Genomic DNA, 69,415 nt, shown 5'->3' on the forward strand with positions numbered 1-69,415 from the left:
TGTTTTTGCAAAGCAGATGAATATTTTTTATTAACTATTCTGTTAAAGTGAACAAAAATAGATTTTCTCAGACTAAATAGCTCTTTGGGACAACTGTTCTTCCTACGATCATTCCTTGTACAGTAGCATCTCTCCTGATATATAAAATCAAACAGGAATGTGTAGTCATGGTAGCACTTTGGAATTGTTATGGAAGCAGGTGATGATATCATACACATTACGAGCTGGTTAAATGTAAACATTTTGAATGGAACACTCGATTGAAAGAGTTGGTTCTACTTCAAGTCAGCTTGCACACATACATTCCACTGTAGATACGTGTGCAGCCAATGCACTCCAGGACTACATCTACACTGGCGCAATCTTGCACCAGAGCTATGCAAATGAGGCTAAGCATGGAATATCGCTGAGCCTCATTTGCATACTTAATAAGCTGCCGTTTTTGCGGAAGAGGCTCTTGCACAAGAAGGAGCTGTCTACACTGCCTTTCTTGCGCAAGAAAGACCCTCTTGCGCAATGCCGTTATGCTGATTATTTTCAGGAAGAATGGCATTGCGTAAAAGGGTTTTTCTTGCGCAGAAAGGGACAGTGTAGACAGCTCCTTCTTCCTCAAAAGTCTCTTCTGTAAAAATGGCAGCTCATTGGATATGCAAATGAGGCTCGGCGATATTCCACGCTTAGCCTCATTTGCATAGCTCTGGCGTGAGATCGCACCAGTGTAGACATAGCCCAGTAGGAGATATTTAGCAGCAGTATCACTAGTCAGCACATGTGCCCTTGCTATCTTTGTGCACAGAGTCAATAATAAATGTAGGCACGGTTGTCACCGCTTTTCAGATCCTTCTTACCTCCCATGGTGAGAGTTGGAGCTGTCTGTCGTTCAAGAAAGAGTATTTCTCCTAATGTGCATAGTTATAGTTCACTTTAGTGTTAGTCCTAGTTTAGTTGTTAATTAGCTGTCGGGGCGTGGAGTTTGCCAGGTTGAAATCACCCGTATTTTAACAATGTAGCACAGACAGGCCACAACTTTTGTCAGTGACAGGCACAAAAGTTGCTTAATTTGCTTAGGTGAGGGATGTGTGAGGAATGTTCTACTTGTACCTCCTTTCCAAGGAGGACAAAGAAGCAAATGGATTTCCACCTTAAAAGTCATCTTCTTGAAAAGGGGAGGTGTCATAAGAACATAAGAACGGCCAGCCTGGATTGGACCAAAGATCCATCTAGCCCAGTATCTTGTCTGCTCAGAGTGGGGAATGCCAGGCGCCCCAGAGGGGGTGGACTGAAGACAATGATCAAGCAACTTGTCTCCTGCCATCCTTCTCCAGCCCCTGACAGGGGCCGGGGACACCATTCCTTACCCCCTGGCTAATAGTCTTTTATGGACCTAACCTCCATGAATTTACCTAGATCTTTTTTAAATTCTGTTAGGCTACGTCTACACTACATGCCTCTGTCGGCAGAGGCATGTAGATTTGTTTGTTCAGCAAAGGTAAATGAAGCCACGATTTAAATGATCACGGCTTCATTTACATTTACATGGCTGCCGCGCTGAGCCGACAAACAGCTGATCAGCTGTTTGTCGGCTCGCCGCTAGTCTGGACGTTTCCCCTGTCGACATCAAAGCCCTTTGTCGGCAGCCCCGGTAAACCTCATTCCACGAGGAATAACGGGGCTGCCGACAAAGGGCTTTGATGTTGACAGGGGGAACGTCCAGACTAGCGGCGAGCCAACAAACAGCTGATCAGCTGTTTGTCGGCTCAGCGCGGCAGCCATGTAAATGTAAATGAAGCCGCAATCATTTAAATCGTGGCTTCATTTGCCTTTGCTGATCTGTCTAATCAACATGCCTCTGCCGACAGAGGCATGTAGTCTAGACACAGCCTTATAGTCCTAGCCTTCACAGCCTCCTCTGGCAAGGAGATCCACAGGTTGACTGTGAGCTGTGTGAAGAAGAACTTTCTTTTATTCATTGTAAACCTGCTACCCATTAATTTCATTTGGTGTCCTCTATTTCTTATATTATGGGAATAAATAAATAACTTTTCTTTAGTCACCCTCTCCACATCACTCATGATTTTATAGACCTCTATCATATCCCCACCCTCAGTTTCCTCTTTTCTAAACTGAAAAGTCCCAGTCTCTTTAGCCTCTCCTCATATGGGACCCATTTCAAACTCCTAATCATTTTACTTGATCTTTTCTGAACATTTTCTAATGACAAAATATCCTTTTTTAAGTGAGGAGACCACATCTATACACAGTATACTGCTTTATATACGGGCAGTAAGATATTCTTGGTTTTGTTTTCTATCCCTTTTTTATTAATTCCAAGCATCCTATTTGCTTTTTGACTGCCACTGCACACTGCATGGATGTTTTCAGAGAACAATCCACGATAACTCCAAGATATCTTTCTTGATTAATTGTAGTTAAATTAACCCCCATCATATTGTATGTATAGTATAGTTGGGCTTATTTTTTCCAATGTGCATTACTTTACACTTATCCACATTAAATTTCATTTGCCATTTTGTTTCCCAATCACTCAGTTTGGTGAGATCTTTTTGAAGTTCTTCACAGTCTGCTTTGGTCTTGACTATCAGTTTAGTATCATCCGCAAACTTTGCCACCTCACTACTCACCCCTTTCTCTTGTCTAGTCTGTAATCACTCCCTCTCTTGGCTAGGTAACCCTCGTTATCCATTGCAAGTCCAGTGCAGTGTTGGTACCCCTGTCCCCAATCACACTCCTCCAAGGTCTTTCCATTCTCCATAGAAATTGTTCTCTATTGTTGCTCAAAATATTGGGCAAGCCCAGTACTCTTATAAAGGTGCCCTGGTACAGTGCTTGCCACCAGGGGCTGTACTGGGCCTCTTGGACTGCTCTAAGACCTGTAGACCTCTGACAGCTACACAGTCCAGAGGGACGTCACCTTTCCCAGCTCAAAATCTCAGTGTCCTTCTCAGTGGAGCCCATAGGGTAGGAAGCAGCAAGGAAGGAATCCCCCGGTATTTCGTCCTCTTCTCCGGATGAGTCAACATCTCCTACGCAGGAAGAGTTCAAGGTCTTTCAAGACCCTGTGAGGTAAATGGCTTCTCTGGCAGTGCAGGCAGAGCCAGTGCAAGACAATGCACACAAGGGACTGGACATCCTGCAGTCTCCTGCCCTTCCCATTAATGGTGCTCTGTTGGAACCTGTCGAGGTTGTTTGGCAGATACCAGCCTCTAAGCTGCCTAAAAGGTGGCTTACACAAATATGAAGTTCAACACCAAGTACATGGTTATTTCTTCACTCAACTTGTCCCAGGTTCTCTAGTAGTCATGGTGGCACATGAGTGATTGAGGTAGTTGTACCAAAGGCTACTGTGAAAGAGAAGGTGTTTGAGACTGGATTTGTGGAAGGCAAAGATCTGTATCACTGCCAGCCTTCAAATTAAAAAAAAAACCCAAACCAAAAAACCCTACACTCTACCAAACCTAGACACTCTGCTGCATGTTTCAGCCTCTGTAGAAGTGAGGAGAGAACACACACGTGACTGGCATTAGTCACGTTGCCTAATGCACTAACACAAGTCTCTCAGCCATTATGGTGAGGAGCACATTATCAGATTCTGCATAGAATAGAACAGAAATATGCTACTGCTCACCAGAGGGCAGACATCCACATGAGACTGCTCTTAGATACAACTGTACGCTCACATCTTCCTCTCTCCTTGCCATGGCTGGAGAAATAGTTTATGCTGATTTAAACATTCCTGGAGCCAGTTTCTCTCCAAGGCCACCAAAACAATCTCCGCACCTCAGTGAGTGGATTTAATTTCTTACTTTTGCATCAATACGAGCAGTCTTTGGGGAGGATTCCATTTGTCTAAAGTATTTATTGTTTGACTGACAGCACAAATAATTTAGAGAAACTTTGTCTAGAGGCAAGGAGCAGCTCTGTGCTTTATGTATGGTAGGATTTAGCTAATGGGAAAACCTTTACTGCTCTCAGCATTTGGCAACTGAAATCTATTAAGGTAATAGAGTGCATCTTAGGTTGGTAGTGCAGCGTGTCACAGAAAACTTACTAGCTGCTGACATTCTAAGCCTGCAAATGCAAGTGCAATGCAATAGCTGTACTTTATACGGGACCTTCCTATTTATTTCATGTGTTTGCAGGACATACCAGCAAACTATTGAGGTAACAGTCCATAGTAAGTAGGTTATAGTTGGGGGGCAGAGAGCAGTGCATTGGGTGAGTTTTACATAGAATGATTGAGCAGAAGGAATATGGGAGGCTCATAGATGAGAATTTGTTATGTGTGAGCGAGGGTTAAAATCCACAAACCTGAGAGAAGAGGTGGAATCTGAGACCAGGTAGGGAGCCAATTATGTGCAGAGGATCATGAAGAATGTGACAGATGGTAGGTACTGTGGGCAGGGCTGGATTTAGGGGCAAGTGACGCATGGAATTAGCTGGGGTACTGGGTTTAGGCTTGGGGAAAATGTCTACAAATGCAGTAAAATATAAGATACTCAAAACTTTAACAGGGCGGAGTGGGGGGGAGCATTGAAGATGCTCGTCGCCTCAGGTGCCACTTGGTCTAGATAATGGTGGCAAGTAGGATGGGTCTACTGACCTCGGGAGTGATATAAATAGGGAGAGGAAAGGCCTGTAAGTGAGGAATGTGGAAGACGGAACCAGAGATGAACCTGGCCAAGGGGGTTGAATGGGTGGGACTGGTGGAGACTATCAAGAGTTATCGGTGTTTTAGGAATATTGAAAATGTAACAAAATGTTGTGATGGATTTGGTCACAGAGATCCTCTTGAGATTGTCACTTGATGTGCCGAAATTACTACTGTACCTGCCTACCTGCCCTCTAGGGCACCCCACCGCACTGTCCTGCTGAGTCAGAACATCTGGTTCTCCCAGCAAACTCACAAAATTGGGGGTCAAAGTCTACAGCAGAGCAACACAAACACTTTGATTCACTCAACGCTGACAAGGTCTCAGTTATTGAGACCCAGGTGCACAGCCCCTGCGGGACCAGAACCCGATAAATCCATCTCACTATGCTGTTCACCCCCTTTATTAATGAAAGAGAGAGATGCACAGCTGTTGTGTCCCCTCCCATAACAATTATGTACACTGGGTTTATTAATAAACAAAAGTGATTTTATTTATTTTATTTATTAAGCATAAAATATAGGATGTGAGTAGCTAGAGTCATGTTCCCTGGAGTCATCTTGGGTGGTAACCAGGAGTATCCTGGCATCTCACAGCCACCCCTATTGTTTGGTTTCATGCCTTTATGTAGATTTTGCAGCATATGGGAATCCCTTGGCTACGTCTAGACTGGCATGATTTTCCGGAAATGCTTTTAACGGAAAAGTTTTCCATTAAAAGCATTTTCAGAACAGAGCATCTAGATTGGCACGGATGCTCTTCCACAAAAGCACTTTTTGCGGAAAAGAGTCCGTGCCAATCTAGACGCTCTTTTCTGCAAAAAAGCCCCGATCGCCATTTTCGCGATCGGGGCTTTTTTGCGGAAAACAAATCTAGGCTGTCTACACTGGCCCTTTTGCGCATAAGTTTTGCGCAAAAGGACTTTTACCAAAATGGTAGCAGCATAGTATTTCCACAAGAGCACTGACAATCTTACATGAGATCGTCTGTGCTTTTGCGGAAATTCAAGTGGCCAGTGTAGACAGCTGGCAAGTTTTTCTGGAAAAGTGTCTGATTTTCCAGAAAAACTGGCCAGTCTAGACACAGCCCTTGTGTTCAGTTCAAACTTTTCTCACTCTGAGTGAAAAAAATATAGTGTCAAAAATGGTTTCCAGCAGCCAACTGTAGTTGAGGCTCACAGGAGAAGCAAGACTATTCACAACTCATTGCCCTAAATACCCAGCAGTATGATCCTTAAATACCACTAATTCTGCTCACATCACAGGTCTAGATCAGTAAACAGGTTTATGTTTCACATTTCTAATTTCAAATAAGGGAATGATTCATACTCAGAAATAGAACAGACTCAGTCAGCAGATTAGAACTTTTAAATGATCTTATACCCAATATTTTGCATAAAGCATATTTGAGTTAGGAATATTCCTGTTCCTAAGCATATTTCCATGAAGACTAAGGGATGCAATGTCACAAATGTGTTACAATTTAATGTAAAGCATATAAACAGAGTATCATAAATAATTTGTGATTCCCCTGAAAAATTATATTAAATGAGTTTTAAAATCATGCTATTTTGAAGATTGGGGGGAAATTATCAACTATTAAATAACTATATTTAGAGTATATTTTTCATACGTACAGTACGACTACAGATTTACATGAAGATAAAATTTTCAAAAGTGCCTTAGTAACAGGTGTTTTTAAAAATCTCACTTCAGTAATCCAGGTATTTAATCAAGCTATTTATCATATGGGTTTCCTTCATCTCGGAAGTTTTCCTTCTTGATATACACTTAGAACTTGTGAGCATAATTGAATTATTGTATAGCTTCTTATTGTACTTCTTACTGAAGGGTGTGATGGAGTTTTATTAACGGTCGATGTTTACATCACAGCAATACGTAGCTTAGTATGTGGCAATTTCATTAAATTTAATTCTTGTGAAATGGCATAAAGTTGTTTCCAGGCACTTTAGATATTATTTGCAGACAGGATCTGATCTACTTTTGAAAAACATGTTAGGAGTTAGATTCTGCTTGTTACATCAGTGTAACTCTAGAAGTTGCTCTGAACACACATCACTGTATCTAAGAGCTGAATTTGACTGTACATCGTTTATTTAGTCTCAGTTATATGATTTTGTTATATTAAAGACTGGCTCTGTGTTAATTAATGGAAATTTAGTCCCTAGTCCTATGATCTGATCTGATCCTTTATGGGTCCCACCTGCACAGAATCCCATTGAAGTGAATGGACACGAGGGCCGACTCACATGGATGTGGCTGCAGGACTGGGACCTTTATTCATGAAGTCCAAGGCAAGACAGGACCAGTGCGATCATCTCGTCTGTTGTCCTGTGTAGCAGAATTTCCCAGAACAATTCCTAGAGCAGATGTAGAAAAAACCTCCAGTCTTGATTTTAAACTTGTCAGTGATGACGAATCACCACGACCCTTGGCCTTACTGTATTTCGTGTCTTACAACTAAGGGCTCCATCCTCCAAATGCTTGTGACCAGGGTGCAGAACTTTGTGTTGGGGAAAGCCTCGGAGGGGTAGCCAAGTTAGTCTGTGAGGGTATGTCTACACTACCCCCCTAGTTCGAACTAGCGGGGTAATGTATGCATACCGAACTTGCTAATGAAGCCCGGGATTTGAATTTCCCGGGCTTCATTAGCATAAAGCCGGCGCCGCCATTTTTAAAAGCCGGCTAGTGCGAACCCCGTGCCGCGCGGCTACACGCGGCACGGACTAGATAGTTCGGATTAGGGTTCCTAATCCGAACTATCTGTACGCCTCGTTCCACGAGGCGTACAGATAGTTCGGATTAGAAGCCTAATCCGAACTATCTAGTCCGTGCCGCGTGTAGCCGCGCGGCACGGGGTTCGCACTAGCCGGCTTTTAAAAATGGCGGCGCCGGCTTTATGCTAATGAAGCCCGGGAAATTCAAATCCCGGGCTTCATTAGCAAGTTCGGTATGCATACATTACCCCCCTAGTTCGAACTAGGGGGGTAGTGTAGACATACCCTAACAGAACAAACTTAAAAAAAACGAATAGTCCTACGGCACCTTAGAAACTAACAACACATGTAGATGGCATCATGAGTTTTTGTGGGCACAACCTACTTCCTCAGATGAATGGAGTAAGAGGTCCAGAGTACAAACAAATAGCAGAGAAAGAGAGGGGATGAGAGAAGGGAGAGAGAAGGAAAAAAATTTGGTGGGGAGGGGGAATGTCAATTAGAGCAGCCACGCTAACTGAGGCTAACAGAGTGGGCTGTAAGTACCTGGTGCTGAGCCTTTTCCATCATTAGGCTGTAGAATGCAGGAGCCCATCCAGGTCAGGTCTTTGTTCAAACCTTGACTGCAGATGTCAAACTTGTACATGAAACAAAGTTCTGCAGCTTCTCTCTCCTGCTGGCTTTTGAAATGTCTGTGTAATAAGTCAGGGTATGTCTACACTAGCCCCCTGGTTCAAACTAGGGAGGCTAATGTAGGCATTCGAAGATGCAAATCAAGCTTGGGATTTAAATATCCTGCGCTTGATTTGTATCTTCCTCACAGGTCGCCATTTTTGAAATTTACAAGTCCAGACTAACTACCCACGTCTACACGTGCCAGGGACCCGGTAGTTCGAAATAAAGCCCTAGTTCGAACTACCTGTATTGCCTCAGTGACCCACTGCCAGTCTTCATCTAGCCTGAAATGGCCACTTGGCATTGGCAAGGGCGGGGGGGAGGGGGAGTTGGGCCTGCTGCCTTTGCCAACCCTAGTTCCTCCCCTACAGCCCTAGTAGCCTCAGACCCTGCAGCCTGGGGATGAGGCCAAGCCAGTGCCCCCCAGCTCCACTTTCCTTCTCCAGCCCTGCGTCCCAGGCAGCCAGGTCCCTCCGCTCTCTAGCGAGGGCAAGAGTGATTCTTCCTCACCCTCCAGGAGCCCTTCTTTCTACAGCCAGGGCTGGCTCTCAGCTAGGGCTTGCTCTCAGCCCTTACTCAGGGCTGCATTTTTGCCCTTAAAGGGCCAGTGCAGGACAGTTGCCCTTTCACACTGGTGATGGGTTTTCCCTTCTCTCCCGCTTCTGCAAGAGACTTTCCCTTCGCTTCCTTAAACATTAAGGGGGCACTGCTGGTAGCGTGTGGCTATCCCATGCAAGGAAAAGACTGGGGGAGCAGGAGAAGCCGGCCCCACTATGGCCTCTCTCATGCAGGGAAGGAACATGAGAGCTTCCCCTCCCTCCTTCTTCCCTCCCAGTCCCTGCCTATCTCTTGAATAGCTCCAACCTCTTTGCAGCTGCCTGGTGCAGGGGAAGGGCAGGAAGCACAGAAATCCAGCACATCGAGCTTCCCCCTCCAGCCAGGCCTCCTGCACGCGTCTCCTACGGGCAGGAGAGCAGCTGGGAGTATCTGGCTGCACTGCAGAAGAGTCTGGGGGAAGCTTTTAAAGCAGCCCCAGGAACCCCTCACAGTGTTTCATGGTGCTGGATCCCCCTCCCCCAGAGGGCCCAATTAAATTGCTTGGTGGGCTGGATCCCACCTGCTAGCCAGAGGTTCCCACCCCTGCGTTAGTGAGTGCCCAGGCAGGTTAAAATGTTCCCCAGCAGGTTTCTGTGTGTTACCATTTTGAATATCTGATTTGTGTCCTTTAGTCCTTTGACACAGAGACTGTCCAGTTTGGCCAATATTCATGGCTGAGGGGCATGGCTGGCACTTGATGGCATAGATCTCACTGGTGGATGTGCAGTTGTATCAGTCTCTGATGTGGTCACTTATGTGGATAGGCCCTGTGATGGTGACATTTATGTAGATGTGATCGGGGTTGATTGGAGGGGTGGGTTTCTAGGTGAGTGTATATGAGGTGTGCTGTGTGGTTGTTGAAAGAATTTGTTCAGGTTAGGGGGGTGTCGGTAGGCAAGGATTGGCCTGTCTACTGTGAGGCTATGTCTATACCGCATCGCTCTTATGCAAAAGCTTATCCAAATAAAGCACAGATTAGCATATTGCCACATTTCATGTGCATAATTAATTAGGGGCCTTTTTTGCACAAAAAGGAGCTGTGCAGATGGCTCCTTTTTGCCTAAACCTCCCTCTTGCACAAGAGCCATTCTTCCTGAAAAAATGAGGCAAAAGCCTCTTACGCAAAAATGGCCCCTAATTATGCAAATGAAGTGTGGCAATATACTAATCTGCACTTCATTTGCATATGCTTTTGCAGAAGACAGGTGCGGTATAGACGTAGCCTGAGAGTGAGAGGTCATTTTCCAGGATGGGGTATTGATAATCATTGACGCGCTGGAGGGGTTTAACCTGGGGGCTGTAGGTGATGACCAGCGGTGGGCTGTTGTTTTGTTTGTTGGGCCAGTCTTGAAGAAGCTGGTTCGGGTCTGGCTCTGTCGATCTGTTTTTTCACTTCTCTGGGTGGGTATTTCAGTTTTAGGAATGCCTGGTAGAGATCCTGTAGGTGTTTGTCCAGGGGACTGGAGCAAATCCAGTTGTATCTTAGGGCTCAGCTGTAAACAGGGCCAGACGGAGGCATGGGCGAGCCGGGCAGCTGCTCAGGGTGTCAACCCACAGGGGGCGCCTGGCAGCAGCTGTAAGAAACACATGGCATCCCTTACAGCTGCCATCAGGAGCCGCGTGCCCGGCTCCCACAGCGCCGGACCCGTGGCACCGGCCAACTGTGCCCTTGCCTCTGCGGCTGCAGGGCCATGCATAGGCGGGCCTGCGCATGCGCCCTACGCCCTGGGGTGGCGCCGCATGCCTGGGCCCAGGGCACCCAAAGGGCTCGGGCCAGCCCTGGCTGTAAACAATAGACTGTGAAATGTGCATGGGGTAGAAGCTAGAGGCATGTAGGTAACTGTAGCAGTTGGAAGATTGCTGGTCTAAGCTGGTGTTAATGTGGCCATCATGTAATTGCACTGCAGCATCAAAGAAGTGGATCTCTTGTGTGGACTGGTCCAGGCTGAGGTTGACGGTGGGGTGGAAGTTGTTGAAATCCCTGTGAAATTCTTCAAGGGTCACCTTATGATGAAGATGTCATCAATGTAGCTTAAGCACAATAAGAATGTTAGGGGGCGAGAGATGAGGAAACATTGTTCAGTGTCAGCCATAAAGACATTGGCATATTGTGGAGCCATGTGGCTGCCCATGGCCATGCCGCTGACTTGAAGATACAAAATTGTCCCCAGATTGGAAATAGTTGTGGGTGAGGACAAAGTCGCAGAGCTCTGTAACCAGGTATGCAGTGCTGTCATCGGGGATGGTGTTCCTGACAGCCTGTAATCCATCCTCATGTGGAATCTTGGTGTGAAGCGCTTCTACATCCAGGGTGGTCAGGGTGGTGTTTTCAGAAAGATTCCTGTCTCATGGAATGAGGAGTAACAGTTTATTCGAACCAAGGACTTAGTTTGGGCTAGTGGAATTTCAAAATGGCGACCGGACGGGACCATGCAAATAAAGCCCGGGATATTTAAATCCCATGCTTCATTTGCAACTCCGGTCACCTACTTTGCCTACCTAGCTTGAATTAACAAGCTAGTGTAGACATACCCTAGGAGTGCTGGTGGCGTAGGATCTGAGGAGAGAGTCAGTATAACCAGATAATCCTGCTGTAAGTGTGCCAGTGCCTGAGATGATGGGACGTCTGAAATTTTCAGGTTTGTGGATCTTGGGGAGCAGATTGAAAACTCCTGGTTGGAGATTTGAGGGAATGTTTGTGTAGATTGGGCCCCAAGTTGTAGCAGGGAGTTTCATGAGCAGGTGGATTAGAGTTTGGGGTTTTTTGGTTGGTTGGTTGGGGGTTTTTTTGGAATTCTTTAGTGGGATCTGAGTAGAGGAGCTTGTGGTGTTGGTGAGTTGTTTGGAAGCTTCCTGTTCATAATTTGTTCTGTTCATGATTACTACAGGACAGCACCCGCTTTGTCAACCTCTTGGATTCTGATGTTAGAATTGTGTTTGAGGCTGTGGACAGCATTGTGTTCTGCATGGCTGAGGTTCTGTGTTACACGTTATTTGCTGACAGTGTCACCCTGTGCAGGTTTGTGGGAGCAATTGATGGAGAAGTCAAGATTCTTGTTAGGACCATTAGAAGGGATCCATATAGAGGCCTTCCTCTTGTGGGGTTGGCAGGAGGGATCCTGAGGGTCCGTGTGTTGTTCATTGGGGTATTGGGGGTCGTCCTAAGGCCTGAACCTTCAGATGCTTATGAGCATGTTTAACTTAATTCAAATGAGTCATCCCACTGAAGCAGACTCTCACTGATTTAACATTACACCTGGGCTGAAATCTGTGCAGGATCAGGGTCTAAGGCTGAAATTAAAATGAACTTGTCTACTAAATTGCTGTTAAAATTGTGAAGTCACAATATTACAATTAAAAGCAGATGTTAAGCGCCAATATCAAGATAACTTTGACTTTTCCATTTTTTTCTTAAAAACCTTTGAACCTGAACAAATTCATGACAGTCTAAAACTACCAGATAATTTTCCTGAGGAATTTTAAGGTAAAGTAAACAAGCCACTTTAAAACAAAGACAGAAAACACAACCACCACCATAAAGCATTCAGCTTTAATTTCTATAAAATTTACCTGGCAACGGTACCAAGAGGTTCTAGTTAGGAACAGGCACCATATTGTGGCAGGTACTGAACACGTCTATACCAGACAATAATTTCTCACCTCTATTTCCACTGTTTGCATCCACTTGTAATCCCAGGATGATCCATTCTGTAGAGGTCCCAGTAGTGATCTGAATTAGGTGTCTGAAAATCCACACACAAAGATCCACTTTTCTGAACCGAAGGATGCATTTTTAAATTGACTCAGAATTAACATTGGCCAGGACAGGAAGAAATGGAAGCCTTCTGTAGCGATTCAAAACTTGCGAGTGGCCTTAAGAGTGCCACAGGTTTCATTTATAACAAGAAATTAGTCTCTAGCCCTTTCTCTAGTGCACGTAGTTTGAATGTGTCGGGTGAGTTAGGTGTAACGTAAGCAGATGTTTCTGTTTATAAATACTTACAGATTGCTTTCTGCTCCTTTGGTCTCCCTCACTGTGTCTCCCTCCCCCCGTGAAGCCCAGCTAGGCATTGACCATGATGTTACCTTATAGGGAGGCCATAAGAAAGGACATGAAGCAGGGCAGAGATGGGAGGGGAGTATCCTAGGCAGGGGAAGGTGCTGCCTCCCAAAACTGCCTTATCTGTCCTTGCCCAGCCCTGTGCCACGGCCACTGGCCTCCTCTCCAGAGCTCCAAGCCGGGGCGGACTGGGTTGCACTGCCTGCCTGCTCTCGAGCTCCAGGGGTGGGGCAGGGTGGGGCTGTGCTGCTCAACTGCTCTCCGGAACTCCAGGGGTGGGGCAGGGTGGGGCTGTGCTGCCTGCTGGCCCTCCAGAGCTCCAGGGCCAGGGGAGGTTGGGGTGCTACCTTGGGGGCAGGAAGCGGGCAAAGGCCAGCAGCCAAATAGCAGAGTTGGAGGGTAGTGGGGGAGGAGGCTGGGCAGGGGCCAGCAGGCCACAGTGGGAGGAGAACCAAGGGCTCCAGTGGGCGGGGCTGCGGGGGGCCTGTCTCCCCAAGCCATGGGGTGACCCAGTGCCCACGAGGGCAGAGTAGCACATGTACACAGTGATTTCCATCTGTTCATAAGGGACAGTGGAGAAATGCTATGACTGTGCCTCTGGGAGGACTGGTGAAAGAGGCTGCCATTGCTAACGCTGCCCCAGGGGTCCATGCAGAGGAGTGGGCGTCCCTCGGCAGGAGGCTGCAGCGGGCGCTGGGGAAGAACAAGCATCATTGCTAATGCTCACACCGGGGCTCTGTGGGCACTTAGCAGTGTAAGGCGCTGCCGTGGCACGAGTGCAGGCAGAGAGCTCTCCCAGCGCCCTGTGGGAACCAGTCTGTGCGAGCCCAGTTCTGTAGCCTGCTGCACGCTGCTTTTCAACACTGCAGGCCCACCCACAGGGTAAGGGACCAATTGCCATGGGGCTCAGAGATTCAAAGGGGCCCGGGGCTCCCAGGCACCCCCAGCGCTACCCCCAGTGACAGTGACCAGAGACTCGGGCCCTGTGAATTGCCACGGGAGCGCCAGAGTGACACTCACACGGCTGTGATGGCGGGAGAGGCGCTAAGGGCTGACTGCCTGACCCCCCCCCCCCTTCTGTTCTTGCCATACCTCTACCTAAGTGGATCCGTACTCCCACCTTGCCCAGGGCCCAGCAAGACTTCAGCCCCACTGAAGTGCTTTAACTTGCTGCATTTAGGGGAAAACGGGGGGTGATTTTTCACACTCCTGAGCCAGACGGCTACAGTGCTGTGAAGTGCCAGTGCAGACGGCCTGGGAGCTGAGGGTGTTTCTCCAAACATTGTCTCTTACAGGTTCCCCTCCGTGTCCCCGTTGGCATCGCATCGCTGTGGGGGCCGGATGGGCTGGGAACATCGTCCTGACAATAGCTGTGATAGCGCTGGGAGTTTGGGGTAAGTAGCACCCACCTATTGACCCATTTGGGCTTGATGCTGTCCCATGAATTCTCTTCTCATCCCAAATCTGAATGACATTCCCATCCCGAGTCCAGTCGGGGTGTGAATGAACTCGCAGGCATCGCCCACCGCCAGGGGAAAATGTCCCAGGAACAAGACTAAGGGCTGGAGGCATGAACGGTGTGTGGGCTGGCTCAGGCAGGATCACTCTGAGATGCGGGTGGGAGACAGGAATGCACCTGTGTGCTCAGTGAGTGGGATTCCGTGTCTGCACACCAGTGTGATGGGTACCGGGCTGGATTCACTCTCCTGTGGGCCCTGATCCAAAATCTGTGAGATTTTGCAGGGACCCTGGGTACCTCAGGCAACTCCTGGCCGGCAGCACAGCAAGGCTCAGGCAGGCTGCCTTGGCCACACACTGCTCCCAGAAGCAGCCAGCTGCTGGCACATCTCAGTGTGCCCTGGGAGGAGAGGGACAGCGTGTCTCTGTGCACAGCCTGTGCCCACAAGCGCTGCCCCCGCAGCTCCCATTGGCCAGTTCCCTGGATAATGGGAGCTGTGGGGATATTGTTGGGGGTGGGGCAACATGTAGAGCTGCCTCCCCTGCTAGGGGTCACAGAGATGTCCAGCACTTGACAGCTTCCGGGTGTAGAGTGAGGCCATGGCAAGCTGGCACCTGCCTGAGCCTGCTGCACTGCTGGACTTTCAGCAGCCCAGAACAGGGGAGATTGCAGCAGATTGACTGGCAGATGCAACAGGATTCACCAGTCGATCACAATCAGCGGGTTGGTGACCACTTGGACTTATTTTTGCAGAGGTCCCCTCAGCCCGAGGTTCTGGGCTGTAGCTCCTATGGTTCATGCGTTAATCCAGCACTGGCTGGATGCTGCACTGTGTGATGATTTTACACCCCGCCCCCGGCGCACACAATAGTTTTATTAGTCCCTAAATTTCTGCAATAGAAGTGATTTTTTTGACAGTGTTGCTCTTTTGAAGTTTCCCAGTTGCAGGGCTCTTGTGAAGGACAGTGTAGAGGAACTTGGAATACACCTGAGAAGAGTGAAACTGGAATTGTCAATTGTACTGAATGCAGCTCCAGCCTGGAGCATTTCCGGAATCACTTGAAATCAATTCTATGTGGACCCCAGCATAACAGCTCGACAGGTAACCGCACTCCTACTGCCCTAGAGCTGTGACTCTCTCTCCCTTAATGAAAAAAGCAACAAATGATCTGGTAGTACTTTATAGACTAACAAAACATGGAGATGGTATGGGCGGTGCCCATGAAAGCTCATGATCCCATCTCCATGTTTTATTAGAGTATAAAGTGCTACCAGACCATTTGTTGTTTTTTTCTGTAATAGACTCACTCCTCTGCCCCCTGAAGCTGCTCTCCCTTAATGAGTTGGCAGCGATCTAGCTGTGACTGAAACCAGCCACCACAGGAAAGGGACACTGAGCTCGAAATACAATGGTCCAAATTCTCATTCATAGTGAGACGCCTTTGAATACATTACTCCTGTGGTATGGTCGCCAACATTCATAAACCCTGAGGCTCCATCTAGACTGCTGGGCTGCGTCTACACTGGGCCACTTATTCCGGAAAAGCAGCTGCTTTTCCGGAATAACTTGCCAGCTGTCTACACTGGCCCCTTGAATTTCCTGAAAAACACTGACAATCTACTGTAAGAAATCAGCTGCTTTTCCAGAAATACTATGCTGCTCCCATTCGTGCAAAAGTCCTTTTTCCAGAAAACTGTTCCGGAAAAGGGCCAGTGTAGACAGCACAGTAGTGTTTTCCACAAAAAAGCCCCGATCGCAAAAATGACGATTGGGGCTTTTTTGCGGAAAAGCGTGTCTACATTGGCCACAGACACTTTTCTGCAAAAAGTGCTTTTCCAGAAAAGCATCCTGCCAATGTAGACGCGCTTTTTATGGAAATACTTATAACGGAAAACTGTTCCGTTTTAAGCATTTCTGGAAAAGGGTGCCAGTGTAGACGTAGCCCTGGGTTTTTCCCTTGCAGAAGATATGCAAATGAGTGTGATTTGCATATCTTCTGTCTATCCTTTTTGTGGAAGAGGCTTTTCTGGTATTTGGCCTTGTGTAGATGGGGACAAATGTTGGGAAAAAAAACTATTTTTCACAAGAGCCAGTAAACCTCATTTTGAGGAATAAGGGGTGTCACAGGGCGGCCTTTTCTACCTCCTCCAGGCAGCTGGCTGATGCTGGTCAGGAGCTCCCCTCCGAGGTCCTTCTCCTCCAGCAGTCAGCCCAGACTGGGCTTCTCCACAGGCTTTTATAGCTGGGCTACAAACAGAGCATGCCCAGCAGGGTCATGGGGCCAGGGCTCCTTTAGACATGGTAAACCCTGTGGCTGTGTCTACACTGGCCAGTTTTTCCGGAAAATCAGCCGCTTTTGCGGAAAAACTTGCCAGCTGTCTACACTAGCCGCTTGAATTTCCGCAAAAGCACTGACGATCTCATGTAAGATTGTCAGTGCTTTTCCGGAAATACTGTGCTGCTCCCGTTCGGGCAAAAGTCTTTTTCCGAAAGACTTTTGCACAAAAGGGCCAGTGTAGACAGCACAGTACTGTTTTCCGCAAAAAAGCCCGGATCGCAAAAATGGCGATCGGGGCTTTTTTGAGGAAAACCTCGTCTAGATTGGACACGGACGCTTTTCCGCAAAAAGTGCTTTTGCGGAAAAGCATCCATGCCAATCTAGACGTGCTTTTCCAAAAATGCTTTTAACGGAAAACTTTTCCGTTAAAAGCATTTTCGGAAAATCATGCCAGTGTAGACGTAGCCTCTGAGTTCTGTGCTGGGCTGGCTCGCCTCATCACGTGTCATGGGACGGCCTTTCTTGCCTCCTCCAGAGGGTAGGGGTAGTACGCTGAGTATCTATATACAGTCATGGGTCGCCCCTTAAAGCTGTGCCTGCTGGCCCACTGGCCGGAGTCCCTAGGCAAAGCTGGTGACAGTCCCTTTAACACAGGGTCCCAATTGCCCAAGTCTCTATACACAGTCACTGGTCGTCCCTTTCAGGGAGGGCCTGCTGGCCAGAGTCTTTACACCAAGTTGGTGTTTGGTCCTTTAACGCAGGGCTCACCAGCCCGAGTCTCTATTCCCAGACACTGGTTGGCCCTTTAAGGCAGGGCTGAAGGGGCTGTGAGGCAAGTCGCTGGGAAGGGGGGGGGGGGAGAAGGGCGCAGTGCAGGGGAGGCCACCCTACTCCCCTGGGTCCTGGCCCAGGGCCCTGTGAGTGGCAGGAGGGCCCACCACTCCCTCGGTGGGGAATCTGTCTCAAACGCACTGAGGTTCCTAGGGCAGGAGAGGCTGCTCCTGCACCCTCCCTGGGCCACTTCGTACCTGGTCTGATGGGGTACCTTCCCACATTCTTGCCGGGTCCTCTAATTCCCCAGGGGCTGTTCCTCCCTTGTAGGCAGCAGTGGAGATGTCCCAAATCGCACTAGCAGCTCTGCTGCCTCCCCTCTGAGTGGCTGGCTGGTGCTGGTCAGGCACTCCCTTCTGAGGTCCTTCTCCTCCAGCAGTAAGCCCAGACTGGGCTTCTCCACAGGCTTTTATATGATGGGCTACAAACTGAGCATGCTCAGCAGGGTCATGGGGGCAGGGCTACTTTAGACAGGGTAACCTGGCTAAATTCTGAGTTAAGTACGGGGCTGGCTCGCCCCGTCACAAGGGTCCCAACATTTTCCCAACATTCCCACGGTACCAATTACTGGAAAAACATCTTCTGCAAAAAGGAACATCTGAAGCTTTGCAAATGAGAGCATGATTTGAGTATCTTTTGCTGAAAACAAACAGCAGTTTATACATAGCCTGAACGAGGCCCTAAAAAGTATGAGATTAGTTTATTTTAGGAAAATTATACAGCTTGGGTTGTTTCTATTTGCCTTTTGGTTTCTGAACCCCTTGGCTGTGTCTAGACTGACAAGTTTTTCCGCAAAAGCACATGCTTTTGCGGAAAAACTTGCCCGCTGTCTACACTGGCCGCTTGAATTTCCGCAAGAACACTGACAATCTCATGTAAGAAATCAGGGCTTCTTGCGGAAATACTATGCTGCTCCCGTTCGTGCAAAAGTCCTTTTGCGCAAAAGGGCCAGTGTAGACAGCTGAGATTTGTTTTGCGCAAAAAAGCCCCGATCGCGAAAATGACAATTGGGGCTTTTTTGCGCAAAAGTGCTTCTAGATTGGCACAGACACTTTTCTGTAAAAAGTGCTTTTGCGGAAAAGCATCCGTGCCAATCTAAACGCTCTTTTCCGCAAATGCTTTTAACAGAAAACTTTTCCGTTAAAAGCATTTGCGGAAAATCATGCCAGTGTAGATGCAGCCCTTGAGTCCTACAGTCAAGCTTTTCTCTGTCATTATGAGTTTAGGAGCTTTCTTTAATGAAACTGAAAGTCTCAACTATTCCTTTGACACCAGGAGCTGGGGCATAAAAGAAAACATCAGTTTTCACAGGACTCGTGATAAAAACATGACAGGTGTCAACACTGCTAACGTGACAGCATGCAGGGGGCTAATGAGAGAAGTAAACTTTCATTTTTCAGGCAGAGTGCCTGGGGAGGCAGAAGGTTATTTCAATAAAAGCAAGAAACACTCCAATGCAAAAAGTGTTCTGTGAAGAATTTCATTGTGCAAAAAGGTCGTGTATTGTCTGTCAGCTCCCATCATAAGTGCAGCAGGAAAACAATGTCCAGACAGAAGGGTGATTTTTTTTAGTAGCTGCAGAGCTTTTCAATATGCTGTAATGCTTTAGATGCAGGAGCAGTGAAGTAGTATCCCACCCAAACTCCTCAATCAGTTTTAATTTTTGTCTGTCTCAACTGGTGGGGGCAAGGTAAATGCTGTGGCTATGTCATTCAGTTATTTCACTCTCTCATCCTCCAAAAATAGTGCCTGCCTCAGAGAGCTGGCAATCTTGAAAGTGAAATAAATAATTCTCAGCTGTGTATGTCGAGGAGCAGGACTGACACCTACTGGATAGAATAATCCCCATTGCTAGAACACAAGGTCTGCGTCTAGACTGGCAAGTAATTGCGCACAAAAACTTGCCAGCTGCCTACACTGGCCGCTTGAATTTGCGCAAGAGCACTGATGATCTAGTGTATGATCGTCAGTGTTCTTGTGCAAATACAATGACTCTCTCATTTGGGCGAAAGCCCTCTTGCGCAAATGCTTTTGTGCAAGATGGCCAGTGTAGACAATGTGATATTGTTTTGCACAAAAAAGCCCCAATCGTGAAAATGGCGAACGTGGCTTTTTTGCACAAAACCGCGTCTAGATTGGCCATGGATGCTTTTGCGCAAAAGCATCCGTGCCAATCTAGATGCTCTTTTCCGCAAATTCTTTTAAAGGAAAAACTTTTCCGTTAAAAGCATTTGCGGAAAATCATGCCAGTCTAGATGTAGCCAAGCAGTTTAAAAAAGGGTGCAATAACACAATTTCTATGGAGGTTGGATCATGACAGCTACGTCTACACTTCAGGCTTTTTGTGCAAGAATGGCTATTCTTGCATAAAAACTTGCATATTCTTGCTCAAGTAAATTTACAGAAAAGAGTTGGAACAGAGGGTTTCTTGCACAAAAGTTACATAAGAACATAAGAATAGCCATACTGGGTCAGACCAAAGGTCTATCTAGCCCAGTAGCCTGTCTGCCAACCATGGCCAGCACCAGGTGCCCCAGAGAGGTTGGACCGAAGACAATGATCAAGCGATTTGTCTCCTGCCATCCTTCTCCAGCCTCTGACAAACAGAGGCCAGGGACACCATTTCTATCCCCTGGCTAATAGCCTTTTATGGACCTATCCTCCATGAAATTATCCAGCTTCTCTTTAAACTCTGTTATAGTCCCAGCCTTCAAAGCCTCCTCTGGCAAGGAGTTCACAGGTTGACTACACGCTGTGGCTACGTCTAGACTGGCATGATTTTCCGGAAATGCTTTTAACAGAAAAGTTTTCCGTTAAAAGCATTTTTGGAAAAGAACGTTTAGATTGGCACGGATGCTTTTACGCAAAAGCACTTTTTGCGGAAAAGTGTCCGTGGCCAATCTAGACACGCTTTTGCACAAAAAAGCCCCGATCGCCATTTTCGCGATCGGGGCTTTTTTGCGCAAAACAAATCTCAGTTGTCTACACTGGCCCTTTTGTGCAAAAGTTTTGCGCAAAAGGGACTTTTGCCCAAACGGGAGCAGCATAGTATTTCCACAAAAAGCACTGATTTCTTACAGTAGAAAGTCAGTGCTTTTGTGGAAATTCAAGTGGCCAGTGTAGCCAGCTGGCAAGTTTTTCTGTAAAAGCGGCTGATTTTCCGGAAAAATTGGCCAGTCTAGACACAAGACACATGCAAAACATTTCCGGAAAATCATGCCAGTGTAGACGTAGCCCATTTGTTCACAGTATTCACAGTTATTTCTCTCCCCACAAGGAATAAGCCATCTTGTGCAAGAAGGCAGTGTGGACAGGCAACAGGCTAAAATGGCCATCAGAGCTTTCTTGCGCAAAAGAGCGTCCACACTGCCATGGATACTCTTGCGCAAAAGCACATGGCAGTGTGGATGTGCTCTTGTGCAAGACCTATTGCACAAGAACTCTTGTGCAAAATGGTTCTTGAGCAAGAAGCCTGCAATGTAGATGTAGCCAAAGTGTTTACAAACTATATTGAACTCACAGGAGTCATTTCCCCACTACTGAAATGCAGCTGTCCAGCAGCACACAACAGTGCCATATACTGTGATAGGGAAATGTCTGAAGAGGTATCCCATAGCTGATTGGAATTGTTGGAGGTGTTTTGGAAGGGCAGAGGTTCAGACTCCCCAGTATTTGAGAAGAGTTCTATGCCTGACAGGTTGCTTATGATTCAATGCTCCTATTTACAATGGACTCCAGACGGGATCCTGGCAATTACAGGCTGCGGAGCCTAACTTAAATATTGGGCAAAGTCACTAGCGTTTCTACCATGGACAGTGCAACACTCTACTCCCCATCTTCTTCACAGTGAGATTAGGTAGGATTATGACCTAGTTATGAGGAGATGCCATTGGAAAGGTTCTGATTTGCTGAATATAATGATCCTATTTTAGTAGATGAAGTGCTGGATATTAACTATCTATCTGCATATTCAAATTAGTTACACCTGGGGAAGGCCCACTAGACAAGTTGCTTTTAGTCTAGAAGCGAGTGAGGAAGGGCCTGTTGGAGGCAATTGGTCATTAGGAATAAAACAATAGGCCTTGGGAGATGCTGATCTCCCACCCAGGCAGCCTTCCTGAGGGTGTTGCAGACAGCTGTGAGTGATGGCTGCTGTAGCTCTACAACAGGGGCTGACTCTAAGCACCATATGTCGCAGGGCAGGGAGCGAAAGACTTTGCACACTCCCCCTGTCCCCAGTCAGTCAGGAAGCACACAAAGTCTCCTCCCACTTTGCAAGGAGTGTGTGGTGGTTAGAAGCTCTGCATGCTTCTGGCAAGCTGGCAGGGCTCCCTCTGCCCTGAAGCTCTGATTGGCCTGGGGGCGGGGGGGAGGGTAGCAGGGAGCATGTGAAGTTTCCTCCCACTGCCATGGGCATGAGCTACTGAAGGGAACTGCCAGCTGTTCAGAACAGCTGGTCCTTCTCTTGTGGGGGTGGGGGCAAAGACTTTGCACTCTCCCCCACCCCAGACTAATCAGGATCTGTGGGTGAGGAAGCAGGGAAGTCTTCTTGCCCTGATCCTTCCACCTGAGGCCCTGCCACGTCCAGGTTGGCCCGGGGCCACTTCACACATTTCGGAAGTGGTCCCCAGTCAAATATTATTGCCCACTCCAGGTGTAAAGGCTCCAAGCGAATTCTCTCCTCTGGCCTCCCAGCCCTGCCTGGCTACAGTCTGCCTGGCTGTGTGTGCACTGACCCCTGAGAAAACCCCTCGCTAGCACACTCAGGCTGGAGGCTTTTGATGGCTTTGTAGGGGCAACATCAGCAATGTCCAGAACTTTGTTTCCCCTCCAAAACAGAATGAGACTCTCCCCTTCAACCCGTGTCACTATTTCCATTTTGAGAACCCCCCCCCCCCCACACACACACAGGAACGATGGTGCCCAAGGTATTTCTGCCTGGTAAAAATGGCATTTTCCATTGACAATAAGGTGTCCAGATCTCCGAAAGGGAAACAGGAAACAGTGTCGGATTAGCTCTCTCAGGGCAGGGCTGGTGTCACTGCTCAGTCAAACCCTGCCTTCCCCCTGCCCAAGCCCTTACCTGCCTCCATGGCATGACTGTCCCTGCACCCACTTCTTGGAAGGAGGGGGCATGGGTCTCATTGGCTGCTGCCGACTGATCAAGTTGGAAAGAGGAAATGGGACACATGCCCTTTTTGCCAAAGAGCTGGAGACAACCAGAACCAGGCTTAGAAAAGGGGCTGTCCCAGCCCCAATGGGACGTCTGGTCACCCTGATCCAAAAGGAACATTGAACATTTTTAACCAGCTGCAGCCTGACTGTTCAGAACTGACGACACCTCTGTTCCCATCTCTCCCTCCAGGGGGCGCCGGGTGCAAACTCTGCCCCGTCAACTGGCTGCAACGTGGGGACAAGTGCTACTGGCTGTCAGAGGAGCGCAAAGACTGGGCTGGGAGCCGGGAGGACTGTTCGGGGAAACACTCGCGACTGCTCATGCTCCAGAGCCAGGAGGAGCTGGTAACAAAATACAGACCCATGAAATTCTACCTAGAGACACGTGTGCAGGGTTTGTCCAGCCTGGCTCTTCCCCCGTCCCCAATATCCCTACTTTTCCTGTTCCTCCAGTTAACCAAACTCACACCGGAGGGTTTCTCCCCTACGGGGCACCTGCCTGATGCACACACGGCTCGGAACCAGAACCCTGCAGCTTCCCGCCCCGCACTGCCCAGCTGGCTCCCACAGGCTTTTCACCCCCGAGAAGTTGATTGGGGACCCAGCAGGCAGGGGGCACTGGAGGGGGGAAGGGAGCAGGGTGCTGAGCACTCACTAAGGCTGTGTCTAGACTGGCCACTTTTTCCGGAAAAGCAGCCAGAAAAACTTGCCAGCTGTCTACACTGGCCGCTTGAATTTCCGCAAAAGCACTGACGATCTCATGTAAGATTGTCAGTGCTTTTGTGGAAATACTGTGCTGCTCCTGTTTGGGCAAAAGTCTTTTTCTGAAAAACTTTTGTGCAAAAGGGCCAGTGTAGACAGTAGAGATTTGTTTTCCGCAAAAAAGCCCCGATCGTGAAAATGGCAATCACGGCTTTTTTGTGGAAAAGTGCGTCTAGATTGGCCACGGACACTTTTCCGCAAAAAGTGCTTTTGTGGAAAAGCATCCTGCCAATCCAGACACTCTTTTCTAAAATGCTTTTAATGAAAAACTTTTCCGTTAAAAGCATTTCCGGAAAATCATGCCAGCCTAGACGTAGCGTAAAATTTTTCACTAATGTAAACCTTCTGCCAGGCCAAGTTAATAGCAGCAAGGGCCGGGTACAGTATCTAGGGGTCTCCTCCCAACAAGGTAATATAACACCGGCTCGAGCCCCCACCCAAATCTTGCATACACCTCCGGGCGCCTCAAAGAGGCAATTCTTTCCCTCTTGCAAGCACAGAGCCTAGCAGCAAACCTTTAATAACATGAGGTAACCGACATCAGCATTAACTTGGGAAAACACCACAACTTGGATTCATAGACCAAACATGAGCAAAGACCCTCCCCCCAGCCACGAATCTCCCAAAGTCCCAAAAGTCGAACAATCCAAGGCTGTGTCTAGACTGGCCAGTTTTTCCAGAAAATCAGCCGCTTTTCCGGAAAAACTTGCCAGCTGTCTACACTGGACGCTTGAATTTCCGCAAAAGCACTGACTTCCTACTGTAAGAAATCAGTGCTTCTTGCGGAAATACTACACTGCTCCCGTTCAGGCAAAAGTTCTTTTGTGCGAAAATGGCAATTGGGGCTTTTTTGCGCAAAGGCGCGTTTAGATTGGCACGGACGCTTTTCCGCAAAAAGTGCTTTTGCAGAAAAGCGACCGTGCCAATCTAGACGTGCTTTTCCAAAAATGCTTTTAACAGAAAACTTTTCCATTAAAAGCATCTGCAGAAAATCATGCCAGTCTAGACGTAGCCACAGAGTCAGCACCTCTGCCCTGACTGATCTGGGGCTGCCCTAATAACCCCGCCAGGCCTGGTACCGGGTCACCTGTGTGGAAGAAAACAAGCCCTCACTCTGCGTTTGTAAGCAACGAGTAGCCAGAGGCAGTTTATTCGAGCAATATTGCAAGGGTAGCCTGATTCGGGCGGGGGGAAGCCCCCCCCTTAGGCAGATTTTCAAATACAAAAAGCAAAAGAGGCAGTATATATACGGTAATTTTTCCATTACATACACCAGTGGCTAACAATTATTTCTTAGTTCCTCCCAGATGCTACCCTATCTCAAGGTCCCTGCCGGAGTCAGCATTCAGCATTCCATCCTTATTTTCAAAGCAAGGCGAGACAGCGTCTCTACAAATATCGCATTGTCAGGCCTCACAGTTAGTAGCAGAGCAAGAGTTAGGCTAACAAACTAAAATGGCTGCACACAAATTCCCTTTTTCTATTCCCTGCTTCCACACCTGTTTCCATCACCCGAACCCTGGGTCCAGGGCTCCTAGTCACAGGGAAGGCTGAACTGAGGGCTCCCTTACAGAGGCAGCTCACCCTGTGACACCAAGGGCTGGGGCTTGTGCTACCAGATCTGCACAGAGTCATATTCCCCCACTCTGGTGCTGGGGCCTGCCTGCTTAGGCATGAGGGTGAGTTAACTGAGGTGCCGATGGGTTCTCCTGCTAGCGGCCTGGGCAGAGCCGCCAGAGCCCAGAGCAGATAATAAATCCAGGAGCAGGGAGGGAATTCCACCCTGTTAGAGCCTGTTCACCCCTCCCCTCTGCTTGCCCCTCACAGGACTCCTTACAGGCTGTTACACAAAATGCAAACCCTGTCTGGACTGGACTTAAAGTGACAGCCCCCGGGGGGAAGTGGACCTGGGTGGACGACTCCCGGTTAGACCCAGCACGGTGAGTGCTGCCCGACGCTGACCGACTCTGTCTGAGATGTTTGGGAAATGCTTCTGCTGTCCGACGTGCTGCTGTTAAATACGCGTCTGTCTAAGGCCTGGCCTGCACCTAGACGTGTGACCAGCCTCGCCACCTTGGTTCAGGGCATTTTTGCACCACCAGCATGAGCCTTAGTGCCACGACCACTCTACCAACACACTTGGGCTGGTCTCAGGACAGCTGGTGCTGACTGGGGGCTCTGGCAGAAGCTGCCGGGGTAGAAGAAGCACTGACATGTGGCCAGGGTTGAGTCTGCACTTTGGGAGTTTCCACTGTAACTGCCCCAGAAACACCTCCTGGTGTGGACAAGGTGCCGAGTGCTGCCCTGCCCCCCAACACTACAGTATCTGAGCACCTCACGGCCTTCACTGTATTGATCCTCTCACTCCCCGGTATGGCAGGGCTGGACTGTTAGCCCCATGCTACAGGTGGGGGAAAACTGAGGCACCAAGAGACTACAGGATTCACCAAGCTGTCCAGGTGCCTGTCACTGACTGACTTCAAGGGGAGTTGGGTGGTGAGTCCCACCCCAGTGACTTCTTGCACAAGAACTGTTTTGCGGAAGAGTTCTTGTGCAAAAGGTCTTCCACAAGTGTGCGTCCATACTGCCATGTGCTTTTGCGTAAGAGCATCCATGGCAATGTGGTCTGCAGGCGAGCTGGGCAGAGGAACAGCATCACCTGGTTTGTGCATCGTGCTGGGGAATGGCAGCTGGCAGCCCAGGGGGAGGGGGAGTGGAGGAGGCTGCTTCCCCTGCCCACAGCAGTAACAGCCACACTCCCTAGAGGGGGCAGACTCACTCTAGGGCATGTGGGGGTGGGACAGGGACCAAGGGGTGATGGGTGAGAGTGTGGTGCGGTGATGGGGTAAGAGGGTGTTGGCTGCTCTTTTGCACAAGGAAGCTCTGATGGCCATTTTAACCATAGGGGCTTCTTGCACAAGAAATTCATGTTGTTTGTGTACAGTGCCCTCTTGTGGAAGAGCTCTTGCACAAGAGGGTTTATTCCTCATGGGGAGAGGAATAACTCTTCCGGAAGAAGCCCTGTTTTCCAACACTGTACTGTAAATTTACTTGTGCAAGAACGCTCATGCAGTGTAGACACTCTGCAAGTTTTTGCACAAGAACAACTGTTCTTGCGCAAAAAGCCTGCAGTGTAGACGTAGCCTAGGTGTGTGGGTTACAAATGCACCACCTCTGCCCCCTCCTCCTGGCTCCCAGATGCTGGGGGCTGCTCTAGCTGCCCAGTCCTGGACTAGGAAACTCGGTTGGGAGGGCCTTCATGCGTGGTGCACTAGGGGTGCTGGGGCCTCACTGCCTCCACAGCTTGACACTCAAGTGCTCCAGGGCAACCGGGGCCAGGAACGTCTGCAACCACCCTGCTTGACAGCTCTGGGCTGGAGGGTGGGGGGCAGGGGCTGGTGGCTGGGACTGGGGGGTGCAGAAGGGGCAGGGGGAGCCTGTCTCCCTCAGCCAGGGGCTCACCCACTGCCCACAAGAACGCTACATGCCATGTTGCCGCACGTTAGCAGGCCAAAGCTCAGCGAATGACACCGCACAAGGCAGGTTTGTTCAGGCCTTAGCATGGGCCTGGGAAAGGGGAAGCCTGGGGTTCAGACTCACACAGGCCGACCGGCTCGGGGCCTGCAGGCGAGCTGGGCAGAGGAACAGCATCACCCTGGTTTGTGCATCGTGCTGGGGAGGAGCAGCCGGCAGCCCAGGGGGAAGGGGGAGTGGAGGAGGCTGCTTCCCCTGCCCACAGCAGTAACAGCCACATGCCCTAGAGGGGGCAGACTCACTCTAGGGCATGTGGGGGTGGGATGGGGACCAAGGGGTGATGGGTGAGGGTGTGGTGGGGTGATGGGGTAAGAGGGTGTTGGCATGGGCTGTAGGGATCAGACGTTAAAGGGTCAAAGGGCATTGGGGTGGGGGGCAAAAGTTGTTGGGCACTGGGGAGCAAGGGACTGGGTTGGGACTAGGCAAATGAATATGCAAATAAAATGTCACCAGCCCATTTGTGAATGGGTTTGCTGGTCCGGCACATAGAAAAAGCTGGGGGACACTGATCCAGACCAGCCCTCAGGCTCCCTGCAGCCGCCCCTCATGGTGGTGGTAGGGGGGGCAGGTTTCCTCTCCCCCCCTGGGATTCAGCCTGGTTTGTTCCTTACCAGAGTCCCCTGATTCCTCTCAGCTCCTGGGCTGGTGGCTTGGCTGACGCTCTGCAGGGAGGTGACAGGTGAAGGGCGACAGCAGAGCCAAACTCCCAGTAGTGCAAAGGGGAGGAAAGACTCAACCAGGGGCCTTTCCTTGTGGAAGGGAACCCCAGTGACACGGACTCACTTCCATTCTGCAGCTTCCCCGTCTCAGGCCCTGTGGATGGGAACAGCTGCGGTGGGATCACAGGCAGCCGGATTCAGTCGGAGACGTGTGATGCTGAGCTCCAATGGCTCTGCCAGAAAGACGCTGCCGTGATCTAACCAGTGGGACCAAGGAGCCGTGTCCGTGTCTGTGGGATGTCAAGGACCCTGCGCTCAGGCCCAGCAGGCTGGATTGTGGCTTTAGGCAGAGCCTGGGAGATGCTGGGACTGAGACACACCCCAGGGTCACAGCTCCCCCCTCGGCCCTTAGCACTGGGCTGGGTTCTGGGGTGAGATATGTACCTGCCCTAAACCTGCAGGCTACGTCTACACTGCGGACTTCTTGCGCAGGAATGGCCGTTTATGTGCAAAAACTTGCAGAGTGTCTAAACTGCATGTGTGTTCCTGCGCAAGTAAATTTACAGCAAAGCGTCGGAACAGAGGGCTTCTTGTGGGAGAGTTGTTCCTCTCCCCACAAGGAATAAGCCCTCTTGTGCAAGAGGGCAGTGTGGATGGGCAACAGGGGTTTCTTGCGTTAGAAACCCATATGGCTAAAATGGCCATCAGAGCTTTCTTCCACAAAAGCACGTCCACACTGCCATGTGCGAGCTGTGCTTTTGAGCAAGAATATTCATGGTAGTGTGGACACTCTCTTGTGCAAGACCTTTTGCACAAAACAGTTCTTGTGCAAGAAGCCTGCTGTGTAGATGTAGCCACAGTGAGTTACTGCCCTGTGCGGCTTCCCAGGTACACAGGGCGGGGAGTCACCTTCCTGCCACCTGCCCCTTTAGTGTTGCCTTGTCTGTGCCAGCTGTGGGCCAACTCCCTCACCTGACTGGCACCACATGCTGCCCCCAGGACACACAGACCAGCTGTGACACTGCAGGTTAGCGAGAGGGCCCCTAACTCCTGAGCATCTTGAGCATCCCCCTGCAGGGTTCAGCCCCAGCCCACGGGATACTCACCCTAGTCTTGCTGCCCCTGCTCCCGCTGTACAAGCGCCTCCTCGGCTCCCCACTCCACTCTCACTCACTGCGCTTAGAGTGAATGGTCCTGGTGCCATCCCGTGTCAGTAGAGCTAACTCTGCACAGAGGGTCATGCACCGGCACTGGTATAAACCTTAGAAAGAAATGGCTCCATAGGAAATAAAATCTTTTCACACACTCTGGGGTGTGTCTCTGTTAACAAGACTCTCTCCTGCCCAGCCAAGTCCTGCTCACATTGAATCGGGCAGCGTTTTACAGCCCCTCATGCTGTGACCTTGCCACACGAACACCTGGTTCCAGTTTGCTTCTCAGGTGAGAGATCCAGGGTGTCTCTTTGCACCCCCAGCCCAGAGCAGACCAACCCTTTGTCTTTCTCCTTAAACAGGCTCTTAGGGAAATCAGAGCAGGAGGAACTAGTAGAAAAACAATTGCTCAGTTTGCAAGTGGCTCAAAGCACAAACACGCATCCAGCCTGAGCTGTACAATGTGCGTGTGGCCAGAGAGGGAGACCTGTATCTGTTCTCTCCTGCCTGAATGGAGCATGCCCAAGGTGTGTCACCCCCGGGGACCTGCCTGAACTTCAGGATCTTATGGGCATGATTTTCAGTCTGGGTGCAGCACTGCTGGCATGTTCTCTGCACAGACATCTCTCAGGCTTCGTCTAGACTGGCAAGTTTTTCCACAAAAGTGGCCGCTTTTGCGGAAAAACTTGCCAGCGGTCTACACTGGCCACTTGATTTTGCACAAAAGCCCTGACTGTTTACTGTCTGAAATCAGTGCTTCTTGCGCAAATGCTTTGATGTTCCCGTTCGGGCAAAAGCCCTTTTCCAGAAATGCTTTTGCGCAAAATGGCCAGTGTAGACAGCTGAAAACTGGGAAGCAGTGATCATGAGATGGTAGATTTCATGATCCTGACCAAAGGAAGAAAAGAGAGTAGTAAAATACACTCCTTGGACTTCAGAAAAGCAGATTTTGACTCTCTCAGGGTATGTCTACACTACCCCGCTAGTTCGAACTAGCGGGGTAATGTAGGCATACCGCACTTGCAAATGAAGCCCAGGATTTGAATTTCCCGGGCTTCATTTGCATAAGCGGGGCGCCGCCCTTTTTAAAACCCCGCTGGTTCGAACCCCGTGCAGCGCGGCTACACGGGGCACGAACTAGGTAGTTCAAACTAGGCTCCGTTACTCCTCGTGAAATGAGGTGGGGTTTGCCCATAAAAATTGATGCCCAGATAAATCCATTAGTCTGAGGTGCCACTGGAGTCCTCATTGTTTTTATAGACACGGACTGACACGGCTCCCACTCCCCCAATACCTGTGTTATTAATCTGGGTCTTATAGACACAGCCATTCATGGTGAGTAAGGACCTTGCCGGCCCAGTGCTCAGAGCACTAATCTGGAAATGGCTTTGTGTTTTCCCTGGAAGCCCAAGCTGTGGTGGGTCCCACAGAGACATGGGACCCTGCCAGCTGGTGCTGGAACACACTTGAAATCTGATTTCACCCTGGGGATGGGGAGGGTTCCACAAGGGGTCCTTGGAAAATGCTATTTCAGGAGGGGGAAGCCATGAATGCTCATCTGCAGCTAGGCGGGATTTCTGTGTAACAGGAGGTGGCGGGAGACTCCAGCAGCAGCCACGGAAGCCCACAGACGGGATGCTGCCCAGAGACTGCACGACCGGAGAGATGCACCAGAGCTGGGATTGTTCCTTGAGAGCTCAGCGTGCTGCAGTCGGAGTCGGAGTCCCTGCTCCACAGCCAACAGGGCCCGGGGCTTGGACCCAGGGTAGCGGGAGGGCCCGGGTCTAGATAACCCCACTACCCGTAACAAGAGAGTTCTCTGGAAGTTTGCACTCACCTCTGAGCTAGGCCCTATTGCTCCTGATAGAAGGGACTGACCTATGGACTGGACCTCTTGGCCATATGTCTCAGGAGGGAGAGGAGACTCACTTCTCAACGAGGCCTCTGGGCCTGTGAGCCTCTAACCGAGGGGACCCCTCTGGGTGCCAGGCCGCAGAGTCACATAGGTGTTAGCAGACACCCCTCCAGACGTGGCTGACCAGCCAGGTTAACACTGAGTGTGGGGAAAGGGCACAGCCTTGGAGTAAAGGCAGCACAACGCCCCTGGAAGGGCTCGTCTCGAGGGGTAGTCACCCCCCGGCTGTGCCCCCGACACGGGGGCTTAGGCAACTGGGAGTCAGTGTGAGCGTTTGTGCTGCCCAGCTCCCATCCGCGACCCTTGAACTCACGTGAGTGGGAGGAATTGGACCGGCTGCCCCGCGCTCCGCAGAGGGAAACGTGGGCTCCCCGGTGCTGAGCTGCTCCAGACAATTCTTTCCCCGCTGGGTGTCTGGGGGCTCCGGCCAGAACACGCCTGCTCCGACTGACCCCGTGTCTGGGGGTGGGAAGGGACTGTCAAGGGGGAGATGTGCAGAGCCCGTGGGGGCAGGGTGGACGAGGCTGCCTCCCTCTGCAGTGTGGGACAGGGTCCCAGGCTGGGTTCAAGTTGTGTCAATGGGGGATTTTCCATCCCTCACCATCGCTGAGCCATGACGTGAGGGCGTCAGTAACACAGCCAGGGAGACGGGCTGGACCGGAGGGGTGGGTGAGGTTCTGGGGTCTGCAAGGTGCAAGGGGTCAGACCAGGTGCTCATGATGGTTCCTTCGGCCCTTCAAGTCTGAGCCCAGGAGACCGGCCTTTCAGCTGCTGAGGGACTCCTGACCCCAGCTGTGACCCACAGCCCCTGCTCTGACTGCTAGGCATGACTGCTCCAGCCAGAGGTCTGGGAGGGCTTTCCCTGGGGAGGGGCTGTTGTCATGGCAACAGAAACACTCCTTCTGTGCCTGTGGGCTGCATCCCAGTGAGGGGCTCTGCTGGCACCGCTCTGTCCCCACAGGCCCTGGGGTGTAGCCGCCCCCTCAGCTGTCATGGGAAAAGTGTTTCAAGTCCTCCGGTTTGCAGGGAATGGATGAGACGGACCCAAGTGTGCACTTAGGGCCCAGAAAGCAAAGCTCATAAAACCATAATTTGTTTATTTCTCTTTAATGTATTTATTTTAAACCAATCTCACAATTTTTTTATTTGGCTCCTGCTGTTGCTACCCCTGAGCTGGGTGGAGATTTTGGCATCGAGGGAGCATCTCTTGGAGGTCTTGATTTGCTTTTCTTCTTCCAGGCTACACAGGAAGAGGCAGCTGGGACTCTCAAGTCAGTGGGAGGCAGGATACATCTGGGCTGGCCCCAGTGGCCGGGAGACACAGAGTTCTGGGCCTGGCTGAGCAACAGGTTCCCTGCCGTGGGTGCTGCCGTGTGAGCCCTGCCCTGGCCCTGGGCGTTCCTGGCCAGGCCCTCCCTTTGCTCCTCCACTCTCCATCCAGGCAGATCTCTGAGTTGGGGAAACCTCCCCTGAGAACCTGCCGCCTCCTCCGTGGAAGTGGTGGGAAAGGGGCTGCCGGGAACTCCTGGCCGTGGTGGCCCTCGGGGTCGTAGAGGAATCCCCTAGTGCAGCGTTTCTCCCCCTGGGGGTCCCTGCCCAGAAGGGGGCGGCAAGGCGAGGGCAGGAGGGTCGCTCACGGGGGCACCGGACGTTTGGGCTTTCCCAGCCGTGGCCTCGTGTTCAGTCCCCAGGTCCCCATCCCGGCGGAGTTTGGAAATAAGAAGAAATGTCCCTGATCTCTCCTGGCCTCCCCAGCTGGGCGGCTGGAGGGGCAGCTGCTCTCTGCCCCCAACCTGGCCAGCAGCGGCGCAGACGGAAGGGTGGCAACGGCATCGCTGCCTCCACTTCTCCTGCGCTGCTGCTGCTGCTGGCACTGATCCCACAGCTGGGATCCCGCTCGCTCTGGCCACCCAGCTTGGAAGGGAGCGATGCCCCCAGCAGGGGGCAGAGGGAAGGATGCAATGGCAGCCACACCCCCTTCCTTCTGCGCTGCTGCTGGGAGCGGAGCTGCCCTCCGAGCTGGGCACCTCCCCTGTGGCCCCTGCTCTGTGGCCCCAGCGGAGAAGGCAGCCCTGCCAGCAGCAGTGCGGAAGGAACGGTGGCAACAACATGCCAGGCCACCCTGCCTCTGCGCTGCTGCTGGGGCGGCGTTGACTTCTGAGCTGGGGGACCCGTCAGTGACCACCCCTCACTCGCTGCTCAGTGGGGCCCCCTCCGATCTGGGCCCCACAACAGCAGCCTCTGCCCTGCTGCTGCCCAGGTCCAAAGGCAGCGCCACCGCCTGCAGCGGCACAGAAGGAAGGGCTGAGGTACCCGACCAGGCCTCCCTTCCTCCTGTGCTGCTGCTGGCGCTGACTTTGCAGCTGGGAGTCCTGCCAGCATGGGCCACTCACAGGCTACTCCGCGTGGCAGGCCAGGCTGCCCCCAGCAGCGGCACAGGAGGGAGGGCGGCGGTCGCAGACCTTCTGTGCTCTGCTGGGTCAGGCGGCCTTGTGCACATGGTGCCTGCGCTCTCTAGCTGCCCAGCTGAGCAGTGAGAGGCACGGCCAGCAGCGGCACAGCAGGGAGGGTGGCGATACCAGACCAGCTCCCCTCCCTCCTGCGTTGCTGCTGGCGGTGGGGTTGCCATCCAGGTTGGGCACCTGGCCCCTTGTAACTGCCCCCAGCCTCCCCATTAGTAGGCAGAGCCATGACCAGGAGCAGTGCAGAGGGAAGGGAGGCACCGGCACACCAGGCCGCCCTCCCTTCTGCGCTGCTGCTGGTGCTGGCGCTGCCTTCTCAGGTAGGCACCTGGCCGGTGGCCCGTCTCTGGCCACACACCTAGCTGCAGCACAGGAGGGAAAGTGACAACAACAGATCTCACCTCCTGCCTTCTGCGCTGCTGCTGGCAGCCGTGTGGCCTTCCGAGCTGGGTGTCCTGCCAGCAGCCACCGCTCTCCAGCCCCTGGCGCGGAACGTCGGGCTGCCCCCAGCCGTGGCAATGAAGGAGGGCGGCAGTCACAGAGCAGGCCACGTTCCTTCTGTACTGCTGCTGGAGCCGGAGTTGCTGCCCTGGCCACGTGCCCGACCCATTGCATTGTTTCCCATCCGCCCTCCCCTTAAAATGCAGCGCCCCCACCAGCAGGGGTGCACAAGGAAGGGAGGCAAAACCACGCCAGGCCTCCCTCCCTGTGCACTGCTGCTGGGGGTGGTGCTGCCTTTCCACCCGCCCACATGGGCAGAGGGAGCTGCCACCTACGGGCGCAGAAGTCAGGGCAGCGACGCCATCGAATGCCGCCCTGTGTTCTGCGCTGCTGCTGGTGACCCTGCTGCCTTCCGAGCCAGGTGCCTGGCCAGGGGCTGCCGCCCTGCAGTGAGAGTGTTAAGGACTCGCTGACTAGCTGACAAGCAAATGCTTATTGGATAGTCACGTCCACTCGGCAGATCCCCCCTTACTGCCTCTATCAGGTAGAGGTGGCAAAGGGGAGGGAACAGACGGGACTTCAAAGCGGCAGCGCCACATGGAACCCGGAGTCAGCTGGGGGATCCCAAGCAGACCCCAGACTCCGAGTGGGGCTGCTGCTTGGAAATGCCAAGCTTTAAAGAGCTGGTGCTCATGGGGAACCAACTCTTAAGCCAGCTACCCCAGAGCCCCAGCTCCTGCCTATGCCCATTCCCCCCTTGCCTCTGTGGGAGGCAGCAAGGGGGAAAAGAGGGCTTCTGCAGAGGTGGCATGGGTGGAGAACCTGCTTAAAAGGTGGCTCCCCGCACATACCAGCTCCTGTCTGCCCCCGCCACATACTGCTACCTCTGATAGCGAGGCAGCAGTGGGATGGGGGGGGCCGAGAAGTGGCTCCATGGGAATTGATACACATGGGGAGCTGTCTTAAAAGCCGCTTCCCGCGTGCACCAGCTCCCGCCAGCCCCCCTCACCCTCCGTGTTGCTGCACCTCGATCAGCAGCCGCACAGGGTAGGAGGCCAGGCAGCTCTGTGGCATCTGGTGCTTATGGGGAGGCAGCTTAAAATCCGGCTCCCCCAGACACCAGCTCCCAACTCCCACCCCTTGCTGCCTCTGATAATGAGGCAGCCAGGGGAGGGGTGCGTGGAGTCGACAGGATTAACCACTAAGCCCAGGCGTATCGGTTAATCGTGTAGCCGACGACACACGTTGACACCCCTAGTTAGTGCAGCTGCTGGCGCCGGTGCTGCCCTCTGAGGTAGCCCCTGGCCAGTGGCACCTGCTCTCTGGTCACCCCGTTTGGGAGGCAGGGCTGACACCCGCCGCGGTGCTGAAGGAAGTGCTGCAATCCCGCCCCTCCTGCACCTCCTGCTGCACCGCTCTTGGGAGCAGCACTGACGGCCGAGCGGGTGACCAGAGTCGTGGCTGCTCCTGGGGCGCCCAGCTCGGAAGACAGGGCCACCGCCAGCAATGGTGCAGAAGTAGGAGTGACACAACACGGAGCCACCATGCTTCTGTGCTGCTGCTGGCAGGGACGCCGTCCTCTGATCTGGGCCCCTGGCCAGCAGTCACCACTCCCTGGCCACCCAGCTCAAAAGCCAGCCCCACACCCTGCAGAAGGGGACGAGCCAAGACTGTATCTGGGCTGCGGCTGGGCATGGCGCTGATTTCTGAGCTGGGTGACCTGCCAGGGGCCACCGCTCTGCTGCCACCCAGATGAAAAGGCAGCCCCCCCGCCAGCAGCGGTGCAGAAGGAAGGACCAGGCCTCCCTTCCCCCTGTGCTGCTGCTGGCAGTGGCCCTGCCATCCGAACCGGGTACCCAGACAGCGGCTGCTGCTCTCCAGCCACTCAGCTGGGAAAGCCGGGAGAAATCCGACAGTTTTTAATATTTCCAAACATCTGCCCAGAGGAAGATTTGAAGCCCGAAGACGAGGTCATGGCTGGGAAAACCCAGGCGGCCAGTGACCCTGCTCGCGAGCCCCTTCCCCTGGCCCTGGGACCCCCTTGTGGGTGGGGAGCCCCAGCTGGAGAAAGGCTGCACTAGGGGATTCCCCAATGACCCTGGGGACCAACAGGGCCAGGAGTTTCTGGCAGACCCTTTCCCACAACTTCTAGGGAACACGCCGGAACTAGGGCCCCATCGCGTCCCCCTGCAACCTCGCCCATTTCACAGCCAGACCGTGTCCACGCTGCTCCCTGGCACACTCCCGGGGGCTTCCGTGGGAAATTTCCCGGCTCTCTGACCGGCTGGGTCCTGGCCCAAACTAGGATTGTGTGCAATGGGGATGGGGGCGTCCCAAGAGTGCCAATTTCACTTCCCAGCAGCCTGTGGGGCAGAGCTAGAGCCGTTCCACCCTCACTTCTCCCTGCCCCTCAGGGTGGCTCTGATCTGCCCCTCCAAGAGTGCCCCTGTTGGGGCAGGACAACTCCTGTCCCATCCCGGCCGAGTCAGGCGAGCAGCTGGTGCCCCAGGCCCCTCACCACATGGGGAGCTCAGACTCCCCTCGCCACCCCCCCCCGCCCATTGCACGTCTCCTGGCTGTGAAATGGGTGGGGCCCTAGTCAGGTTCCCAGGGACCTTTACCCCCCGCAGAGCAGGCGTGGGGAACCTTTGCTGGGTCGGGGCCACTGACCCACAGAGAAATCCATGAGGGGCTGCACACAAGTGAGAAACAGCCCCCCTCCCCTCCCCAGCGTGGGCCCCCAATGCAGGGGGGAGCCCCGACCTTCAGGGGCCGGATCCCCGCCAGCCGGGGCTGCATCCGGCCCCCGCGCCTGAGGTTCCCCACGCCCACCGTAGGGATCTGCACTGGATGGGAGTCTCCCTGGGAAGGGCCTGGCCAGGCCTCCGACGCCCAGGGCAGGGCTGCGAGGCGCCGGGTTCGCGGTGGCTTCTCTGCCCGGCGTCCTGGCTGAAGGGCACCGAGCTCGTCTTCTGGGAGAAGCGGCGCAACGGGGAGGCCCCTTCATCTGATCCACGCTTCAGCAGGTCCCGAGGTGCAGCCCCCGTCTGGCCTCTCTCCCCTGGCCGATCGGTTTCCTCCTCCGCTGCCCTGGTCCCGTGTGTGACCTCGCCTGGTCCTGGCCTCTGGGCTGGTTCTTCAGCCTTCAGTCTGTGCCACGACACGCCCCATCCCTGGGCTGGAATCGTCACCATCCGGCCCCTGGGTCCAACTCGCGCCTGGTGCCGAGGGGACGGCAGCTTCTCTGGCCACAAAGCCTGCAGGCTCCCAGCTTCCCTCTGGCAGAGCCCGGCATAGGGCAGGGCAGCCTAGTGGGTGGAGTCTGTAACCGCAGTGTGGCCCGATGGCCAGTCAGTACCTTGCCCCTTTCCTCTGGGCAGTGTGGCCCAATGGCCAGTCAGTAATTTGCCCCTTTTCTAAGGGCAGTGTGGCCCAATGGCCAGTGTCAGTAATTGCCCCTTTTCTAAGGGCAGTGTGGCCCAATGGCCAGTTTCAGTAATTGCCCCTTTTCTAAGGGCAGTGTGGCCCAATGGCCAGTCAGTACCGTGCCCCTTTCCTCTGGGCAGTGTGGCCCAATGGCCAGTGTTTTGCCCCTTTAGTCAGGCAGTTCAGCCTAACGGCTGTAGTCCGTAATCTGGCCTTGACTCACGAGGCTGTGCAGGTCCCTGTCCAGAGACAGGAGATGGGTGGATGGTTCTATCCCCAGCGGCGGGGGGGGGGGGAAGCCCCTCCCTCTCCCCGGTGCCCGGCTGCGGCTGCGGCTCCACTCCCAGCGTGAGCAGGGAAAGCGAGGTGCTGATATCGCAGGCGGCTCCCTCCCCAGCTGTCGTCACCTGCCCTGGGGCAGCCCCTGCCGAGCTGCAGGCACCTGGGGCCAGGGTCAGACCAGGGGAGCTGGCGTGTCCCCGTGGCCGGGCTCCTCCTGTCCCAAGAGAGCAAGGGCCTGTCAGACGCGGTGCCTGGGAACCAGGGGGCAGGGGGAGCTGGGCCCTGGGATGGGCGTAGCACCTCTCTAGTGCCCCCCAGGGCCAGACCCTTCCCGGGCTATCAGTGCAGGAGCTGGTGATGCCCCTCTCCCCCGAGCTGTTCCCCTGCAGCGTCCAGCTGCCCTAGGGCCGTGGCTGGGGCTGGGTTCCCAGTGGGCTGCATCCCTGGCCCCACAAAGAGCAGGTGCCTTGGGGCCTGGGGAGGGGCTGGTCCTACATGGAGTGTGGGGGAGGGGAGAGAGACAGACTCACCCTCCCGTGTGGCTGGTCCCAGAGGGTCTGGTGTGTAGCAACCAGGCTCCCATTCCCAGGGGGGGGGGGATCGGGGGGCCCATCAGTGTCCTGCAGCCGGCTAGGGATGGCAGGTGTCCAGTTTTCTACTGGAGAGTCTGGTTTTTGGCAGTCCTGCTGCCAACTCCCAACCCCCCTGGGCCAGGCACCTCCCTCCCCACATCCCTCCGCTGAAGCCACTGGGGAGAGGAGCTAACGAGACCCCCAGCTCCTGGGGCAAAGAGCGGTGGGCAAGGCCCTCCAGGGGGACTTGCACCCCCAGATGCTCCAGGGGGACAAGGAGGGACCCAGGTCGGGGCAGGAGTCTGGCTGGAACATGGGCCCTTAACGTCCTAGGGTCTCCCCTGAACTGGGCCTAAGTCTGGCTCAGGCCTGGGGTTGCCAGATGGTCTCAACAAAACTACTGGACACACTTGACATGACATCACAATCGACATTCCGTCTCCCCAGGGAAATCCCGGCCATTCCCATTGTCTCATTTCTATTGTCTCCATTTCTTTCCCACACAGAAACCTCAGATTCTGGCCTGTCCAGTTCCAAACCGGACACTGGCCACCTTGCTCAGGCCTGGCTCGGATTTGGCCCTCCCCAGGGGTTGCTGCCAGCCCACAGCCCTACCGGCTCAGAGGTCACTCACCTCCCATGCGGGAAATTGGTTGGGGGTTACAACCGGCTCTGTTGTTCCCTGGGCCTTGGCTCTCCCCTAGGACACCGTGGACGTGATGCAGGAGCTGACGCGCTGCGGGGGAGAGAGGTAGAGCCGGGTCAATAGTCCAGTGCCCAGGCTGTGCCAACAAGCCCCCCCCCCCCCAACCAGGTGTATGGGATTTGAGGGTCCCTATCCCAAAGCCAGCCAGGCCCTGACTTCAACTTCCATCCCCTTCACCTGTCCCGGATGGAGAAAAGGCCGAACACAGCCCTGTCCTGCCGGCCCTGCCCCAGGGTCCCCATGCCCCCCTACTCCAGTGCTAAGGGAAGACTGCCCCCACACCCCTGCTCATGCTCACCTACCAGCTCTCCTTGCACCTGTGTGGGGCTGTGCCTGCCGGTCCCCCTGCAGGGCCAGCTGGAGGCCTGGACCCCGGCCGTGCAGAGCCTGCAAAGGAAGGGCAGGGGGGTCACACCCGGGAAACCTCCTCCCTGTCCGTGGCCCCCGGCTCAGCCAATCAGCAGCGAGATTGGGAGAGGGGGGCGGGCGAGAGGTCTCTGGGGACGTCCCAAGGGCTGGCCCAGGTCACCCCCAGCAGGGTCGGTCTCAGAGCGATTCCAGCCCCGCCTCTTTGGGGGGCTCCTCACACAGCCAGAAAGGGCTGGGGGGTGTCTCTGAGGCTGCCCTGCCGTGCAGCTGTCAGGGGATCTCCATGAGCTCAGCCCTCCCCTAGCCCCTCCCCTCCATAGGCCTTTGTGGTGTCATTGCCCCCCCAACCCCAGTCAGGCTGGTGTCCTGCCCCCAAGCACCCCCTTAGGACACACAGAGGCCTTCCAACCGGCCACAGCCCAGCCACCACTAATGGGCACCAGCCATCAGGGATCATTGGGTCCAGCCCCCTACCCTTCCGGCAGGACCAAGCACCGTTAGAGCATCCCTGACAGGTGTCTGCTCTGAAATATCTCCCGAGTGTAACCCCCCTCACAGGAAGTTTTTCCTCATGTCCAGCCTAAACCTCCCTTGCTGCAGGTAAGCCCATTGCTTCTTGTCCTCTCCTCGGAGGCCAAGGAGAGCAATTTATCTCCTCCTCCCTATAACCCCATTTTAGGCACTTGAAAACTGCTCTCGTGTCCCCTCTCAGGCCTGGTATATACTGCTGTATCACAGAAACACGCCCCCCGCCCCACACACACACACCTGCCCATCCCCGCCCCCGCTACATCCAGGGAACACGTTTGCTCAGCTGTCTTTTTTGTGGAAGTGGAAACCTACTCTTTTGGAAGCCCAGTCTTCCTCCTCCCATCAGGAAGAAGGGAGCTTCCGAAAGAGGGCTTTTTGTGACATTTGGCCCCAGAAATGCCTCTTCAAAAAACAAAACCCCGTCCTGGAAGAAAGGTATTCAAATTACGGTTCACAGTTTCCTTTTTTTCCCCTGGAAGTAGAACATGCTCTCTTGAAATGCATTGCCCAGAACTGCACACAAAACTCCAACAGAGGCCTAATCAGCAGCGAGACTCCAACTGAGGATTAATCAGTGCACAGTAGAGCAGAAGAATGACTTCTCGAATCTTGCTCACGACATGCCTGTTAACGCCTCCCAGAATCATGTTTGCTTTTCTTGCAACAGTGTCACACTGTTGACTCCTGTTTCACTTGTGGCCCACTCTGACGCCCTAGATCCCTTCCTGCAGGACTCCTTCCTAGCCATTCAGCATGTGTGAAATGGGTGGTTCCTTTCTAAGTGGAGCGCTTTGCATTTCTCCTCATTAAACTTCATCCTGTTTACTTCAGCCCATGTCTCCAGTTTGTCCAAATCAGTTTGAAGTATGACCCTGTCCTCCAAAGCACTTGCCACCCTTCCCAGCTTGGGGTCATCTGCAAACTTAATAAGCAGACCCCTGTGGAACCCCAGGTGGAACCCCTGTGGAACCCCAGGTGTTAGGCACTTCCCGCATGGCTGGGAACTGTTAATAATGTCTCCCCGAAATCGGTTTGAAAGAGAACAAAAGGCTGCAAGTGTCCTCCGTCAGTAACCACCCGCTTGGCCATTCGGGAGCAAGACTCTGGGAGCTAGGAGGTGGGGGGTGGGTCTCAGCACACGTCCAAATGGAGGGCCAGGTCACCTGCTCCGAGAACTCTGCCAGTCTGAGTTCTGTGTGAGGCTTCCCACTGTCCCAACTCCCCAACACCTCCTCCTGCTTGGTGGGGCAGGGAAAGGGAAAAAGACGCAGGAGAAGGCAAGACAGAGAGAGGGAATGGGGCAAAGGGGAACCAGACTGAGCAGGCTCCAAACCTTTCCGAGGCTTCTACCTTGTCACCTGGGACGACAGGACCAGCTGCAGGGAAGGAGAAAATGTCGACGAGGCTCCTGCCCCCGCCCCTCGGTCCCACTTCTCCATCCGGCCCCTGCAGAGACCCTGAGAAGGGGCCGTGCTGCTGCCAAGCCGCAGGAAACTCGGCGTTTGCCCCGGCCGTGCACCTCTGTCCTGAGTGCTTGTTGCCAGAGACTCTTTGTGAGGTCATCACTGTCCCCCAATAGGCTGTGGTCATACAATAGGCCCTTTGTGATGTCACTGCCACCTCCCACCCATCCTCTGCTAGGCTGGTGTCCTGGCCCTGGCACCCCAGAGGCTGCTCCCCATCCAGCTTTATTTTCCGAAAGATCCCGTCTAGACTGGCGCTTTTTTCCGGCAAAGCCCCAAGCAGGAAAAAAGCGGCAGCCATGTTCATGCAAATGCCAAGGGGAAAATTTAAATCCCTGCGGCATTTGCAATTCGGAAGTGTCTCATTAGCATCCCTTTTCCAGAAAAGGGTGCCAATGTAGACACAGCCTATATGTGTCTGTAACCCCAAGGAGATGACCTAGATTCCTGGGGCTCTGTCTGCTGGCAGCTCAGGGACAGGCGCAGGGAGTTTGCCTTGGCTCCCCCTCCCTACCAGGGACAGAGTCTGCCTGGCAACCCACAGGGAGTGAGACGCCCCTCCCAGGGAGTTCAGGAGGGGAAGGAGGAGCCATTGGCTGGAGAGTCTGGAGCCAGCCAGGGAAGGGGAAGCTGGCTGTGTGGGAGCTAGTGAACCCCAGGCCTGCATGCAGGGTTCCCCCTGAGAACTAGCCTCTAGGGACCGGAAGGCAGGATCCCTCAGCAGGGTGTTATGTCTCCACTGTTGATTCCCAGTTTGTGGAGTTTGCTGGGAGGCTTCCCCAGCGAGGCAGAGCTGGCTCTCCCGCTCCCTGGGTGAGACCAGCCACCATGGTCAGCTCTGCCCTGTCTGCTGGTTCGGGGCTGCTGCCTGCTGTGTGTGTGTCTGAATGCTGGGCTAGGAGATTATAGCTTGAATTTTGGTGCAGTTGTGTGGCCTGCATCTTGAGCCTGGCACCCCTTTGTGGTAATGGGAAATTCCGGGATTGAAGCAGCCTGATTCTTGCCTGAAGAGGATCCCTGCCAGAAGAGACCAGCCCCTCTGCAGTGACCGAGTCATCTCTGAACCAGAGCCTCATCCATGGAGTGTGTGAGTGCAGCATCTTTTAGTTAGTAAGGCAGGGTACGTCTACACTACAACGTTAGTTCGAACTAACTTAGTTCGAATTAGTTAATTTGAACTAAGCTAATTCGAACTAACGGATCCAGATTAAAAAACTAGTTCGAATTAGCGTTTTGCTAATTTGAACTAGCATGTCGACAGTAAGTAGACCCTGAACCAGGCTTAAGGATGGCCGGAAGCAGTGCCGGCAGGGCATCAGAGGAGGACTTAGAGCGTGGAGATGCTGTCTCAGGCTAGCCAAGGGCTGCGCTTAAAGGGTCCCGACCCCACCCCGGACAGACAGTTCTAAGGGGTGCCCCGCTTGCAAAGCAGTCCTGGCTTGGAGTGCCCGGAGTGCCCACACTGGGCACATCACAGCACTCGGCCATCAGCCCGGCTGCACTTGCCGCAGGCTGCCATCTGGGGAGAGGAGGCAATTGGGGGGCTGCAGGAGAGCTTCCACCCCCAGAAGCCCGCAGAGCCAGCCCAGTCCTCCCCATCGGGGGCTCGTACCCCATTCCTCCCTCACCTCCTTCCACTTACCCTTCCCTAGCCCCCCTTCATATTGATGTACAAAATAAAGATAACGTTTCTTCCAACATTGACTCTGTCTTTATTGAACAAAACTGGGGGAGACTGGGAAAAGGAGGTGGGAGAGGGGAAGAGAAAGGCTGGGAGAGGGGAGGGCAACTAACATGATCAGGGGTTGGGAACAGGTCCCAGATCAAGAGAGGCTACAGAGACTGGGACTGTTCAGCTTAGAAAAGAGGAGATGGAGCGGGGACAGGATAGAGGTCTCTAAAAGCAGGGGTTGGGTGGAGAGGGTACATTCAGAAAAGTTCTTCATGAGTTCCCATAAAGAAGGACTAAAGGACACCAAAAGAAAGGAATGGGTAGCAGGCTTCAAACTAGTAACAGAAAGTTGTTCTTCACAAAGCAAAGAGTCGACCTGTGGAACTCCTTGCTGCAGGAGGCTGTGAAGGCTACAAGCAGAACAGAGTTTAAAGGGAAGTGAGATCAAGTCATGGAGGTTGGGTCCATGGAGTAGTCTTAGCCAGGCGGTAGGAGTGGTGTCCCTGCCCAAAGTTTGTGGAAGGCTGGAGAGGGATGGCACGAGACAAATGGCTTGGTCACTGTCTTCAGTCCATCCCCTCCGGGGTCCCTAGGGTTGGCCGCTGTCAGCAGACAGGCTACTGGGCTAGATGGACCTTTGGTCTGACCCAGGACGGCCATTGTAAGCTCAGGGCTCAGGGTCGGGGGTCTCAGTGGACCCCCTTGATTTTCATGCACACCTGCTCCTGGGTGGCCAGGCTGGCAGCTCTCCTGCCCTAGCCGGCCACTTTCCTGTGCCTAGTGCGGAGATCGTGGACAAGGTCCACGATGTCCGCACTAGCCCAGGAAGGTGCCCGCCTCTTGCGGTTCAGGGCAAGCTGCCGGGAGCCGCCAGCCTGGTCCCGGGAAGAGGGGGTGGGCTGGGGGACATCGGGTGGGTGACTCTGTGCCGTGCCAGGTGCAGGGTCTGCTGGCTGGGTGCTGGCAGGCTTGCACCTGGCACGGGCACCGTAGCCAGCCCGTGCCCCTTTAAGGGGTCCGGGGCCGGGAGGGGGGCAATAGAGTTTCCCTGGTGTTGGCCAGAGTGGCCACCAGGGAAACCTGGGGAGGGCTAGCCTCCCACTAGTTCGAATTAAGGGGCTACACACCCCTTAATTCGAACTAGTAAGTTCGAACTAGGCTTAATCCTCGTAAAATGAGGTTTTCCTAGTTCGAACTAAGCGCTCCGCTAGTTCGATTCAAATTCGAACTAGCGGAGCGCTAGTGTAGCGGCTATGAATGTTAGTTCATAGACATACCCCTAGTGAGAAGGGCTTTAAACTAGTTTTGATGGGGACAGGTGGCCAAAGCCCACAGGCAAATGAAAAACATGGAGACCTGGGAGATGGGTTGGAAATAGGAGGGAGCATGGGCTATAACAGCAGAGAGAAAGGAGGGACAAGGCAGAAGTGGGGGGCAAAATCAAATTGGTATCTTAGATGCCGGTGTACAAAGGCAAGGAGGACGGGGAATAGACAGGAAGGACTTGAAGTGCTAATAAAGAAACACAAGGATGACACAGTTGGTATCACAGAGACTTGGTGGGATAATACACACAATTGGAATATTGATACCGAAGGGTACAGCTTGCCCAGGACTGACAGGCAGGGATAAAAGGGAGGAGGTGTTGCCGTATCTATTACGAATGTACACTGGGCTGAGGTGGAGATAGGCGTAGAAGACAGACTTGTTAAGAGTGTCTGGGTTAGGTAAAAAGAGGTAAAAAGAAGGGTGATGTCATGCTAGGGGTCCACTCCAGCCCACCAAGCCAGGCAGAAGAGGGGACTGGCCTTCAGAAAAGCAGACTTGGCTCCCACAGGGAAGTGATGGGCAGGATTCCCCGAGGTGCTAACATGAAGGGGAAAGGAGTCCAGGAGAGCTGGCAGGATTTTAAAGAAGCCTTAATGAAGGCACAAGACCAAAGCATCCCGATGCACAGTAAGAAAAGCAAATATGGTGGACAACCAGATGGGCTTAGCAGGGAAATCCTTCGTGATCTTAAACACAAACAGGAAGTTTATAAGAAGTGGAAACTTGAAGAGATGACTTGGGAGGAGTCTAAATATACTTGAGAATGCAAGGGAGTCGTCCTGAAGGAAAAAGCACAATTGGATTTGTAGCTAGCAAGGGATGTGATGGGTAACAAGAAAGGTTTCTACAGGCATGTGTCACGTTCCTGGATTTTGAGGGGAGCAGCCAGATCACTGCTGCACCCATGGGGGTGTGTTTGCCCCAAAAGTGGTATAAAGGGGGCCATGTGAGGTGTTGAATAGAAGTTTACTGTCTGCTAATCCTATGTACGCTATTCATGTGATTGTACAATGTCTGTGTGTGAAATTATAAGCATGTACAGTAAACTTCTGATAATCTGGTACCTTTAGGACCCAGGGGATGCCGGATTATCAGATATACCGGACTATTGGAAAGGTGGGCTATGACGGGTCGGATGGGGGGAGATGCCACCACACACCCGTCTTAACCACCCCCCTTCCCATGGTCGGGCTCTGCTCCAGGCATCCCCGATTCAGCTGCTGCTGGTCAGTTTCAGCAGCAGCTGAATTGGGACGCCTGCAGCAGAGCAGCCGGGGTGCTGCCGGGTTGGTCCGGTAGCTCCGCCCCTTGGAGACCAACCCGGCAGCACCCCAGCTGCTCTGGGGGATGCCTGGGGCAGAGCAGCTGGGGTGCTGCCGGTTGGTCCCGCAGCCCCAAGGGGCAGCGCTATGGGACCTACCGGGCAGCACTCCAACTGCTCTGCCCTCAGCTTCCCCGATTCAGCCGCTGGTCAGTTTCAGCAGCGTCTGAATCAGGGAAGCCGGGGGCAGACCAGTTCCAATGGTCCGGCTGCCCGGAGCACTTCCGGGTTCCTGATGGTGCCGGACCATCAGGAGTGCCGGACCATCAGATGCCGGACCAATGGAGTTTTACTGTACTTTGTATGGATACTGAATATTTCTCTGAATGTGCTTGAGCATTGGGCAGAGCCTGGCTTCCTAATCCGAACTAGCTGTACACCTGTCACACACACACAGTGATCACATACACACATACACATTGCAGGCCACCATGAGCTCTCTCTCTCTCTCTCTCTCTCACACACACACACACACACACAGGGGTGGTCCGTGTCCATAGGCATACTAGGCAGCTGCCTAGGGTGCCAAGTTGCATGGGGCGCCACATTCTAAACTCTGTCCCTTCCATTTCCCATTCCCTTTGCTGTGCCTTACCTGGAGCATGGCTTCCCTGCGGCCAGGAGGGGGAAAGTCCTGGGAGTGGCAGCGCACGGGTGGGGTGGGGGTGTTTCCCCTGTGCCGCGGGGGGGGGGAAGGGGATGGTGAGCTCCAGAGGAGGAGGAACATGTGGGGGGGGGGGGGTTCCCCTGTGCCGCAGGAAGGGTCGTCCCCCGGGGAGGAGGAACATGGGGGGTTTCTCTCTGGAGGAGTGGGATCTTGGGAGGGTCCCTCTGGCTGGCACCCTCTCCCCGGCCCCAGAACTCCACCCCCAGGCCCGCAGCCACCAGCCCCAGCCCGCTGATCCAAAGCCCCCAACCCCCTGGCCCCAAGCCAGAGATCTCCATCCCCAGACCCCAGACCCAGAACTCCATCCCCAAACCCCCAACCCCTAACCTCCTGACCCTCAGCCACAGAACTCCATCCCTAGCCCCCCTCTCCCGAGCACAGAACCAAACCCCTCAGTCAATATCTGCCTTTGGGGCTGGGGTGCCTACTGCATTGATCACCTAGGGCGCCAGTTGGTTGCAGTTAGTCTAGGGCAGCCCCCCCAGACACACACACTCTGCAGGCCACAGGGGTATCACTTGCTCACGGTGATATCGATCTCTCACACTCACACTCACACTCTCAGGCTGTAGTTTGCTGTGGAACGTGCACATGATGCTCCTCGTCAGGAGAGCCAGGGGGTAGAGCACACGTGCACATGCCTGCAGGAGCTGCTGCAGGAGCTAGTGGGGGCGGTCAGCACGTGCTCAGAAGGGTCCAATTGAAAATCACGTGACACACAGACAAGAACTGTGATTAGTGCTCTTCTACATACAGCAAATAAATGATTTTTTGTGTTAAAACAAAATGATTTAGTTTTTGTTTCACAAGTCACAACAGAGACTCTCTAACACTTTTGCCTGTAGAAAGTTTTTTTCATGTGCATCAAGCCAAGAGATGTAATCTTTAATGTCAAGCATAAACTGTAACAATTTTTTTATTTAATATGTCAATATGAATGATAACAGATTTTGTTTGCTATGCCAAGAAATAGCAGTTTTGTGTTATGCCTCAGAGGAACAGGACACCTGTAAGATACCAAATGGCTACTGAAAACAATGTATTTGATTTCATAGTAAACAAACATTTAAAGTCAGGCACCTTGCCAACGATCCCTTGTTGTAGTATTCTTTCTTCCATAACATTTTAAATATATCTAAGGTATTTGTTAGTAACTGCAGGTGCCTTAGTGGCACAAATCCCAACAAGCGCACATGACCTTATTATTGGTGCACAAGACAAAACTCGTGGCTGGAGAATCTTAGAGGGATCACTGGTCCCATCTATTTTCTATGATTCTCAGCTGGGCCTTCTCTCAAACCCCACAGCTTTGTACTCAGAATGTTGGTATAAAAGAATAAAAGATTGTTAAGTAGCGGGGTTGAAGCACTGGAAGGACAGAGTATCAGCTGCAAATATGTTTAATTCCTGTCAAGTATTTCAAAATCTGGATTTTGTTAGCAGGGGGAAAAGAACCAGTGAGCATTCAATGAAGAGTTTTACACACTATTTAGAACATCGAATCAGAACTGAGGTCACCAAAAAATTACAAAGAAAACACACCGAGACTCATGACAAAATGAGGTAGCAGTTTATTTCAACCCGTTACCTGGAATGGAATGTCAGAGGGAATTTACACAGATATTTTATAGGCTGGAGGGGGTACAGGAGAATTCCTATGGGGTTTTGAGTTTCTGAGAGAACTACCCACATGAGAGCTTGGGACTGGCTATGGAGCTGTACCACTTTCAATGTAATTAAAATAGCACTTTGTTATTCTAATTCTGTACATTCTGAGCTGGATGTTATCTGAACACATCGATATTGGACAATCATTACTTGACACCAAACATTTCTTTACCCACCCTGAAGGCAGGGGATGCCTGGGGCACCTCCAAGAGGTATAAGCTCCATGGAGACATAAACCCAAATTCTACTCAAGTTTTGCTACGTTCCCTTTAAGTAAGAAACATGTAAATTCACCCCCACTAGTCGGCAGGGAGGGAAAATCATCCCCCTCTGCCTCTGGAGCACGGGAAAGGCTGAAGCAGAAGGAGAAGGGAAGATGCCCCGAGTCAAATCAAAACGGAGTGTTGGGAAGTGACTGTTGCAGACCCTGCTCCCACCCGTCCTAGGCCGATGAGGCTCCAATCTCCAAGGTGGGCTCTCAGGGGCAGGGAAAGACTCCGGGAATTACCTTCTGTACAGACTCATCCTCTCTCACGCCCGCAGGGACAGCGGCCTCCTGAGGTTCTTGACAGAGGCTCAGTTCTCGTCTCTCAGATCCTTGGGCACCAGCCGTTGCCAACCAGTTGGACTGGAGGCAGGATAAGAATGCTGCAGCCACATTCTTTGTTGTTGTCACACATGACATCACAATACACTCAGGCCTCCATACAGAGACCTAGACACCCGCCCCCAGGTAACTCTTATCCCATCGCACGGCCAGGCAGGGGGCAGTGCTAACACTCACAGCTGGTTCATACTGGAAAGCTACTGGGAAGGAAGGCAGGAGGCAGAACTTTCCCTTGACCTAGCTCTGTCCTTCTATTCCTTCTAAAATCAGGAATAAGGGACCTTTCGGAAAAGGCTTTATTTTCCGAAAGATCCCCGTCTAGACTGGCGCTTTTTTCCGGCAAAGCCCCGAGCCGGAAAAAAGCGGCAGCCATGTTCATGCAAATGGAGCGGGGAAAATTTAAATCCCTGCTGCATTTGCATTTCCGACTTGTCTCATCTGTATCCCTTTTCCGGAAAAGGGGCCCAGTGTAGACACAACCCCTCTGTTTATAACACATCTTCTGTTGCTGCTTCTTTTGCTGCTACTTTTCTTCTTCTGTTGCAGCTTTTTCTTCGGGTGATTCTTCTGCTGCTGCTGCTGCTGCTGTTGCTACTTCCTGTTTCTTCTGCTGCTGGGGCTCATTATTCTTATTATTCTTCCGCTGCTGCTTCTGCAGTGCTGCTCTTTCTGCGGCTGCTTCATCTGCCTCTGTGGCTCCTCCCTCTCCTGTCCCTACTTATTTTCATTCTTCTTCTTCTTCTGCAGCCACTGTTCCTGATGACTCCTTTTTTTCTGCTGCTGTTACTTCTCTAGCTTAAATCTGCTGCTGCTCCTGATGCTCCTTCTGTTGCTGTTCCTTCTTCTGCTGCTACTGCCGCTCATTCTCCTGCTCCTATTTATTTTTCTGCTTCTCCTTTGTCTGCTGCTTTTTCATCTGCTACTGTTGCTGCTCCTTCTGTTGCCTATACTTGTTGTTATGCTTCTTCTTCCACTCCTTCTTTGGCTACTTTCCTTCTGCTGATGCTTCTTCAGCTGCTGTTTTTTCTTCTGCTACTTCTGCTTTTGCTGCTGCTATTTTATTTTCTTCACCTTCTGCTGCTGCTGCTTCATCTGCTTCTCTTGCAGCTGCTTCTACTCTCCGTACTTATTTTTCCGTTTCTAATTTTTAGTGTGTGCTGCTGCTTCTACTTTTGCTGCTTTCTGCTGTTTCAGCTTCTTCTCCTGTTGCTCCTCCTTTTATTTCTGCTACAGCGGCTTCTGCTGCAGTTTCTTCTCCTCCTGCTGCTGCTGTTTCTTCTGCTGTTGCTACTACTTGCTTTTTCTTCTTTGCTTTCTTCTTCTGTTGATGGCTTCTACTGCTGTTGATTTCTCTTTTCATCTGCTGCTGCTACTCCATCTGCTTCTAATGCTACTTCTTCTTCCGCCGCACCTGCTGTATCTGCTTCTTCTGCTACTGCTGCTCCTTCTCCTGCTTCTACTTGTTTTTCTGTTTCTCCTTAGTCTTTTTTTCCTGCTGTTAAAGTTTGTTGCTCCCCCTTTTTTTTCTGTTTCTCCTTAGTCTGTTATTTCTGCTGCTAAAGTCTGCTGCTCCTTCTGCTACTGCCATTTCTTCTGCTGCTTCTTTTTCTGCTGCTGCTACTTCCTGTTTCCTCTGCTCTTTTCTGCTGTGGCTTATTATTGTTATACTGCTGCTGTTTCTTTGGTTTCCGCTGCTTCTCCTCCTAGAATTACAGAATCATAGAGCCATAGAACTGGAAGAAACCTCAGAAGGTCATCAAGTCCAGCCCCCTGCTCTAGGCAGGACCAATTCCAACTAAATCAACCCGGCCAGGGCTTTGTCAAGCTGAGACTTAAAACACCTCTAGGGATGGAGACTCCACTACTTCCCTAGGTAACCCATTCCCTAGGTAACCCATTCCAGTGCTTCACCACCCTCCTAGTGAAATAGTGTTTCCTAATATCCAACCTGGACCTCTGCTGTTTCTTCTACTGCTGTTCCTGTCTCTTTGATTCTGCTTCTTCTTCTGATGTTTCTTCTGTTGTTGCTTGTTCTTGTGATCTGATGCTGTGGCTTCTTCTGCGTCTGCTGCTTCTGCTTCAGCTGAGGTTTCTTCTAGTTCTTCTGCTCCTGCCTCTTTTCTTCCACTTCTTCTTCTCCTCTGTTGTTTCTGCTGCTCTTGATGCTTCCTTTCTTCTTCTGTTGCTCCTTCCTTTGCGATTACAGTTTTCTGCTGATGCTTCTACTTCTTCTGTGTCTTCCTTCTTGGTTTCTTCTTTTGATGATGCTTCTTCTGGTGCTACCAGTGCTCTTTTCATCTGCTGCTGCTACTTCTTCTGCTGCTTCTTCTGCTTCTCATTCTTATGCTTGTTCTTCTGCTGTTTCTTTTCTTCTGTTGCTGCTCCTTCTCCTCCGCCTGCTTGCTTTTCTGCTTCTTCTGCAGCTTCAATCTGCTGCTGCTTCTGCTGTTTCTTCTGTTCTTTCTTCTTCTGCTGCTTTTGCTCCTGCTTCCTTTGTTACTGCTACTTATTCTGCTCCGACTTTTCTTCTGCTGCTGCTCCTGGTTCTGTTGGTGTTTCTTCTTCTTCTGCTGCTGCTGCTGCTGCTGCTGCTGCTGTTGCTGCTATGGCCTCTTTCTTCAATTCTTCTCAATTTGCAGCGTTTCACTTCCTATTTTTATTCGGCTGCTTCTTCAGCTGCAGCATCTATGGCTGCTGCTGCTTCTGTAGCTGCTACTTCTTCTGCATCTGCTTCTTGTGAGGTTGCTGCTACTCCTTCTTTTTCTACTCTTGCTGCTTATATTCTGCTGCTGCTACTTCTTTTTCTGGTTCTTCTGCTGCTGCTCTTCTTCTGATGCTCATGCTACTTTAGCTGCTGCTTCATCTTCTTCTGTTGCAGCTGCTTCTTCTGCTCCTACTTGTTTTCTGCTTTTTCTTCTTTTCTTTGTGCTGCTGCTGCTTCTTCCGCTGCTTCTTCTACTGCTGATACTGTTCCTTTTTCTGCTGCTGCTACTTTTCTATTTCTGCCACTGCTTCTTCTGCTGGGTCTTCTGGTTCTGCTTTTTCTGTGGCCGCTGCTTTTTCTTCGTTTGTGCTACTGCTGCTGCTTTCGCTCTTTCTTCTGTTATTTCTTTTGCTGATTCTTCTACTGCTGCTTTTGCTCCTGCTTTCTCTGTTGATCCTACTTACTCGGCTGTTGCTTCTACTTCTGCTGCTGTTTTTCCTGCTGCTGCTGGTGCTGCTGCTGCTTTTCTTCTTCTTCTTTTCTCCTGCTACCACTGTTGGGGCTACTTATTCTGCTGCTGCCTCTTCCGCTGCTGCTTCGCCCTTGTCTTCTTCTGATGCTTCAATCTGCTTCATCTGCTTCTGTGGCTGCTTCTTCTTCTGTCCCTTTCTTTTCATGCTTCTTCTTCCTCTTTTGTTTCTGCCGCTGCTCCTTCTTCTCCTGTTGCTTCCTCTGTGGCTGTGGTTGTTTCTTCTTTTTCTGCTGATGCTTCTTTAGCTGCTGCTCTTTCTTCTCTTGCAGCTACTTCTTCTGCTCCTTGAGGGCTATGTCTTGACTGCATTGCTGTATCGGGGTCCTGGAAGGATCCCGAAATAGCAACGCCACATCCAAGGAACGCATCTGCTATTTCGGAAAAAGTTTGAAAATAGCGGACGCGCTCTTTCACCAGTCCTGTAAACCTCGTTGTACGAGGAATAAGGGACGGCTCGAAAGAGCACGTTATTACAAAATTTGGTGCTGTGCAGATGCACCAAATTTCAAAATAGCCTCTTTCGAAAGTAAAATATGCAGTGCTGTTTAATGCAGGGCAGTGCTGTCCCTGCTTCTGCTGCTATTTCTTCTTCTCTTCCTGCCTTTTAGCTTCTGCTCCTTCTCCCAGTAGTTCTGGCTGCTGTTTCGCCAGTTTCTGTTGCTGCACCTTTCCCTGCCCATACTTGTTTTCGGGCTTCTTCTTCTGTTTGTGCTGCTGTTTCTTCTTCCGCTGCTACTTCTCCTGCTGCTGCTGCTGCTGTTTCTTCTGCTGTTGCTACTACTTGCTTTTTCTTCTTTGCTTTCTTCTTCTGTTGATGGCTTCTGCTGCTTTTGATTTCTCTTTTCATCTGCTGATGCTGCTGCTGCTGCTGCTGCTACTTCATCTGCTTCTGATGCTACTTCTTCTTCCGCCGCTGCTGCTGTTTCTGCTTCTCCTGCTACTGCTGCTCCTTCTCCTGCTTCTACTTGTTTTTCTGTTTCTCCTTCTTCTGTTCTTTCTCCTTCGTAAGTCTAGACTGGTGCTTTTCTCCGACAAAACCCCGAGCCAGAAAAAAGCGGCCGCCATGTTCATGCAAATGCCCTGGGGGATATTTAAATCCCCCGCGGCATTTGCAATTCCGACTTGTCTCATTAGCATCCCTTTTCCGGAAAAGGATGCCAATGTAGACACAGCCCTGCTGTTTCTTTTGTTGATACTTCTGCTGCTACTTTTGCGCCTGCTTCCTTTGTTGGTCCTACTTATTCTGTTGCTAGTTTTCTTCTTCTGCCACAGCTGCTTCTGCTGAGTTTCTTCTACTGCTGTGGCTGCTACCGCCTCTTTCTTCTGCTCTTCTCCTGTGCTTCTGTTTCTGCTACTATTTTTTCTTCTCCTCCTGCCTCTTTTCTTCTGCTACTTCTCCTACTGTTTCTGCTGCTGCTGCTGCGTCATCAGCTTCTGTTCCTGCACCTTTCCCTGCCCCACTTCTTTTCAGGCTGCTTCTTCTGTTTGTTCTGCTGTTTCTTCTTCCGCTGCATCTACTACTGCTGCTGCTTTTCTGCTGCTGCTACTTTTCTATTTCTGCCACTTCTTCTTCTGATATTTCTCCTGATGCTTCATCTGCTTCTGCTGCTCCATCCTTTTCTGTTGCTTCTTCTACTATTGCTGCTGCTGCTGCCACTTCTGCTTCAATCTGCTGCTGTCTCTTCTTCTGCTGCTGCTGATTCTGTGGCTGTTTCTTTCCTGTTTCTGCTTCCTTTTAATCTGCTACTGATTCTTCTGCTACTGATGCTTTTACTGTTCCTCCTTCTTCTGCTTTTTCTCCTGCTGCTGCTACTTTTCTTCTTGTGCCACTGCTGCTTCTTTTAATTTTTCTTCTTCATCTGCTATTACCTCCTGTTTCTTCTACTATTCTTTTTCTGCTACTTCTTCTGCCCTGCTTTTTTCATGCTTCTTCTTCTTTTGTTTGTGCTACTGCAGCTTCTTTTTCTGTTGTTCCTCTTTCTGCTGTATCTTCTGTTGCTGTTACTTCTTCTGTTTCTTCCTCTTTTGAGTCTTCTGCTGCTGCTTCTGTTCTTCTTCTGTTGCTGCTTTTACTTCTCTCGGGCTTCTCTACACTGAGAGGTTTTTGCAGCAGAGAGTATGCTAATGAGGGACTGATGTTTTTTGCGCAAGGGGGTTTTTGCACATAAAGAAGCAGTGTAGTTGTTTCTGTTTTGCTCAAAACCTCCTTTTTGCACAAGATCTTTATGCCTCTCCGGATCTTGTGCAAAACAGCTTTTTGGCAAAAAACAGAAGTGGCGACGCTGTTCTTTTTTGCACAAAAACCCCTTATGCAAAAAGCATCAGTACAAAATATGCTAATGACATCACAAAGCATACTCTCTGCTGCAAAAACTTGCAGCCTAGACACAGCCTCACTCGATAAGGAGCAGCTAGAGTTCATGACTCAGAGATGCTCCCCATTGCCTGGTTCTACCCCTGTAGTGCAGCTGGCAGGAAGGGAGGGGGGTGACGCACAGAAATCAGGAGCCTGCTGGAAGTCTCCAGAGAACTGTCATGTCTGCACCTGTGCAAAGAAGAGGGAGGGGCCGGGCCCTTGCCGCGCTCTGCCCTGGCAGGAAAAGGGGAGGGGCAATCAGGGGCTGAGGTTATAAGAGAGCATCTCCCTCCCTCCCATTTAGCACATCATTGACAGCAACAGCAGACTGGGAAGCACTTCCAAAGGATGTCACAGAACTAGTTTCAGAGGGGCAGCCTTGTTAGTCAGTAACTTTGTCCTGCAGCACCTTCGGGAGTATTTACACAGCTCCCTGCACTCAAAATAAGCGATGTTCCAAAGATACAAAGATGCTAATTCCCTTGCCCATTACAATGATAGCTTCCCCACTTATCACCCCCTGATTAGCCATTCATTAACTCATAAACAGCTATTCCCTCCCTACCTCTCCCTCACCCCACCTTCTGTACTTAATCTAATTTGTCAGGTTAATAATGTGTTCACTTTTTTCATTCTATTCCTTTGGTGTATATGGTAATGCCAATTGTCTTCCAGAATATGATCTGAGGAAGTGGGTCTGGCCCCAAGACAGTGAACACAGAGAACCACCAACCTTAGCGAAACATCTCCTTGGGTCTGACGTACTGGCTTAGACTTGCACAAGGACAAGGACCTGAGACTCCTCCCCATCAATGCCCCTGTCCTGCCAATCGGAGAGACTGAGGGAGGGCGGTGGAACATTCTCAGCAAAGAGCCCAATGCATGGCCACATCATGGGGGCGATCCCTGTCAGAGCACTATTTCTGCCCCTCCATTTTGGTTTGACTCCCGGGAGACCAGCTCTTGATGTGGGGTGGGGAGCAGAAGAGGACAAAAGAGGCAAGAAAAGAAGAGAAATGCGGGCGGGACGGAGGGAAAGAGAAACCAAACAGGAGAAACCCCCACGGCCCCAGTGGTTCTAAGGGACAAAGCCCCAGGTGGGGAATAAAATTCCGACCCTTTCACCCAGTGTTCCGTGCCTAGAATCCAGCCGGGACCAGGTGGATCAGACTGAGCAGTTCCCACCCCCTTGGAGGCTCTTACCTTCTCCGCAGGGATGTCTGGGCTGTAGGGAAATCAGGAGAAGGAGGAGGAAGCTTGACAGAGGTTCCTCCAGGCGCTCACGTGCAGGAACCCTCAGAGAGACATTGCGAGACAGAGACTTGCCTTAGCAAATGCCACAGGGGTCTGCGAGGTCATCCCGGCATTGCCCCCTCTAGTGCCTGACTGATGTCACCATCTCTCAGTGAGGACACCACCTCCCCACCATCTTTGCCTAATATGGGGAGGGCCTGCCAAAGGCCTGTGTGATGTCACGGCTGCCCCCTCCCCCCATGCTGCAGGACAAGTGTCCTGACTCTGGCCACCCCTCGGGATGTTTGAGCCATTACCTGTGCTCCCCCCGCTCAATGCCTGTTCCTCCTAGGAAGTCAGCCGGCTGCACAGTCGCACCTCAGAAGTGTCACGTTATTGGATTGTGAGGGGAACAGCCGGGTCACTGCTGCACCCATGGGGGGGTGTTCGCCCCAAAAGTGGTACAAAGGGGGCCATATGAGGGGGCAAACAAAAGCTTGCTTTCTTCTGATTCTGTATCTGCTCTTCACATATCTGTATAATGTCTGTGTGTGTAGTTAGGAATCTGTAATCTGTATGGAGACTGGAAGTCTCTCTGAATGTGGTTGAGCTGTGGGCAGAGCCTGGCCTATGGACATGCTGATTAGTGAGGCCCTGTGGGACAATAGCACTCAAAGGGCCAAGGACACGGCTCGGGAATGGTGACCGACACCTAAGGGCTACCAGCAGGGAACACAGTGATAGGCCACTGGCCAGGTGACCTGCTGCAGCCAAGAAGAGACCAGGAAGGATGTATAAAGATGCCATGTAGCTGACTCCATCTTGGTAATCAGCTCAGCACTTCATCCCAGAGGCAGCAGTGCAGGGATCGAAGAGCTGGAAAGAACTGAGGACCCGTTTTAACCTAGGATGTACAACAAGGACTTCCAAGCCAGCAGCTATAACTTCTCTGCTAGTGCCTGCATCGAGAGCTGGGAGATGCAATGCATGTAGCGTATGTTACTTTAGCACCCTTACTCTCATGCTTTTCTTTCTGGTAGCAATAAATCTTTAGATGTTAGTTGCTAAAGGATTGGCTCAGTGTGATTTGTGGGTAAGGTCCAGAAGGTAAATTGACCAGGGATCTGTGGCTGGTTTCTTGGAACCGGACAGAACTTGTTTGGCGTAGGTGAAATTGGGTTCTAAGACCCCTCACCTGAATATGAGGCCCAGTGCCATCTGGGGCACGGATATTGCTGGGGTGTTGGAGGGGTTTTGCTCGTGAGGCTTCAGGCAAGCAGCTGAAGCAATCTGTGGGACTTGTTTATAGCCTATTTGGGAAGGTCTCCAGTCTGGAGTCTGTAAGGAGCCCCAAAGTTGAACAATTCACCCTGAGTGGACAACTTCAACTGTGCCCAGGACAGTCCAGTATGTCACACCCCCCTTCCTGAGACATCTGTCCGTTTTCAAGCTCCTGCTGCACCTGAATTCCCTCCCAGAGTTTACATCTCTCATCCCTTCCCACACCCAAATCCCCCATTCCCACCTCAGAGCCCGCACCTCCTGTCTCAACCCAGGGAGAGTGCGTAAGGGCCGGGGACACCAAGTGATGGAGAGGAGGGGAATGGAGAGGATGGGGCCTCAGGGAAGGGATGGGTGTTTGGGGAAGGTGGTGGGTGTTTGGGGTAGATCTTGTCTTGCGCTGACATAGAAGAAGGGATCTTCGGTGTAAAAAGGTTGGAGAGAACTGATAACGAAACTGAGAGGCTCATTGAATCCCTTGACTCTGGGAGCTGGGGCTGAAAAGCAAATGACAAAGTTCACAGGATGCATGAGAAAAAGACGACAAATGGCCACACAGTGTGCAGGGGGCCAATGTGAGAAGTAAATGCTCCTGTTCCAGTCACAGGCCTCAGGAGGCAGAAGGTGATTCCAACAACACCTAGAATAGCTGAAATTCAAAGCTGGTTCTGGGAAGAATTTCATGTTGAAAAAAGGCCGTTTTTTTTCCCAGCTGGGTCTCCTCCTGCCTGCCCCAGGAAAGCCAAGTTCAGACACTGGGGCGATGTGTTTAGTAGCTGAGAAGCTGTTTAATGGGCTGTGATGCTTCAGGTGCAGGAGCAGTGATCTACTGTCCCCCCCAACTCCTCAGCCAGTTTTCATCTCTGTCCGTGTCAGGTGGTGGGTGCCAGGTAAATGCTGCGGCTGCTTTGTCCAGTGCCAATGGGATTATTTCACTCGGACATCATCAGTGGTGCCAGGGAAGGAGAATCACTTACACAGGGCTAGAGCTGTGTCCATACTGGGGGGTTTCCACTGCCCCAGCAACACTTCCTGGTACAGACCAGGCTCAGGGTGCTGCCTTGGCCCCCACTACCATAGTGATCACCTCCTGGGCATCGCTGTATTGACCCTCTCACCTGCCTGTGAGGCAGGGCAGGGCTATTAGCCCCGTGCTACAGGTGGGGGAACTGAAGCACGAAGCGACTATGGGATTCACAGAGCTGTGTAGGTGCCTGACACTGACTGACCTTAAGGGGAGTTGGGTTGGGAATCCCAGCCCAGTGACATACCCTGAGTGTCCCAGGAACCAGGCCAGAGCAGGGAGCTGAACCCAGCTCAGTTCTCTAACCACTGAACCAGCCTTCCTCTGTCACCTGTGTCATGAATCATGGGTAGTGTGAATGGTTAGCACGAGTGCCTGAGTGAATCAACAGTAAGAGTACGTCTAGATTACATGGCTCCATCGACGGAGCCATGTAGATTTGTTGTTTTGGCAAAGGCAAATGAAGCCGCGATTTAAATGATCGTGGCTTCATTTACATTTACATGGCTGCCGCGCTGAGCCAACAAACAGCTGATCAGCTGTTTGTCGGCTCGCGCGCTAGTCTGGACGTTCCGCCTGTCGACATCAAAGCCGTTTGTCGGCAACCCCGGTAAACCTCATTCCACGAGGTATAACGGGGCTGCCGACAAAGGGCTTTGATGTCGGCAGAGGAGCGTCCAGACTAGCACGCGAGCCAACAAACAGCTGATCAGCTATTTGTCAGCTCAGCGTGGCAGCCGTGTAAATGTAAATGAAGCCGCGATCATTTAAATTGCGGCTTCATTTGCCTTTGCCTATGTGTCTAATCTACATGCCTCTCACGACAGAGGCATGTAGTCTAGACACACCCTAAGTGAGCTGAAGAGAGGACATGCTGAGGTCCAGGCAAGCGCCCCAGAGAATTATGGACTTGTTTGTTCTGGACAAAACCCCTTGAGGATTATGGACGTGTTTACAACTTTAAGAAGAAGGACCGTGGGAAATAAAAGAACTCTGTGTATGTGGCTGAGGCAGCGTTTCCAACATTGCCAGATAAGAAAAGTAACAAGAGAAGAGTCTAACCAAGGACAGACCATTGTTTCTCACTAGTGGTGTGGCAAGTGGTGCAAAAACTGGATATTTCTGGATCGGTCGTGGACACACCAGGAAGAAGAAGGGGGTGTCACTAACGGACATCACCCCACCTGAACTGTGAGCAGCCAGTGGATGCATCCCACTGGCCTGGCCCCTGCCGAGGGGATATGTACCGCACCATTTCCCCCCAGGAGTCGGAGTCCATCGATTTGGCATATTGGGGTGATGTGCACATAGGACTTCCACCTCAACCAAATTAACCAACATTCCCTGGGGTCTGGCCAGCCCCAGAGGGTGAGTGTGTGTGTGTGTTAAATTGAATTAAGAATTAAGCTGCTAAATTGGGTTAAGGAGTAGATGTAGATTGTTATTCCGTTCAAATATTACTTTTAATGCCTTTTAATGCTTGTGATGCCTTTTAATGTTGTTTTAATTGCTTAGTACTAAATATACATGTAGCGCCCCTCTCCATCTGGTTACCTTCTTTAAGGCCAATCTGCTTACAGGTTTTGATGGAGAGGTCTGGGTTCTTCTGGATCCCGCCACCCACTCAACTTTATTTTTTCCGATGGATTTATTTGGCGGTGCCTCCACCCCCCTCACTCCTTCCTGGCAGGGTCACCAGGGCAGTTTGGGAGAAAAATTCTAACCCAGGGGAATCCCCACATACTTGCCAGGTAGTTGGAGACTCCCAGAAAATAACACAAACACATACACTATAATAAACACAGTTATATTAAACAGGAGACAAATAGAACAGGGTAAAACACTATTTTTCAGTTCACCAGTGCCCAACAACTGTAAGGTCAGTGTCCCGTTGGTACGTGCACTTTGTTGGGGTCCTTGATGACTTTTGACCACAAAATTCTTCTCTGCAGTGGTTTAGCAGTGGGGCTGACTGGGTCCAGTACAGCCCAAAGGACTCACAAGCGGGAGAAGGTGGTAAATCCCTCCACAGGTTTAATATGCAGCAGGTAATAAAATCCCCAAACAAATTCCCTGACTTACTAACTAAAAGATGCTGCACTCGCACACTCCATGGATGAGCCTCAGGTTCAGAGATGACTCGGTCACTGCAGAGGGGCTGCTCTCTTCTGGCAGGGATCCTCCTCAGGCAGGAATTAGGCTGCTTCAATCCTGGAATTTCCCCTCACCACAAAGGGGTACAAGGCTCAAGGTGCAGGCCACACAACTGCACCAAAATTCAAACTATAATCTCCTAGCCCAGCATTCAGACACACACAGCAGGCAGCAGCCCCGAACCAGCAGACCGGGCAGAGCTGACCATGGTGACTGGTCTCACCCAGGGAGCTGGAGAGCCAGCTCTGCCTCGCTGGGGAAGCCTCCCAGCAAACTCCACAAACTGGGAATCAACAGTGGAGACATAACACCCAGCTGAGGGATCCTGCCTTCCCGTCCCTAGAGGCTAGTTCTCAGGGGGAACCCTGCATGCAGACCTGGGGTTCACTAGCTCCCACACAGGCAGCTTCCCCTTCCCTGGCTGGCTCCAGACTCTCCAACCAATGGCTCCTCCTTCCCCTCCTGAACTCCCTGGGAGGGGCATCTCACTCCCTATGGGTTGCTGGGCAGACTCTGTCCCTGGTAGGGAGGGGGAGCCAAGGCAAACTCCCTGCGCCTGTCCCTGAGCTGCCAGCAGACAGAGCCCCAGGAATCCAGGTCATCTCCTTGGGGTTCCATCCACATACATAGAGAGCTTTTCAAACTGCTCCTGAACTGAGTGCAGTAAAACTCATTACAGGGATGTCTGAGATACTGAGGAAGACTCTGTTGCTCTGGGAATGCTGAACCAAATGCCTTGTGTGACATGGCCTGATCAACCGGAGCACAGCGCCCTCTAGTGACACCTGTTGGCTGCTCTGCACTGGCAGCTGGAGGCTGCGCCATGACACCGCTGCACCAAACATGGCCACAACCCCTGCTGTGCCGGGGGGCGTGGTGGCTGGCGTCCCAGTCTCTCCCCCTGGTGCCTGTTGGGGAGACACCTACCCAGCCCTCACCTCTGCCTGTCCCCAGCCCCGCTGTTAGTTCTGTCCCTGCCCAGCCCCCACCTCTGCCCCTGAGGGCCTGTCTGCTCCCTGGGGCTGAAGTAGGTTCCTTCCACCTCCCTTGTCCGGATCTGTGAGGGGAGGGAGGAGGTTTCAGGGTAATAGAGAGGAGGAGCCAAGGGCTGGGTACAGGGGAGTCCTCCAGGGTCACAGACACTGGGGGTGCGAGGCCAGAGGCTGGTGTCAGGGAGACAGTCGGAGCTCGGAGTCCCCCAATACCCAGATCAAGGGTCAGATTCTCTCCCCAGGGAGGGAGCCCGGCGGGAAAGTGAAGATCAGAACCTCGGTAGCAGCATCGATAAATGTCACCTGTCCCCAGTCACAGTCCAGACAAACCCGGATCCTGCTGGGGGGGTTTCAGGGGCAGGGGGGTGCGAGGGTCAGTGAGAGGGTCTGGGGGCTCAGGCTGATCCATCCCTTCCTGCTCTCAGACTCTCTGGACACCCCCACAGCGAGGGTCAGTGAGAGCCTGGAATTGATCCTGCCACCACCGCACAGCCCAGACAAGTGTCAAATCTCTCCGGGGTGTCAGCCACTGGCTGCCATGTGTCTGCCCATCTCACACGTTTCCCATCCTCCGACAGGATGAGCTGGGGATGCACCATGTCTGGATCCAGAGTCACGTTGGCTGGGGGGGGGGGGAAGAATCAGAGCATGAGGGGCAGAGCTCGGCCCTGGGGGGTCGATGGCGTCAGGGACAGAATCTGCCCCAGCTGGGCAGTGACTCAGGGACTCTCCTGCCTCCAGGGGCGCCCGGCTGTGAGTGGGGAGCAGCCCTGAGGTCTCGGCCTTCGCTCCTGAGGTTCATCCCACCGGCCAGTGACAGAGCGAAGAGATTTACTGCCCCCGATCTGAGACTCTTCCCGTCAGGCACCATCTGTCCCTGGGTGGGGATTAGTGGCCAGGGGCAGACTGGCAATCAAAATAGGCCCAGGAAATAGGCCCGGGGGAGGAGAAGAGAGGGTGGAGGTTGGGGGCGGGGGCACACAGGTGGGGGGGACAGCCAGGCAAGGGGGGGTTCACAGGCAGGGGCGTTGCAGGGGAGAGAACACAGGCGGGGGTGGCTGGCCGCGGGAGGGGGGGCCACGGGCGGGGAAAGGGAGAGTTGCGGGGGAGCACACGGGAAGGGTTGTGGCCGGCTGGAGGGGGCACACGGGCCAGGGTGTAGTAAAAACTAAGTGTGCTTCTTCCCCTCCATTGCTTAAGCTCGAAACAGCACGTATCATTTAGCTGATTGCGCATGTCTTAGATGCTGCTAAACTTTCTGCCAGGGAACTGAGTAAACTTGCAGTCACCAATCACGTTGCGACACGCTGACCAGAAGGAATGTGAAATCTATACAAGTTTCAGCTCAGGCGATGCTCAAGTTCGACCTTGCTTTGAGCACTGAGCTCCTCGGCCGAACTTGTTTGCAAACAATAAAATAGAGTTGGACCCAGCCTGGAAGTGTGACTCTCTTCTTGAAGCAAATTGAACTAGCTCCCAGGGGACAAAACTAGCAATTTATGCAACAGGTGTCCCCTTTGGGCCCCGCTCTCAGGTAGAGTCGGCAGCCACAAGGGCTGGGTCAGTGTCTGGGGGTTCCCCTGCTGCTGGGCCCCAGGACAGGCCTCCCTCCCCAGCCACAGCAGGGCCGGTCCCAGGCTAGGTTGGGCCAGGGGAAGGGACACACCACAGGTGTGAGAAGACCGACCATGGCTGGGTTCAAGCCAGGTAGAGGGGTCTGCCCGGGTAGGTCTGGGCCTGGGGGCTTGGGCTGGGAAGTGGTGACCGGGCCATGGAAGATCCCAGCTACAGCAGGATTGGATCCAGGGGGTGAGGGAAGTGGCATATCCAGGCACCCACAGGTCCAGGTGTATTGGCTGCAGCTGGGTTCGGGCTGGGAGCCCCCAAGCCCTTCCTCTCTCCTCTCGCTATGCCCAGCCAGGAGAGGGAGGAGATGCTCCCCTTGGAGCCAGAGTCCAGCCAGCCACCGACAGTCACTAGCTGAGCACCCGCTACAGCCCTCGCTCTGCCGGCCGGGCTATGGAAGGGCCTGCGGGGGTTGCCACTGAGCAGACAGCTCAGGTTTAAGCCTCAAGCCCCAGCACAAACCCTGCAGCCGGGCACCTTCACTTACCTCCGCAGAAGCTCAAAGGGGAGGGAGGGAGCCCTGTTAACTCTGGCTGGGGAAAGGAGACAGGAGGCCCCATCTCTCCCATCCTGGCTCTTTGCTTCTGTCACGGGCTGTGTGGGAGTCACCGGCCTGCACCCCGATCCGCAGCCAGACACGACTCTCACCGGCAAGTCGAACTGAAGGTTTATCGGTTCACAGGACACAGCGCAGCGCGGGATCTTTGTTAACACAGGGACCAGGAGCAGGCAGGACCATTCCTCTCTGGGAAAAGGGCTCTGGGCCCGGCTCCCCCCTTCCTGCTCAATCCCCCTCCCTCATCCTAACCCAACTAAGACTGACCCTTCCCCCCAGACCCTCGTCACCATCCTGGAGTCAGCCCCGCCCACCCCTTTGTTCCCCTTCCTGGTCGAAGGTCTTGTCTGCGGCCCTCTGGTCCTCAGGACATGAGACTCAGGACAGGAGAGACACATTCACCTCCACAGTGAGTCATGTCCAGCCTTCCCCTTCCTCAGCCAAGCCGTGCTGCAGTGCCCAGGGAAACTGAGGCATGCACACACACAGAGTTATTACAGAACAGCACAGGACAGTAGACTCACATACAGCACCACCAGGCAAACAGAGTGAACACAGACCCCGCAACGTCACAACTTCCCTGCAGGCATCACAGGTGGACATGGTAAGAATCCGCACTTAGAGCCCAAGTTCCCTGGAGGGAGGGGGGATCTAGAAAGTTCTCAGGGGTGCAGGGGGGTAAACAGGCCGACACTGTGACATGTTAGGATGGGCTAAATCATCCTGCATCGGGAGGGGCAGGGACAGGGGCATCCAGACTGTGGATGGAGGCAGGAAAACCCACAAAAGTCTCTGCCTCGCAGTATATTTTGCAAAGACAAGAAGAGGCAGCGAACAGCCTGGCAGAGGAGGGGAGGCAGGAACTCAGGCTGGGGGGGAGAAGGGACTGAACACTGAGAGGGGAGGGAGAGATGATTTCTGGGTTCCCGCTGTGTGTGTGTCTGGGGGGGCAGGGCTGAGGTTTCCATGCCCGTGATCAGGACAGCAGAGATTTCTCCCTGCCCGCTCCTCTTGGGAATGTCGGGGGATATTTCGCTGGGGGTCGAGGTTCCGGGAATTCCCCAGCCCCCCTAAGTGCGGCAGCTCCCCACGACCACGGCCCCCGACTCCACTTACCGTCCATGTTCTCCTGGGTGCTTCAGGGAGCGTCTGACCCCCCGGCTCAGCTCCGGCTCAGGGCGGGAGGACTCCAGCCGGGTGTGGCTCCCCCACGGCCTGCGGCTGGACAGGACACAGCAGGGAGCGGTGACCCCGTCGCCCATCACAGCCTGGCCCTGGAAGCCGGGTCTGATGTGGGAGGGTGCAGGGGGAGCCTCTCACCAACCATGGAGAGAAGCCAGGGGGGAGGGCAAATTAGCCATGAGCCTTGTACACCCTGTACCACCGGGTCTGGCAGGGGGGCTCTGTCTGTGGGGCACAAACTTACAGATAGTCAGGGACATAGGGCAGAGGCTGGCAGAGAGGGGCTGTTTGTGAGGACAGACTGGCAGTTAGTTAAGGACATGGGGGAAGGGCTGGCAGAGGGGGGCTCTGTCTGTGGGGCTCAGACTGGCAGGTAGTCAGGAATGTGGGGCAGTGGTTGGCAGAGGGGGCTGTGTGTGTGGGGCACAGACTGGCAGTTTTTCAGGTACATGGGGGGTTGGTGACTGATAATAGGACACTAGCTGGTCTCATGGGGGTGTCTGGGTGGGGAAGTTTCTAGGCTGCGGGAGACGGGGGTGGGGTTTGGACGGGGGGCACAGGCAGTGCTGGGCTGTGTGTGCACTGATGGTTCAGGATGCAGAGTTAATGGGTAGAAAATCTTCACCCCTGGCCTGTGTTTCGGGGGCAGCTGAACCAGCCAACGTGGTTTCTGGTGCTTCCTTTGAGCATCCCCCCGGGAGCAGGTCGGGGCTGTTGTGTTCACTAGTCTGATGATGATGATGGAGGAAATGTTGCCGTTCAGCTGAGTGTGAGCAAAAGCAACACACACGCCCAGGAGAAACCACGTCCTAGTTCCAGTGCCCAGTGCACCCCCCACATCCCTCTTCTAGCCTCTAGGCCTGGTGCGACTGGGAACCTCTCCTGGGACCCCCCTCTCTGCCCCGGTGCAGAGTCCTAGAATCACTGGGCTGGAAGGGCCCTGAGGAGTCAGCTCGTCCTGTTCCTGCTCAGAGCAGGGCCCAGCCCAACTCACTCACCCCAGCCAGGCTTTTGTCCGGTCTGGCCTTAAAATCCTCTCAGGACAGAGATTCCCCCACTTCCCCAGGCCTCCCGCTCCAGCGTTTCACCAGCCTCAGTGAAATCGTTTCCCCTAATTCCCACCCCAGAGCTCCCCAGCTGCAACTCGAGACAGTCGCTCCTTGGGATCCCCTCTGGCCATGGACAGACCCTCTTAGGCCTCTGCCTGGCCGGCATCCTCTGCCTCACACACCCCCAGCACAACCGGCTGTGAGCCCCAGGCCGGACCTTCCTCCTCAGCCCTCGCTCTGGTCACACAACAAATGGCCTGGTAGCACTTTACAGACCAATAAAACATGCAGGTGGGATCATGAGCTTTGGCGGGCTCAGCCCCCTGCTTCAGATGACCGGGGGCTGGGGGTGCATCAACCCTGCTCTGAGAATCAGCCCCCCCGTCCTGCTGGGCCTGCCCCCCGAGGGAGCGGAGTAGAAAAGCCTCTGGAGCCGCTCAGGCCGGGCCGACTGCAGGAGGAGGAGGATGCGCAGGGAGCTCCGGGCCCAGGGGAGCCGAGGGGGCAGGAGCCTCCAGCAGCAGCCATGGCCAGGGAGGCCCTCAGACGGGCCGTGCCCACAGGCCGCGTGAGGGGAGAGACGCCAGGGCTGCTAGGAAGGGACCCGGGGCGGGGATTGTTCCTGGGGGCTCAGCGTGTGGCGGTCGGAGTCCCTGCTCCACGGCCAGCAGGGCCCAGGGCTTGGGCCCAGGGACACGGGGGCTCAGGAGACTGGGCGGGATTGGGAGCGTTTGTGCTGCCAGCTCCCATCGGCGGCCCTTGGACTGACATGGGCGGGAGGAATTGGACCGGCTGCCCCGCACTCCGCAGAGGGAAACGGGGGCTCCCCAGTGCTGAGCTGCTCCAGACAATTCTTTCCCCGCCATGAGGCTGGGGGCTCCGGCCAGAACACGCCTGCTCTGACTGACCCCGTGTGTGGGGGGGGAAGGGCTTGTCAAGGGGTCAGATGTGCAGAGCCCATGGGGGTTGGGTGGATGCGGCTGCTTCCCTCTGCAGAGACCAAGTCGTGCAATGGGGGATTCTCCATCCCTTGCCATCACTGAGCCGTGACGTGAGGGCGTCAGTAACAGCCAGGGCAAGTGGGGCTGGGGGGCAAGTGGGGCTGGGGCCGGAGGGGTGGGGGAGGTTTTGAGGCCTGCAAGGTGCAGGGGTCAGACCAGATGCTCATGATGGTTCCTTCGGCCGTTCAAGTCTGAGCCCATGAGACCGGCCTTTGGGCTGCTCTGGGATTCCTGACCCTAGCTCTGACCCACAGCCCCTGCTCTGACTCCTAGGCATGACTGCTCCAGCCAGGAGTCTGGGAGGGCTTTGCCTGAGGAGGGGGCTGTGCCTGTGGGTTGCATCCCAGTGAGGGGCTCTGCTGGCACCGCTCTGTCCCCACAGGCCCTGGGGTGTAGCCGCCCCCTTGTCTGTCATGGGAAAAGTGTTTCAAGTCCTTCGGTTTGCAGGGAATGGCTGAGACCCACCCGCGCGTGTGCTTAAGGCCCAGAAATCAAAGCTCATACAATCCATTATTGGTTGATTTCTCTTCAATCTTTTTATTTTAAACCAGTCTCACAATTTTTTTACTTGGCTCCTGCTGTTGCTACCCCCGAGGTGGGTGGAGATTTTGGCATCGAGGGAGCATCTCTCGGACACCACGAATCACTTCTCTTCCAGGCAATGCAGGAGAAGGCAGCAGGGACTCCAGAGTCAGCGGGAAGCTGGATACATCTGGGCTGGCCCCAGTGGCCGGCAGACACAGAGTTTTGGGCCTGGCTGAGCAGCAGGTTTCTTTTCACACCCGTCTGTTGCCAGGAGTCTCTGACCACTCCCTGCCATGGGTGCTGCCATGTGAGCCCTGCCCTGGCCCTGGGCGTTCCTGGCCAGGCCCTCCCTTTGCTCCTCCACTCTCCATCCAGGCAGATCTCTGAGTTGGGGAAACCTCCCCTGAGAACCTGCCGCCTCCTCTCTGGAAGTGGTGGGAAAGAGGCTGCCGGGAACTCCTGGCCGTGGTGGCCCTCGGGGTCGTAGAGGAATCCCCTAGTGCAGCGTTTCTCCCCCTGGGGGTCCCTGCCCAGAAGGGGGTGGCAAGGCGAGGGCAGGAGGGTCGCTCACGGGGGCACCGGACGTTTGGGCTTTCCCAGCCGTGGCCTCGTGTTCAGTCCCCAGGTCCCCATCCCGGCGGAGTTTGGAAATAAGAAGAAATGTCCCTGATCTCTCCTGGCCTCCCCAGCTGGGCGGCTGGAGGGGCAGCTGCTCTCTGCCCCCAACCTGGCCAGCAGCGGCGCAGACGGAAGGGTGGCAACGGCATCGCTGCCTCCACTTCTCCTGCGCTGCTGCTGCTGCTGGCACTGACCCCACAGCTGGGATCCCGCTCGCTCTGGCCACCCAGCTTGGAAGGGAGCGATGCCCCCAGCAGGGGGCAGAGGGAAGGATGCAATGGCAGCCACACCCCCTTCCTTCTGCGCTGCTGCTGGGAGCGGAGCTGCCCTCCGAGCTGGGCACCTCCCCTGTGGCCCCTGCTCTGTGGTCCCCAGCGGAGAAGGCAGCCCTGCCAGCAGCAGTGCGGAAGGAACGGTGGCAACAACATGCCAGGCCACCCTGCCTCTGCACTGCTGCTGGGGCGGCGTTGACTTCTGAGCTGGGGGACCCGTCAGTGACCACCCCTCACTCGCTGCTCAGTGGGGCCCCCTCCGATCTGGGCCCCACAACAGCAGCCGCTGCTCTGCTGCCGCCCAGGTCCAAAGGCAGCGCCACCACCTGCAGCGGCACAGAAGGAAGGGCTGAGATACCAGACCAGGCCTCCCTTCCGCCTGTGCTGCTGCTGGCGCTGACTTTGCAGCTGGGTGTCCTGCCAGCATGAGCGACTCGCAGGCCACTCAGGGTGTGTCTAGACTACAGGGTTTTGTCGACAAAAGTGGACTTTTGTCGACACAATTATACCTGCGTCTACACTGCTGCTGAGTTCTGTTGACAACGTCAGAACTCCGCTGTTTTGTCGACAGCTGTAAACCTCATTTTACGAGGAATAACGCCTTTTGTCGAGAGAGTTCTGTCGCCAGAAGGCGCTATTGCATCTCCACTGCCCTTTGCGTCTACACTGTCATGTTGACAAAGCGGCTTGCTCTGTCTACAGAACTGGACGTAGTCTAGATGCTCTTTGTTGACAGAAGCTTTGTCCACAGTATCTGTTGACAAAACTTCTGTGGACAAAAGCCTGTCGTCTAGACGTAGCGTCAGTGTGGCAGGCAGGGCTGCCCCCAGCAGTGGCACGGAAGGGAGGGTGGCTCTGCTGGGTCAGGCGGCCTTGTGCACATGGTGCCTGCGCTCTCTAGCTGCCCAGCTGAGAAGTGAGAGGCACGGCCAGCAGCGGCACAGCAGGGAGGGCGGCGATATCAGACCAGCTTCCCTCCCTCCTGCGTTGCTGCTGGCAGTGGGGTTGCCATCCAGGTTGGGCACCTGACCCCTTATAACTTCCTCAGCCTCCCCATTAGTAGGCAGAGCCTCTGCCCGCAGCAGTGCAGAGGGAACGGAGGCACCGCCACACCAGGCCACCCTCCCTTCTGCGCTGCTGGTGGTGCTGGCGCTGCCTGCTCATGGGAAAAGGTGTGAAAAGGGGGTTCTCCAAAGGAGCAGCGCCACATGGACCTCGGGGTAGCCAGGGGTCTGAGTCCCCTGCTGACTCCAGGCTCCATGCAGGAGCTTCCACTCAGAAATGCACAAGAGCCTCCAGGATCCTGAGCCTTTCAAAGCAGAAGGACCCTCGTAAAGCCGAGTCAGTGGGACTTCCTGCTGGCCCCGGGCTGCACACCGAGTTCCCGTTTTGAAGTGCACAGGAGGCCCTGCTGGGGCCCTTGTCCAGTTCAAAGTGCAGAAAGTGCCCATCGACTAGTCGAGTAGCCAATGGAAATTCCATCGACTCCTCAACTTGTCCATGAATCGTTATTTAACATCCTTACCCAGCAGCAGCAGCGTGGAAGGCAGAGAGGCAAAGCTGCAGCAGCCCACCTGCCTTCTGCACTGTTACCGGAGACAGCACGGACTGTCCAGCTGCCCGGCGGGAGTGGCGGCGCTGTTGCCAGCAATGGCAGAGAAGGACGAGGGGAGCACTGTCCAGGGCACCCCTCCCTTTTTGCTAGGGATGTCAGACAGGGAGTCACTGAACAATCATGTCACTGCATCAAACTGTAGCAATTCCACGATTATTCGATAGTCCCTGGTGCCTGAGTCAGCAATGAGGGGCTGCACCGGCATCCCACACAGCAGACAGAGGCTGCACCGGCATCCCACACAGCAGACAGAGGCTGCACCGGCATCCCACACAGCAGCCTCTGTGCGACGAGAGCTTGTGCCAGCCCCGGACAGAGGCTGCTCTGCAGCAGCCTCTTCTGGAGCGTGAGAGGCAGGAGCAGGCAGCTCCGCAGAACTGGTGCTCACGGAGAACTAGATTTTAAGTCAGCTCCCTTCGAGCAACCCCCCATCCCCCTCGCCTCTATGTGAGACAGCGAGGGAGGAAAGGGGGCTCCATGGAGCTGGCCTGTGTGGAGAGCCGGCTTAGAAGATAGTTCCCCGAACATCTCATCTCATCTCTGCCCTGCCCCCACGCTGATAGGGAGGCAGCAGTGGAGGAGGATGGGTGAGACGTGGTTCCAGAGGAGCTGATACACATGGGGAGCTGTCTTAAAAGCTGCTTCCCGTGTGCACCAGCTCCTGCCTGACTCCCT

At 53.2% G+C, this 69,415-nt stretch overlaps 2 protein-coding genes across 2 annotated transcripts; one reads left to right on the forward strand and one right to left on the reverse strand.

The window, feature by feature from the left end:
• Positions 1-3,679: 3,679 nt before the first annotated feature.
• Positions 3,680-28,743, forward strand: LOC142823293 (killer cell lectin-like receptor subfamily B member 1B allele A). Its single transcript, XM_075914203.1, has 6 exons — positions 3,680-3,802; positions 14,035-14,133; positions 15,133-15,300; positions 22,674-22,828; positions 25,073-25,185; positions 27,576-28,743. The coding sequence occupies exons 1-6, from the start codon at positions 3,718-3,720 to the stop codon at positions 27,697-27,699; spliced, it is 744 nt and encodes a 247-aa protein (XP_075770318.1). The 5' UTR covers positions 3,680-3,717; the 3' UTR covers positions 27,700-28,743.
• Positions 28,744-49,341: 20,598 nt separating this feature from the next.
• On the reverse strand, positions 49,342-52,770 carry LOC142823077 (uncharacterized). Its single transcript, XM_075913365.1, has 3 exons — positions 52,703-52,770; positions 51,814-52,249; positions 49,342-50,670 (listed from the first exon to the last, which is right to left on the reverse strand). The coding sequence occupies exons 1-3, from the start codon at positions 52,768-52,770 to the stop codon at positions 50,527-50,529; spliced, it is 648 nt and encodes a 215-aa protein (XP_075769480.1). The 3' UTR covers positions 49,342-50,526.
• Positions 52,771-69,415: the final 16,645 nt, after the last annotated feature.

This window comes from Pelodiscus sinensis, chromosome 32 (assembly GCF_049634645.1).
Source record: "Pelodiscus sinensis isolate JC-2024 chromosome 32, ASM4963464v1, whole genome shotgun sequence".
Taxonomy (NCBI): domain Eukaryota; kingdom Metazoa; phylum Chordata; order Testudines; family Trionychidae; genus Pelodiscus; species Pelodiscus sinensis.

What these genes read in the sequence shown, in the direction of transcription:
- LOC142823077 (XM_075913365.1), bottom strand. Translation starts at nt 52,770, where the DNA reads ATGCAGCGGAAGAAGAAACAGCAGAACAAACAGAAGAAGCAGCCTGAA. An exon ending in AAGAAGTGGGGCAGGGAAAG is followed by an intron (nt 52,250 to 52,702) that starts GTGCAGGAACAG and finishes CGAAGGAGAAAG; the next exon opens with AACAGAAGAAGGAGAAACAG. An exon ending in GCAGAAGCAGGGACAGCACT is followed by an intron (nt 50,671 to 51,813) that starts GCCCTGCATTAA and finishes GAATAAAAATAG; the next exon opens with GAAGTGAAACGCTGCAAATT.
- LOC142823293 (XM_075914203.1), top strand. Translation starts at nt 3,718, where the DNA reads ATGGCTGGAGAAATAGTTTATGCTGATTTAAACATTCCTGGAGCCAGT. An exon ending in GATAGCGCTGGGAGTTTGGG is followed by an intron (nt 14,134 to 15,132) that starts GTAAGTAGCACC and finishes GCTCTTTTGAAG; the next exon opens with TTTCCCAGTTGCAGGGCTCT. An exon ending in TCCCGGTTAGACCCAGCACG is followed by an intron (nt 25,186 to 27,575) that starts GTGAGTGCTGCC and finishes TCCATTCTGCAG; the next exon opens with CTTCCCCGTCTCAGGCCCTG.